General features: G+C 40.5%; 1 protein-coding gene, 1 non-coding gene and 2 pseudogenes across 2 annotated transcripts; 1 reads left to right on the top strand and 3 right to left on the bottom strand.

The window, feature by feature from the left end:
- Positions 1 to 32,645: 32,645 nt before the first annotated feature.
- LOC142460864 (peptidyl-prolyl cis-trans isomerase A-like) lies at positions 32,646 to 33,156 on the bottom strand. Its single transcript, XM_075562621.1, has one exon. The coding sequence runs from the start codon at positions 33,154 to 33,156 to the stop codon at positions 32,662 to 32,664; it is 495 nt and encodes a 164-aa protein (XP_075418736.1). The 3' UTR covers positions 32,646 to 32,661.
- Positions 33,157 to 35,208: 2,052 nt separating this feature from the next.
- LOC142461744 (U1 spliceosomal RNA) lies at positions 35,209 to 35,372 on the bottom strand. The gene has a single exon (XR_012786943.1). It is a non-coding gene; the product is annotated as a U1 spliceosomal RNA (small nuclear RNA).
- Positions 35,373 to 39,942: 4,570 nt separating this feature from the next.
- LOC142461038 (dnaJ homolog subfamily A member 1 pseudogene) lies at positions 39,943 to 45,939 on the top strand (annotated as a pseudogene).
- On the bottom strand, positions 43,556 to 44,932 carry LOC142461564 (microspherule protein 1 pseudogene; annotated as a pseudogene).
- Positions 45,940 to 56,759: the final 10,820 nt, after the last annotated feature.

Below are 56,759 nucleotides of genomic sequence, written 5' to 3'. Positions count from 1 at the left end.
AATGTTGAATAATACTTGACCAAAACTCTGTTGAGATATTTCCATATTGCTTCTTAATTGGCATCCTCACTTGTAATATTCATCACCTTTATCCAAGCATCACTGTAGGAGTAGGACCCCATTCCTTTAGAGGTGGGCCAATTAGATAATAGTCATTGTGTCTGATAGATTGGAAACAGGCATATTATGTCCATCTATTTTAAAAAAACACCTTTCCAGTTCTGCTGAAGTTACAGCAATTGTTCTGACAATATATTTAATTAGTTCTTTGAACACTTTCAGGAATTGCATAATTCATTCATACTATCTCATGGGAATTTGGGGCAAGACACAAAACTGAAATGGATGGCAATGTGTCATCGCCCTCTGGTTGTTTAGCACTTTCTCTCTCTATGTTCCATGTTTGTTTAATGAAATAAATATGAGGGGATACAAATGTAATTTTACATCAAAAGTATACTGAGTATTATGAAATGAATAAATAGATATTACAAACATAGTTCCATCTAAGTTTTCACACCTGTGGGTGGAATGAATATCACTGCAGCTGCTTAGAATATGTGATTGTAGAGCTGCGTGCTAAAAAAAGAAAAGGAGTTGTAACTCTGATTTCCACAGTGGGCATCTGCCCCGCTGCCCACCTTAGAGAAAACCATGATTATAAATGCTATTTTTACAACCGGTTTGCCAAACCAACAAAAATTAGGTATCTATTCTGCCAAACTGGTACAAAGAGGCTGAATCCCTCCATTGATGATGCCCTTCTCCAGGGACAGGTCTCTTCTGAAAACAAATCCAAAGTATATCAGGCTAAGTCTCCCCACCCTTGTCTCTAAGGAGCACTTTGGCCATACTTCTTCCAAGACAGTTTGCTTTGTCCTTTAGCAGTCCATAATACTTTCAATATTCTTCTCCAGCACCACAATTCAAATGCATTGATTTTTCTTGAGTCTCCTTATTCAAGCTCCAACTTTCACGTGCCTATAATGCAATGGAGAATGCCCTGGCTTGCATCATGCACAACTTAGTCCTTAAATATATACTTGCTTTTCAGTACTCTAAAGAAGTCTTGTGTAGCAGATTCCTCCAGTCCTGATGCAATATTCTTATTCATATAATCCAGATTCTCTCATTATTTCTCAGCATCAATATTGAATTAGCATGGTGAGAGGACACAACCTTGTCCCACACCTGTCCTGATTTTTAAAACACTCCTTGTTCTGTTCCCACAACTGCCTCTTGCTTGATCCATGTACAAGTTCTGAGTGAACACAATCAAGTGTTATGGAATTTGCATTCTTCCCAAGGACTATTTTTAGTCTTATGGAATTTGCATTCTTCCCAAGGACTATTATTGAAGTGTCATGGAATTTCCATTCTTCCCAAGAACTATTATTTACATTATCCATACTTTGTTATGATCACACAGTCAAATGCCTTGGCAATAAACACACAAGAAAACATCTTTCTTTTGGAATTCTCTACTTTTAGCCAAGATCCATCTGACATCAGCAATGATATTCCTTGTCTCACATTCTCTTATGATTCTGAACTGAACCTCTGGCAGCTGACTGTTAATGTATGCTGCGATCATTGTTGGATGGTCTTCAGCAAAATTGTACCTGCATATATCGTTGATATTATTCTATAATTTGAGCATTGCATTGTGTCACTTTTCTTTGGAATGGGTGCTAATATGGATCCTTGTCGGTTGGTCAAGTTGCTGCCCTCCAAATTTCCTGGCATAGATGAGAAAGTGCTTCGAGTGCTTCATCACCTTGTTGAAGCATTTCCATGGTGTTCCACCGAATCCTGGAGCTTAGTTTCAGTGCAGCTTGAATTTGTTCCATCAGCACCACTATTTCTTGGTGATATGGTATCTCCTGGAATGTTGACTAGCTCTTTTAGGTACAGGGACGCTGTATTCCCTCCATCTTCCCTTGATGCTTCCTGCATCATTCAATAGTTTGCCCAGATAATCTGTCATTATTGCAACTTCAGGCTTGAAATTCTGGGCATATTCTTCCTTTTTGGTTTTCTAACTCCAGGCCTTTGCACATTTCACTAGAGTATTTTATTTTGTCTTCTCGAGATGCCTTTTGAACATTTCTGTTCAGCTATTTTATTCCATCATTTTTTACATTCTCCTTAGCTTCTCTCTGATTGAGAACAAGTTTTAGATTATCTTCTAACATCCACTTAAAAAAATCATTTTATTGGGGGCTTATACAACTCATCACAATCCATACATCCATCCATTGTGTCAAGCACATTTGTACATTTGTTGCCATCATCATTTTCAAGACATTTTCTTTGTACTTGAGCCCTTGATATCAGCTCCTCATTTCCCCCCTCCCCCACCCTCCCTCACTCATGAACCCTTGATAATTTATAAATTATTATAATATTTTCATATCTTGTACTGAATGATCTAATATCCACTTTTATCTTTTCTTTTCTTTTCTTTCTTTTTTTGTGTTTTGTTTTAAAACATTTTATTAGGGGCTCATACAAATCTTATCACAATCCATACATATGCATACATCAATTGTATAAAGCACATCTGTACATTCTTTGCCCTAATCATTTTCAAAGCATTTTCTCTCCAATTAAGCCCTTTGCATCAGGTCCTCTTTTTTCCTCTCCCTCCCTGCTCCCGCCTCCCTCATGAGCCCTTGATAATTTATAAATTATTATTTTGTCATATCTTGCCCTAACCAGCGTCTCCCTTCACCCCCTTTTCTGTTGTACATCCCCCAGGGAGGAAGTCACATGTAGATCCTTGTAATCGGTTCCCCCTTTCCAACCCACTCAAACTTATACTCTCCCAGCATCGCCCCTCACACCCCTGGTCCTGAAGGTATCATCTGTCCTGGATTCCCTGTGCCTCCAGCTCCTATCTGCACCAGTGTAAAACCTCTGCTCTATCCAGACTTGCGAGGTAGAATTCAGATCATGGTATTTGGTGGGGAGGAAGTATTTAGGAACTGGGGGAAAGCTGTATTCGTCATCGGTGCTACATCGCACCCTGACTGACTCATTTCCTCCCCTAGACCCTTCTGTAAGTGGATCTCCAGTGGCCGACATATGGGCCTTGGGTCTCCACTCTGCACCTACCCCTTCATTCACTATGGTAAGATTTTTTTTTTTGATGATGATGCTTTATACCTGGTCCCTTTAGCACCTCGTGCTCGCACAGGCTGGTGTGCTTCTTCCAAGTGGGCTTTGTTGCTTCTGAGCTAGATGGCTGCTTGTTCACCTTCAAGCCTTTAAGACCCCAGACACTATCTCTTTTGTAGCCAGGCACCATCAGCTTTCTTCGCCACATTTGCTTATGCACCCGTTTGTCCTTGGCAATCGTATCATGGAGGTGTGTAGCCAACTTTTGATTTCTTCATGAATGATGCTTTTGATGTTATTCCACAACGTATCAGGTCTTCTGCAATTAATGTTTAATGCAGCTAATCTCTTCTTGAGATGTCTTCAAATTCCAGATGACACAGACTCAAGGTCATATTCTGGCTCTTGTGGACTTGTTTTAGTTCAGCTTTAACCCGAACTTTTGGATGTGCAATTAATGGTCTGCTCCACAGTAAGCCCTGGCCTGGTTTTAGCTGCTGATATTGAGTTTCTCTGCCTTCTCTTCCCACTACTGTAGACAGTTTTCTCTCTATGTGCGCCATCTAGAGAAGACCATGTGCATAGTCACCTTCTGTGTTGTTGAAGAAAGGTATTTTCTTTGAACAAGTCATTGTTCTTGTCAAATTAGATCATGCGATCTCTAGCTTCATTTCTATCGTCCAAACCATATTTTTCAAATATTGTCCCTTCCTCTTTGTTTCCAACATTTTCATTCCAATCACCAATTATTATTGTTATGGTATCTTGTTTGCATGTCTGATTAATTTCATACTGAGGAAGTGGGTAAAATTCTTCAATTTCTTTATAACTAGTTTTTGTGGCTGATATAGCAATTTGAATAATAGTTGTATTGATAGATTTCCATGAAGATGGATAAATATAATACTATCACAGACATCATTTTACTTGAGAATGGATCTTAAAATGTCTTTTCGACTATGACTGCAACACCCTTCCTCTTGATTATGTCATTCCAGGCATAGAAAACCCGATGATTTTCTGATTAAAAATGGCCGCTACTAGTCAATTTCAATTCACTCATGCCTACGTCTTTTTTTGTGTGTTTTTAAATAATTTTATTGGGGGCTCGTACAACTCTTATCACAATCCATACATTCACCCATTATGTCAAGCACATTTGTACATTTGTTACCATCATCATTCTCAAAACATCTGCTTTCTACTTGAGCCCTTGGCATCTGCTCCTCATTTTTTCTCCTCCCTCGCTGCCCCCCTACCTCATGAACCCTTGATAATTAATTAATTATTATTATTTTGTCATACTATTCCATTCTTGATGACTTCCAATTTTCCTATATTCATACGTTATACTTTACAAATTCTGATTCTTTTGTAGATTTTTACAGATGTTTCTTCTTCCTCTGAGTTGTGCCCCACCAGCAAATGAAGTCCCCAAAGCGCCAGTACCCCAGGCTTCACTCCATTCACATCACCATGGTTGACTCCTCTCTCAGAAGGCCCCTCCTCATCATTCCCATTTTGAGTGCCATCCAAGCCCAGAGCCCATCGTCTGACACTATCTCTGACAATGTTCTGCTTCCACTTCCTAGGCTGCAGTACCTGACGGTGTTTCCCTGCTGTGCAGTCGTTGTCAGGGCAGGGCCACTTCCTCTGAAGTGGGTAGACAATTTTTCCTTGTAGGCTGTTGTTATTCTGGAAGCTCTGCGGAAGCCTGCTCACTTTAGCTGACCCTGCTGCCATTTGAGATACCACAGTGGCACAGCTTCTGGCATCACAGAACACAAACTTTGACAGACAAGCGGCAACCTTCCCCTGAGTAGGGGCCTTCCAACCTAGGAAGCTCACATTCCAACACTATCTTGAGCAATGTGTTGTTGTGATTTTTCAGAATATTCACTGTTTAAATTCTTGAAGCATGTGAACAGTCCTGTCTCCCAAGTCCATGCTGGTCTGAGATTTACACTTAAAACTGTCCAATTTGGGTGACCTTTCTAGACAGTGGCCAGCTATGATAAAGACCAAGGCGAAAGAACATTAGCAGCCCAACATTTAACCTGTTGCTCCTGTAGGGCTCCTTCCATTAAGATCACAGTCTGAAATCTTTTGGGGAAGTTCTCCCTTGCACTGTGGGATTTTAATAAGCCAGAAGAAACTCCACAATGTGTATCCTTTGGGCTTTGGGCTCTACTGTCCACATGCAGTCTAGCATATAGCACAAAGAAAGAAAGAACTTTTTTCCCATTTTTATAACAACTAAATGACTAAATAAACAAGCTACAAAGTACTATATGAAAGTTCAGCAGGAACCTAATTATTTCCATCAGCCTCATTTGTCATATGGTCAAAGTATGGGAGAACTTGAATGCCCTTTTCAGACTGCAGATAGATTATCTCATGTCTGGTCCAATTAAAGACAAGAAAAATGTCAGCATCTGATATGTTATATTTAAAGAGAGGTAGCAGAAGTATTTTGAAACCAAAATTTTTGCAAACAATCTCCATGTGGGTTGCTGCAATCTAACTCCACCCAACTCTACTACACATGATCATGCCAACAATCACTGTAATTATACACTCTAGTACCACATAGGTAGTAGTTAAAATGACAATAATAGTAATGATAATAATTCTGTTTATTTGACAAGTTATACCTGTTAGAGCCCTTTTTAGTAAGTACTCATTACATGTCTATTATGTTCAAGTTACAGTGCTAGATGTTTTTTTTATTGTTGTTTTTCAAGTGAGCAAGACAGTGTCTCTCTCATCAAGACCTTATCCAGTTGGAGGAAGAAGGATAAGAAGTAGCATGATAAGCACAATAAAAATGACACAAACCTAGGTTCATCCCAGCACTAGTCACAATATTATCCAGATAAAAAACAACCGAATGGTCCATTAACAGATCAATGGATAAGTAAAATGTGGTGCATACAGCCATAAAGAAAACGTGTTCCCAAATATCTGGGAACATAAATGAATCTGGAAGTCATCAAGCGGTGTGACATAGGTCAACCACATAAAAAATAAATATATAGGTTCTCACTTTTTCAAGAATGGCATGAACAAGTAAATATACAGAAACACATGTTCAATAGTGGTTACCGGGACTGGGGTGGGGAAGCTTCATGCTCAAGATAATAGACACCTGTTATTTTGGGATGATAGCAAAGGGAAGACCAAACTAGGGTGAATGTATGCAGTTTGACAAGGTAAACAATGTTATTAAAAAGTATATAAAAAACCTATTGGTAATTGTTATAAAATAATTTCAAAACAACATCAAAAACAACCAACAAAAAAAAATACTGTGAATCTTTACAGTAGCAAATGATCACACCTTTTCCACACAAAGCTTTTAGTGAATTCAAATCACCAATCTTCCAGTTAGCAGATGTTTCTATACAGATATATGCATTTAATATGTATCTGTGGTATTGTATACGCACATTTATATATGTAAAACAAAGACATAGGGATCATAGTTATGAATACCTCTTAGACATAACCAAATACTTCAAAACACAAATATTATCATTACTATTGTCATGGATTTCTGAGCTTGAAGGATTAGAACCATATCCATGTGGTACTTTCTGTTAAATTGGACAATATCTGGAGACACAGTGTGGGAATTGCGCCCGATCTGATCCCACCACACCAAAGCAAAACACTAAAGGAGTGCAACAGAACAGCAAAGGGAAACAGAGCAACGAAGTCCCCAGAGAATACCAAAAATAGACTTTGGGGCCAGAGTGTGGCACCCCATCAGACTCGACTGGAAAACACTCCTAAAGGCTAACAAACAGTCCTTGAACTAACTAGAGTCTTCTTTTTTGTTGTTGTTGCTTGTCATTGGCTTTTTGTTATTGTTGTTTTGCTTTGTCTTATTTTTGTGCATGTTGTTATCTCAGCAGGTCTGTCTAAATAAGCTGGATGAACAATCTAGAGGAGACAACAATTGGACCATTGGTTCTGGGGGAACATGGGAGAAGGGAAGGAGGGAGAAAAGGTACTGGTGGTAACAAACCCAGGGACAAGGGAATAACAAGTGATCTAAATTGGTGAGGAGAGTATAGGAGGCCTGGTAGGGTGTGATTAAGGGTAAAGTAACCAAGATTAATTACTGAAACCCATGTGAAGACTGAACATGATAGTGGGACAAAGGAAAGTAAAAGGAAATAGAGGAAAGAACTAGGAGGCAAAAGGCATTTGTAGAGGTCTAAATAAAGGTATGTACATATGTAAATATATTTATATATGAGGATGGGGAAATAGATCTATGTGCATATATTTACAGGTTTAGTATTAAGGTAGCAGATGGGCCTCCACTCAAGTACTTAATGCAAGAACACTTTCTTCTATTAAATTGGCATTCCATGATGCTCAAAGTGGGTGTATAAGCAAATGTGGAGGAGATAGCTGATGGAATCTGGCTATAAAAAGATATAGTGTCTGGGGTCTTAAAGACTTGAATGTAAATAAGTGGCCATGTAGCTCAGAAGCAACAAAGCCAACGTGGAAGAAGCACACCAGCCTGTGTGATCATGAAATGTCAAAGGGATCAGATTTCAGACATCAAAGAACAAAAATTCATACCATTGTGTGCTCACCTCCCCATATGATCTCTGAAGACAAATGGATGTATAAGCAAAAGTGGTGAAGAAAGCTGATGGTGCCTGGCTAACAAAAGATATGGGGTCTGGGGGTCTTAAAGGCTTGAAGGTAAACAAGTGGACATCTAGCTCAGAAGCAACAAAGCCCACATGGAAGAAGCACACCAGCCTGTGTGATCACGAGGTGTCGAAGGGTTCAGGTATCAGGCATCAAAGGGAAAAAAATAATAAAATCATTATGAATGAAGGGGGAGTGCAGATTGGAGAACCAAGACCCATCTGTAGGCAACTGGACATCCCCTTACATAAGGGTCACGGGGAGGAGATGAGCCAGTCAGGGTGCAGTGTAGCAACAATGAAACATACAACTTTCCTCTAGTTCCTAAATGCTTCCTCACTCCCCCCTACTATCATGATCCCAATTCTACCTTATAAATCTGGCTAGACCAGAGGAGGTATACTGGTACAGGTAGGAACTGGAAACAGGGAATCCAGGACAGATGAACTCTTCAGGACCAGTGCTGAGAGTGGTGATATTGGGAGGGTGGAGGAAAGGTGGGGTAGAAAGGGGGAACCAATTACAAGGATCCACATATAAACTCCCTGGGGGATGAACAACAAAAAAGTGGGTGAAGGGAGACATTGGACAGTGTAAGATATGACAAAATAATGACTTGTAAATTTAAAAAGGTTCACAAGGGAGGGGGTATAAGGAGGGAGGGGAAAAATGAAAAGCTGACACCAAGGGCTCAATTAGAAAGCAAATATTTTGAGAATGATGATGGCAACAAATGTACAAATGTGCTTGACACAATGGATGGATGTACAGATTGTGATAAGAGTTGTATGGAGGGGGGAAAATGAGGAGCTGATGCCAGGGGCTTAGGTGGAGAGCAAATGTTTTGAGAATGATGAGGGCAATAAATGTAAAAAATGCTTTATACAATTGATATATGTGTGGATTATGGTAAGAGTTGTATGATCCCCCCAATAAAATGATTAAAATTTTAAAAATTGCCAAATAATGTATTGCTGTTTTACTTACCTGGTGTCAAAGAGAGCAAAAAGAAAGAAAAAATTCAAATAAGAAACTAATTTACAGGACAAATTAACATCATAGCCTCATTTCCCCTAAGACCCAAATAACTAAATGCTGGCTACATTTCACAACTCACTACTCTCATCAGAACCACAGTAAATGGACCCTGATAAACTTGGATAAAAATGTAGAATAGACTCTAAAATTCTTTTTTAAATTTTATGATCTGCTAGATAGACAGCTCCCCTGAGAGTATTGTGCTGAGATACTCATTAGATTATGAATCATAACTAACTCCTAAGGTTATCTAGTAACTAAATACAAATTGACTCCTAAAATGAGTATAACCCACAATTCCTTTAAGACAACGATGAAAACATAAGAGACCAGGGCAGAAATAATGAAAATGTTCATATATTGTGAAGATTATAACAGAGATCACATATAGAGATTGTTCAATGAGAACCTAAATGGCTGTGTACAAACAATAATAAATTATTTTTGAAAGATGCACTGCACAAAATAGTAATAATTTATCAATTATGAAGGGTTTATGAGGGACAGAGGAGCAGGGAGGGAAGGGGAAAATGAGGAGCTGATATTTAGGGCTCAAGTAGAAAGCAAATATTTTGAGAATGATGATGGCAACACATATATAAATGTGCTTGACACAATGGATGGATGGATGGATGGTGATGAGTTGTACGAGCCCCCAATAAAATGATTTTTTAAAAGATGCACCCCAACAGCATAAGGAGTGTGCAATAAGGTTCAATTAATGTTAAATAAAGATTCCAGAAAGGCTTCATTATTTTATTCCATGATTCTCATCAAGCTATGAGACATTTGTTAAAATATTTGGACATCCATTTATCAGAGGTATTATGAATGGTATATAAATTTACACCAGGATGTAGCTCTAATTCCTAGTAATATTCTTTCCTCACTGGCCAATTATTTTCTTTTTATGCATAGCTCAAATATCCACTACTTTCATTATAAAGGAACTTTCTGTAGTTTATTTTAAGACTAGCTATTGGTTCTTCTTAAATGCCAGGAACTACCCAAACCCATCCCATGTATTAACTTATTTAATTATAAAAAAGATTTTATATAAAACATTATATAAAGATTTTCATTAGGGGATGGCGGAGTGAGGTGCGTCTTGCGGAGCCGGCCTCCGCGCGGGCTGCCGGGGCCCCTGGAGTCCCGTCGAGTCCCGCGTCCGACGGAGTGTGGGCTTCCTCATCATCAGAAGTACATTTTCCTGGACCTTTAGGTGCTTTTATATTTTCTTCATCTCAGAAAGAAAACAAAAATTCTGAACTCAGGATTTGGCAAGCATTTCCATGTTATGTCCTGGAGCAGGTAGTCCTGCCTCTTTTATGCAGCCGCTTTCCCTCTTCATCAAGCATGGGGTCTCCTCTCCAGGGACCTCCAGGACTGACATGGAAAGGCTGCTTGCCCTTAGTCTGTCCCACCTCTGAAACTCACCCCACGGCAGCCCTTCCGATGCAGGCGTCATGCCGATTTCTCCCCAGAAAGAAGCAACGGACCTGGGACTTCAGCTGTTGGTGGCTTCATTGTGAAGAAATTACTTTGAAAGCCGAAGTCCAACATAAATTTGAAACGCATGCTTTGATGGTGGTATTGTGAACTCTTTACTTTTTGTTCCATATAAGAAGACCAACGAACTAGCAAACATGGGTGACTTCAGGTTTGATTTTTTGTTGTTTTTTGCCATGTCCTCCAGTTTCAGCCATTATCGGGGAAAGCACAGCTCATCCTGCAGCAATAGGTCTAACATTCAGTAGAATTTGAAGTATAAAAGAGATGGTGAAACATGACATATATATCCAAACCTCATCTCATGACATATGTGAATAAACCATCACAGTCTCTGTACTGCGGTGAGTTTTTGCATATGTAAACCACAATTTTAGGTGAGAAGGGTTTTTTTTTTGTCTCCTAGAGAAGGAAATTGTGTTCACTTTTTTTCTGAAATCTTTGGACATCGATAATTATGTTTTTTCCATTCAGCTAAGGACCGTTGGATTGTATTGTTCGGAAGCTGTGGGAAGCCGCAGCTCTCGCCGCCATTACAAGATGGCGCCGGGCAGTCAGGGCGGTGGCCCAGTTAAGTGGTAAACAACCACTTAGAGCATGCGCACTGCTTAGATGACTAGTCATAACTCCACCCTGGAGTATGCTAATAAGGGTTCTGGCGAACGCACCAATCAATGCACAGCACGTCCCCATAGAGCGCATATAAGCAGCAGTAGTTTGGGGCTTCGGGGTCTTTTTCCGCATCTGCAAATCGAACCCGCATTAAACGCCTGTGGAAGAATCCTGTTGTGGCGCATCCTTCTTGCTGGCGAGACTGAGCGCGCGACAGGAAGCTAAACTCACGAATGTGCACGTGTTTAATGAAAGACTGGTAAAAGAAAACAAAACTGCCCTTAGCCTATTGATGGAACCCGTTTACCTTTCTGGGAAGTGGGCTGCTGGGTTGGAAATGACTTTATTGTTTGAGGACTTTCCATTTGAAACTTGGTGTTTTATTCTGTCATGGCAGGAAAGTTAGCTTGAGGGTTTTTGCCATTCAGAAGATGTTGATGGACCCTAGGTTATGATCTGCTTTCAACCTTCGACCTAAAGGAGGATGGTGTGGGGAAAGTTTCATTCACATAACTCCTGTCTCCTAAGCAGCAAAGATGCCTTACACAGCTACATGACTCTGGTGTTTTACATTGTTTACTTTTGTCGTTTATAAAATTATAAGTAACTTTTTTCCCTTCCAATCAAGATGAGTTCTTGGATGTTTGGTTTATTTTTTCTATGTGATGTTAGACTGAAAAGGTTGGGACTCAGGTAATTGTGTGTAGGTGGAACTTAGCCTTCTCAGGAGAGAATGGGCCTCAGAAACAATGGTCCATCAGTGTGCAGAATTAGAAAAATTTCAGGGTCTGGGGGGAAAAAATCAAGACGAGTTTCAGCAAGATATATGGATCTTCTGTTTCTTCACTTAAAATTACACCACATGAGCAGACTAGAAGAAAGCTATCTTAACTTTCAAATGAACAAGCTCATTGTATGAATTATTAGGTTCTTATGTAAGGAAAAAGTCCATGTGTGATCCTTTGAGATGAGAGAATTTAAAACTTCTTAGGTGGAATTACAAAGAGATAGTTTTATAAGATCTATGTTATAGGGAATGTTTGCACAGAGCCATGTATGTTATGCTAGGAATTTTGTGTGGATTTGCCCAAATATGATCATAGAAATTGCCCATCATGGGAAATAGAGCTCTAGTAATTAGTAAAAAGAAGGCTTTTTAGTAAATTAATTACCTAGTATAGATAAAACACACACCGCTTTACCTGGAGGTAATTACTGTGTAGTAAATTATTACACAAATAACGTTGGTTAAAGGTAACCTAAAATTTCCCCTAAATACCTCCAAGCCATTTCCTTATACCGTGTATCCTCTCGAGTATAAGCTGACCAGAATATCCACTGAGGCACCTAATTTTATCACAAAAACTCCATTAAAAATGTGCTGGAAAAAAAAGATTTTCATTAGGTAAAACTGCTGCACAAGACTTCTTTAGAGCATTGGAAAGCAAGAATGCTAGTTTGAGGAGGTATGCTTCCCTAAGCCATATTATTTTCAATAGCCTCATATGCATGTGAAAGTTGGACACTGAATAAGGAAGACCAAAGAAGAATCCATGCATTTGAATTGTGGTGCTGGAGAAGAATATTGGAAGTAGCTTGGGCTGCTGAAAGGACAAAGAAATCTGTCATGAAAGAAGTATAGCCAGAGTGCTCCTTAGAGTCAAGGATGGCAAGACTTGAGGGAGCAGTCCCTGGAGAAGGGCATCATGCTCAGTAAAGTGGAGTGGCAGTGAAAACGAAGAAGGTCCTAATGAGCTAGATTGACAGTGGCTGCAATAATGACGTCCAGCATAAGAACAATTGTGAGGATGGCCCAGGACTGGGCAGTGTTTGGCTCGGCTGTGCATAGGTCACTAAGGGTCAGAACTGACTCGATGGTAACTCACAACAAAAACAGTCATCAAACTTTGAAGTCGTTTCTATTACATAGAAAGTCACTTGATAAACAAATAAACTGAGTTAAGAAAGGGTAAATAATTTGCCCAAAGTTACTCAGGTAACTCCCAAGCAAAATCCCAAAGCTTGGGAATCTAGTTCCAGAATCTAAGGTTCTAAACTGTCACATCTCTTTTCAGATTTTTAAAAGCAGCGAGCAGGATGCCCTGTTCCAGCCTTAAGGAACAATTCATACAAACTACTTACTGGCAGATGGAAAATTAATAACCAGGGGTACTTTGCAAGAAGTCTGATTTCTTAATTTTGTAGCAAATATTATAGGAAAGTTAAAGGTCACCAAGCACAGATTAGAAAACAGTAAATTCCCAAGACCAACAAAGTTGCCAGTGATTCCACATTGCTACCAGTGCAGTAACTGTCCTTTCGTTGCTTATTACTGAGCAGAAGACAAAAGCAGCATAAATTAAAAACAGCATATGCAGCATCAAAAAAGAATCAACAGTTGCCAATCGGTTTTGCATTCTCTCTTAGGAGTATTCAAAAGTAATGTGTCACAGTTAAGCTTAACCTGAGTAGATCTAGCACTAGTATCAGAAAGTATTTTGAAAATTTATTAAATTTTTAAATTTAAATATATTTAAAACATTTTAAATCTCAAAAAGCTTCATAAAAGGTGAAAATTTTATCCCAAAACAAATTGATATTTTGAAACACAGTATCCTCTTCTAAAAATAAGTGTAAAAATCATTAAAATTTGAAGAATAATGTCATATGGTATAATCCAATATACAGAAAACTCTAAAAATTCCATTTCAAAAATTACTTGAACTAATTGAAAAATGTGTTAGTGAGGCAGACTATAAGCTCAGTATGCATATATCAGATGTTTGTATATTAAAGATGATACTAAAAGGATTTTTAAAGAAAAATACCATTTACAAAAACTACACAAAATATACAGTATGTAGGTATAAATCTTACCAGAGAAACAGAAAAAGTTATACAAGAAAAACTGCAAACCACTCCTACCAGAAACCAAAAGAAATGTACACAAATGGAACAAGCTACCATGTTCCTGGATAGGAAAGCTAAACATTGTGAAAATCTCAATATTTACAAAAATACTTTACAAATGAAATGCAATTCCAATCCAAATCCTACAATCATTCTTCAAAGAAATAGAAAAACAAATCACCACCTTTGTATGGAAAGGAAAGAAACCTAGGGAAAAAAACATTAATAAAAAAATAAAAACAAAGTAGGTAGAAGTCTGTGATAGTTATGCATATCAAAAGACTTCATCAAAAGGGTTAACAGTTTGGGGGAAATGTTTAGTAATAATACATCAGATAAACAGCTAATCTCCAAAATCTGTAGAAAACTACACATCTTAACAAGAAAATAAAATAACCTAATTAAAAATATGGGCACAAAACATGAGCAGACAATTTACCAAAGACAATATTCCAAGGGGCCAACAACCATATGAAGAAATGTTCAAGGACATTAGTAATAAGAGAAATATAATTTAAAACAACAAGATATCACCTCACATAGACACTTTAAGCAAAATTCAATAAAACAGAAAATAATAAATACTGAAGAGATTGCAGAGAGATCAGAACGCTTTTACATTGCTGGTGGGACTGTAGAATTGACAACTACGATGTAAATCAGTATGGCACTTTCTTAAACAAATGTGAATACAAATATGACACAGCAATCTCTTTACTGGGTATGTGCCCTCAACAAGTAAAGACTACAACAGACAGACATATGCACAGGTATGTTTATTGCAGCAATTTTCAAAAATATGGAAACAACCAAAAATGCCATTTAAAGAGGAATAGATAAACAAACTCTAGTACATGCATACAGTGGAATATTATGCATCAAAATAAAACAATAACAACTCTCTTAAACATCACAAGAGGTAGACAAAACTGGAGAACATTATGTTTAGCAAACTCAGTCAATAAATACTTAATAACACCATTATTATAAGGAAAAACAAAGAAAAAGAAATGTTTTTAAATTAAAAGACAAGACTGATGACTACAAAGAGACCGGGGACTGGCACCAAAAGGAAGAGGGAAGGAATAGGAGAAAAATAAATGAAAAGGAATAATGTCATACATTCATTATTATTTTTTCAAAGTATTAACTTTAAAAGAAAAAATGAATCTAGTATGATTTGAATTTTCCTGGGGATGTGGGAGGGGAGGGTAATTTTCACTATCATTAAAAATGAACGTGTCCTAAGTTGAGAAGGAGATGAGTGCTAGCCCAAGGGTATAGGACTTTTGTTTGCTCACAATTACTCCTGTGCCTGAGCCCATTGTTGCAGCTGGGTGTCAAACCATTGCCTCGAGGGACTTCTTTGATATGTATACATATTATGCATATATATTGTATAGGATACATTATGCTATATAATATGACATAACATATAACATATTATCCTATATAACATGATGTCCTTCTCCAGGTACTGGTCTCTTCTGACAAGTCCAAAGTAAGTAAGGGAAAGTCTCCCCATCCTTGCCTCTAAGGAGCACCGTGGCCATATTTCTTCCAAGACAGATTGATTTGCCATTTTAGCAATCCATGGTACTTTCAACATTCTTCTCCAGCATCACAATTCAAATGCATTAATTCTTCGGTCTTCATTATTCAATGCCCAACATTCAAATGCATAGGAGGCAATTGAAAACACCATGGATTGAGTAAAGTGCAACTTAGTCCTCAAAGTAATAGCCTTGCTTTTCAATACCCTGAAGAGATCTTGTGCTGAAGATTTAACTAATTCAACACATTATTTGATCTCTTGACTGCTGCTTCCATAAAGATTGATAATGCAGCCAAGCAAGGCAAAATCTCTGACAAATTCAATCTTTTCTCCATTTAGTATAATGGTACTTATTGGTGCAGTTGTGAGAATTTTGGTTTCTTTATATCGATTTGTAATCCACACTGAAGGCTGAAATCCTTGATCTTCATCAGCACGTGATCCATGTCTTTTTCACTTTCAGCAAGTAACATTGTGTCATCTGCATATCTCAGATCATTAATTAGCTTTCCTCCGATCCTGATGCCACATTCTTCTTCATACACTGCAGCTTCTCTGATTATTTGCTCTGCATAAAGATTTAATAAGTATTATGAGGATACAACCCTTTTGCACACCTTTCCTGATAGTAAACCATGCCGTTCACACAACACCCCCCTCACCTGCCCCCCACTTATGTTTTAGTTCAAGATTTGCCAAGCGTGTTCTTCCCTTTTGGTTTTCTAATTCTAGGTCTTCACACATTTCCTTATAATATTTAGCTTTGAATTGAGAGTTGTCCTTTGAAATTTTCTGTTCAACTCTTTGGTTTCATCCATTGTGCCATTTGCTTTAGCTACTCTGGTTAAAAGCAAGTTTCAGAGTGTCTTCCGGCATCCACTTTTGGTCCTTTCTTTCTTTCCTGTCGTTTTAATGACCTCGTGCCTTCTTCACACATGATATTCTTAATGTCCTCCCACAACTCATCAGGACTTCTGTCACTGGTATTCAATACGTCAAATCTGCTCAAAATTCGAGTGGTATAGACTGAAGGCTGTGTTTTGGCTCTCGTGGACTTGTTTTAATTTCCTTCAGCATTGTCCTGAACTTACATATGAGCAATTGATGGTCTGTTCCATCATTTAGCGCCTGGCCTGATTTTAACTGCTGATATTGATCCTTCCATCATCTCTTCCTATAGATGTAATCAATTTCTGTGTATCCCAGCTGAAGAATTTCATGTGTATAGTCACCTTTTGTGTTGTTGGAAATTGTATTTGCTTTGAACAATCACTGATCTCCTGAAATTCTATCATGCGATCTCCAGATTCATTTCTATCACTAAGTCCATATGTTCCAAACACCGTTCCTCCCTCTGTTTTCAATGTTTACATTCCAATCACCAATACTCAATAATGCATCTTGATTCCATTTTTGATCAATTTCAGATTGAAGTCATTGGTAAAATTCTTCAACTTCTTCATCACTAGCTTTTGTGGTTGCTTCATAAATTTGAATAATACTTGTGTGGTTGCATTTTCTTAAAGGCAGATAAATATAATCCTATCACAGACAACATAATATTTCATGAATGATTTTTGAATATAATTTTTTACAATGCATTCCACATCATTCCTCTTGATTGTTTAATTCCAGGAATAGAGATCATATGGTTTTCTGATTCAAAATGGCCAATACCAGTTCTTTTCAGCTCACGAATACCTAAAATATATATTGTTATTCATTCCTTTTCATTTTTGATGACTTTCAATTTTCCTAGGGTCACACTTTCCTAGATTCGCACATTCCAAGTTCTGATCATCAGATTTTTTGAGCTGGGTCTCCATACTTGGTGTCGTTTCCATCAGTAAGGAGCCCTTCCTCTGGTACTATTCTCAACAGTGTTTTACTGTATAACTTAACTTTTTAAATGCCCTCCTTGATTTTTAGGTCATGTATTAATCTGATAGGCATGAATATGTCCCTGTCAATGAATATTATGGAAAGTTTTTTCCAGTCACCAACCCCTTTGTGTAAATGGTGTCCAGCCACTTAAGAGTTAAATGTGCACAAGTCAATAATTCATATGTTGCAGTGTCTAGCTGGCCATGATTTTCTCAAGTGTGTTTTCAATCTGTAACATTGGCTACATTGATGATGCTATCAATAGCATCCTTATGCCCCAGGGAGATGATTGATAATGTTCTCAAACATAAAAACGATAATGATGTCTCTAAGGTGAACCAGAGACACATATAAACCATAGATATGTGAATGGATTTGAGGGCTTTCACTTAATTCTAGCCTTAAATCTAAGAACAATTAGTTCTTGTGAAATGGCCCTGCTTGGTGGTCACCTTCATCAAGAGATCACTGAAGACAAGGGAGCTATAACAAAGTGTGGCAAAGAAACTAGGTGGTGCCTGGCTATTAGAAAGAATTGTGTCTGGGATATTAAAGTTTTGTTTTCAAATAAGCAGCCATCTAAGTGAGTTATCACTTAAATCCACATAGAAGAAACATACCAGTCTGTGTGAGTCAAGATTATAGATAATAAAGTCGAAGTCTGAAGGGAATGGAATCAGAACTTAAACTTGAACACCTGCTTTGTAAAAGGCTAAGGACTACAGCGGAAGCCCAAATCCACTTGCAGTCTCCATGGATAGATGTACGCCTCTGGTGATTCCTTCTGACCATAGACTACATTCAATATTTACTCATTATAAAATTATTGAAATTGTTTACATTCTTTAAATTTTTTATTGTGGTAAAACACACAAAGAATTTGACAATTTAACCACTGTTAAGTGTCACTAATCCATTCATACTGTTGTCAACTACCACTATTATCTATTTCAAATTTCTTTCTTCACTCCATTAAGCAATCACTCCTGACTTTTCCTCATCTCTAGCCTCTGCTTATGTCTAGCCTACTTTCTGTCTTTGTGAATTTGCCTTATCTGGATGTTTCCACTAAGTGGAATTTTACATATTAATCATTTGGTATTTGGTACCTGGCTTATTTCACTAGGGATGATTGTTTTCAGGATTTGTCTGTCTTACATGTACCAGAATTTCAGGACATGACACTACATGGCTATCGGGCATTTGGTTAAGCTAGTCATCTGTTGATGGACCCTTGGATTGTTTTCACCTTTGGCCATTCTAAATAATGCCGTTATATGAGGATAAGTCAAATAATATTGCCAAAAAATATCAAGAGTGTCTGTCTATCTAGAGCAGCGGTTCTCAACCTGTGGGTGGCAACTCTTTTGGGGCTTGAACAACCCTTTCACAGGGGTCGGCCAATGCAGAACCATAACAAAATTACAGTCATGAAGTAGCAATGAAAATAATTTTATGGTTGGGGGTCACCACAACATGAGGAACTGTATTAAAGATTCACAGCATTAGGACAGTTGAGAACCACTCATCTAGAACTTTCTAAAGTATTTGAATTTAGAACACTGTGCTGTTTTCCTCAATTGTTACTCTGATTGTAAAAGCAAACAAACCAAAGTCACTGCCATCGAGTCAACACCCACTCACATCGACTGTATGGGATAGTGTAGAACTGCCATTGTGACTCTTGATGCGGAAAGACTTGTCTTTCTCCTGGGGAGCGACTGGTAGATTTAACTGCTGACCGTGAGGGTAGATTTTATTTTTTCTCCTTAATTTAAAAGTTAGTTTCTTTCTTTCTTTTTTTAAAATCATTTTATTGGGGGCTCATACAACTCTTATCACAATCCATACAGACATCCATTGTGTCAAGCACATCTGTACATTCACTGCCCTCATCATTCTCAAAACATTTGCTCTCTACTTGATACCTCCCTTGGTATCAGCTCCTCATATTTTCCCCTTCCTCCCCGCTCTCCACTTCCTCATGAACCCTTGATAATTTATAAATTATTATTATTTTTTCATGTCTTACACTGTCTGATGTCCCCTTCTCTTCACCCACTTTTCTGTTGTCTGTCCCCCAGGGAGGAGGTTATATGCAGATCCTTGTAATCGGTTCCCCCTTTCTACCTCACCTTCCCTCCACCCTCCAGGTATCACCCTCTCACCACTGGACCTGAAGGGATCTTCCGTCCTGCATTCCCTGTGTTTCCAGATGCTATCTGTACCAGTGCACATCCTCTGGTCTAACCGCATTTGCAAGTTAGTTTCTTAAAGATAATTTACAGAATGGTAATAAAATTTTCTTGAAACAATTGCAATCACAGCAGAAAGCCAGAAATCACTTGAAAATCGACGAATCCCTGGTGGCACTATCAGGTGGGCATGGAACTATTCCAACTGAAAGGTCGTGGTTCAAACCCAGAAGCTTTTCTTCAAGAGAAAGGTGAGGCTCCCAGCTCCCATAAACACCTGACCTCCATAAAACCCTACAAGCAGCCCCGGTGGCGCAGCGGTTCCACGTTGGCCGGCGATCAGCAAGGTGCAGTTTGAAACTCCCAGGCTCTCCGCGCGAGAGGCAGTCATAGCTTGCCCAAACAGGCCGCCATGAGTCAGAATTGACTTGATGGCACAGAGTTTTGAGTTTTTGGTTTGGTGACATGACAGGGTTTCCAGCCCTTCTTAATTTGAGCGGTCTTGTAGTGTCCTTATGTGCTGCAAGCAGCCCTAGCAGTGTAGTGGGGTTATGCTGGGCTGCTACCTGGAAGGTCAACAGTTCGAACTCATCAGCTGAGGCAGTCTGCTCCCGTAAAGATTTAAAGTCTCAGAAACCCAAAAGGGGCAGAATCAAAATGGTTGGTTATTTGTACCCACCCAACATCCCTGTACTGAAGGGAAGTCTTGGTTTCTGAAAAGTCACAGCTAAGAAAAGTCTGAAAAGTCACAGCTAGGAAAATTCTGTGGACCAGCTCTACCCTGTATCACACAGGGTCCTCGTGATTCAGAATCAACCTGAATGCAATAGGTTCGGTTTGGTGTCGGTGGTGTAGGACCCTGTCCTACTGCGTCTCTACGCACTCACTACTGTGCTAGTGCAGTTGCAGGGACGTGACTACTGGAGTCTAAGTAAATGCTAACAGAAGAGACCAACCGAAAAACACACCCGTTGCCATTGCATTGGTTCTGGCTCACCTTATATAAGGTTTCGAATATACCTTTAGGGAGTCAATTAACCTCCTTCTCTCAGGAGCTGGCCGTGGGTTAAAATCGCTGGGCACTGAAAATAGTGTTGCATTGTCTTTAACAAATCTTCAAATCCTGTGAGTTACAAGTCAGTCTAAAAGAGATTACTGAAAGACAAGCCTCTAGTGAGTGCCTAATTATGGACACATAATTAAATTTCAGAAAATAAGAATAATTATAGTATGAAGGTGTGATCTATATTTCAACTACAACACCCGGTGCTAAGATCCTCCTCAGAGACCGTGATTATAATCCCGTCACAGAAGACTCTTTCCATCCAGATTGCAGATATGTTCTTGTGCTTCCATTTACATGTAAATGAGTATTGCAGGAATACGCATTTGTCTTCAGAAAGGAAGATAAACAGAGAATACATGTTCTTAAAGCTCCAGATGCAGTGACCAAAGAAGAAGACTAAAGCTGAACGATTAACAAATGGTTCTGGAAAGTGAAGACTAGCCAAAGACAGGAGACAGGACAGTAGCTGGATTAGACCTAGTTCCTGACGATTACAGTTCTCCGGCTTCACATCCAGCATTAAGCCACTGTTTTCGGACTTCGATGGTATTTGTAAGCAAGTTTTTGTTTGTTTTGTTTTGGGGGTGGGGGAGGGTATTAGAAAACTGTCTAAAAGCTCCAGGATGTTACAAAAAAGAAAGCCATAATAAACAGCAATACGTTTAGTAGCAAGACTAAAAACATAATTTTAGATGATCTGGCTCATTAGGTGATTAAACCAACATAAGGCAAGTATAGCTTCAAAGGGGAACATCTAAATAATTCAGCAGTCACAGGACAGCCATCTAACGGTGGGGGCCTGTATTTGGAAACGGGAGGGTGGCAGTCTATCCATTGTACACATTTCCACTGCTAAGGGCAGGGACTCAGATATCTGCGCCAGAAAAATTTTAAAAATTGACCAATATTGATGTGGAGAAAGTGATTGATCATTTAAAGAATGGTCCTGAACCAATAAAAAATTCTATAAATGCTGTTACCAGGAGAACTGATGAATGCAATGCATAAATTAAATTCTATTGATGTTAAATTTCTAAACTTTTAAAGTATAATGTGACTTAAAGAGAAATATTCATTGAAATATCTAGCAGCAAAGGGCAACATTAACTGGTTCAAAAATAGGAAAAAACAATGATAAAGGCTGATCATAATACTTCTCCCTTTCTTTTGCCATATTTAACTGTGTTTGTCATTGTTTCATATATGACCCTTTAAGATATTATTTCAGAACTCCTGCTTTATCTGATGACATAAAGTATGTGTTGTGTGGTAGTTACATAATCAGGTGTCAGTTTGAGAGTTAAGAGTATAAGGGTGGAATCTAGCCTGTCAAGCAGGATATAGCCAATGAGGCCTCTGTGTGGGCATGGCCTACTGTGGATTCTGGGAATTCCTCCTTGGAGGCGGGAGACATGCTCTCTTCTACTCACTCCCTGTGAGACATCCCTGTGGAGAAGACACATGGACAGAGGCTGATGCAGCCAGACCTCTGGGGCCAGAGAAGCCACATGGAAACCCCTGCCAGTGCTGAGATGCTTACAAAACCACTGGATCCACAAGACTTCCCGCCCACTAGCCTGTGATCTTCCAGCATTTGGCATCTTTGCATGTGTTTCGTGAGTCTGATGAGGAATTTATAGATTGGTATCAGACATATGGGCTAATATCAGGTTTATGGACTTGGCTGGGATGTTTTCTCAATATTCAATTAGTCTTGTATAAAAACCCCTTTCTTATACACATGAGTGTCTATGAATTTGTTTCTCTAGTCTATCCAGACGAACACAGTATGTTTTTCTATAACATTTCATGTTTAACTTTCAGGCGAATTATAACAACCCCCCACCCCCATTAGCCTATTTATATCCCTGAATTACTTTTGCCTCTGTTAATTCTGGAGTTCTATGGTAAGTACAGATAGTTGATAGTACCTGTCCTCCTTATTTAGTCTCCTTTGCTTTCTAAATGTTTCTGGCCATTTGGCCCCTTTCTCTTCCATTGAATTTTGGAATCAGATTGAAAGGTTCTATGAAAACACTTACAGATAGTTAAGAGTAATTACATTTAATTTATAAATTAAATTGTAGAAAATTTATGCACTTATGACACTGAGTATCTTGACCCATTCAGAGGACAAATCAGACATGGCTAAAAGAAAATCTGGAACTACCTAGTATACAGCATTGCATACCACAATAGTCGCTCATACGAAATTCCTGTTATTAAATAAAATGGAGGCAAAAATCAACCTTTTAGCTTCTTCCCCTTAATTTTGGAATCTCCTCATTTGATGATTGTAAATTCACTGTAATTTCATTTTTGATTAATTCATTATTTAGAAGCATAGTTTTTTTTATTGCTTGCATATTTACTTTTCTCATCATCTTTCACCATTGGTTCCTAATTTGATTACATGGTGGTTAGAGATGAAAGTCTGTATAATCCTGATGCATTGAAATTGATTACTTCCTTTGTGGTCTAGCATAATGTCAATTTTGGGGGGAGATATTTAATGTGTACTTGAATTATTTGTATGTACTCTCTTATGTGCATGGTACATGTATATAGTTTATATGAATATATTTACCCACATTTATAAAGTTTATATGTATAATTTATATATACTCATAGGCTCAATGTACTCATATTCCTGATAAACTGCCCATATGGCCTCATCCCAAGTTTCAGGATCCCATTTTCCCCACAAATGCCTTCACTTTAGAATCAGACACCATTCTTGGTTGGGAGTTCAGTTGGCATTATAATTCAGTCAGTCTTATCATAAGACTGAGTTTGGTTTTGGACAATATCTGTTCTGTTGCTATAAGAAATAAGCTTTCATTCAAAGCATGAGCTCTTTTACGGGGCTTTGAGCTGTGAGTCTGAAGACTTGAGTTCACCTCTTTCCTTTACCACTTTGTTTATTGTAAATAATACCAAGTTCCGTATACTTATCATTCTGACAAAACTGCAGAAAAAAATCAAACACAAGATCACCCAGATACTTACTTCCCACTAATACTTTATCTATTGGTGGTGATCTTTATGTATAACATTGTTATCTAACATCATGGATCAACAGTCCCTCTTTACTAACACAGGCAGAATTATTAGTACTAATAGAGGCAGAGTTATCAGTGCCGTGACAACTAACTAGACATAAGAACCAGTTGAGAAAACTCATCCTTATGGTATTGCTTCTCTAGAACCATTGCTGGTATCTTTATATGAAGAAAATGAAAAAGAAAGAAAGAAAATGGCTCACACAGTTGTAAAAGCAGGCAAGTCCAAGGCCAGGCAGGTTTCAAGTCCATAGTCAGACTTCTCCTGACATTCATGGCTGCAGGGACTGTTGAACTCATATCAAGAGGAAGATGGCAGATTGATGGCTGCGGAGATGAATGAATGAATCCAAGGTTAACAGGTAAGCTGGCAGGCTAGTAATAGCAGGATTGGCAGGGAATATGCAGACTGTTGGATCCAAGTCCAAAGAACCAGAGGTTGGTGACTTAGCTTCAGGATCTAAACCCAGCAAAAAGTAATCTGGGTGTTCCACAGAGTCCATTTCTATTGGAAGCAGGTCACATCGCTGAGGAAATTCCCTTTCAATTGATTGCATCCTGGATTTGATTTGCATATAGCTGTTGAGTTGTACTCTAATCTTCTTATAACTATTAGGTTACTCTGCCACTTGTCTGCCACTTTGATGCACTGTGGTGGCCTGTGTGTTGTTGTGATGCTGGATGCTATGTCACTGTGTTTCAAATGCCAGCAGGGTCACCTAAAGTGAACAGGTATCAGCAGAGCTTCCAGACTAAGAACAAACTATATAAAAGGAATCAGTTGCCCATGTCAAAGAAAGTATTTGCTGTAAAGCCTACAGATAGTTTCAAAACACTTTCCGAAACTGAAGGCCTACTGAATGGAAGCAGAACATGGTCAGAGATAGTGCCAGAGGACGGAGACCTCAGGTCAGAAGGCACTCAAAATATGACAGTGGAGAAGATGTTTTCTCAAAGCAGACTTTGACCATGTGACATGAATGCAGTAAACTGGGGGAGTGGAGTCTTGAAGACCTTTATTTGCTGAGGGGGCAGAACTTAAGGCGAGAAGAAATAGCTGTAAAAATATGCTAATGATTGGAACTTGGACTGTATTAATATGAATCTAGGAAAATTAGAAGTCATAAAAAGTGAAATGGAACTCTTAAAGACCAGTATCATAGGTATTTGTGAACTTAAATCATATACCACTAGCCATTTTGCATCAGAAAATCACACGGTTTATTATGTCAGGAATGGCACAATCAAGAGTAACAAAGTTGTATTCATTTTCAAAAGGGACATTTCAAGATCTAGCTTGAAGTACAATGCTATCTGTAATAGGTTAATGTCTATCCATCCCCTTTCAAGAAAATCCATTCAATACAACTATATTCAAATTTATATACCAACCACTGCAGCTAGTGATGAAGAAATTAAAGAATTCTATGAACATCTTCAACTGGAAATCTATCAAATATGTAATCAAGATAATTATTGGTGATTAGAATGCAAAGAGAAAAGAACAGTATTGGAAAAATATGGCCTTGATGATTATGTAGTTACATCATCAAGTGTCAACTTGAGGATATGATGAGTGAAGGGGTGGAGTCTAGCCTGTCCAGCAGGTCATAGCCAATGATGCCTCTGTGTGCGCATGTCCTTCTCATGAGGATTCTAGAAGCTTCTTCTTTTTCTCCCTGGTAGAGGGCCACACACCCTCTCGCTGCTTCACATTCCTGTTGACAAGTCACATAGAGCCACGCTGAGGGTAGCCAGAACCCTAGAGATGCTTGCACCACCACTGGACCCACAGGACTTCCCACCCACTGGCCTGTGATCTTCCTGCACTCAGCATTATTGCATGTGCTGCATGAGTCTGAAGAGGAATTCTAACTTATGGGCTTGGTCTGGACTGAGCTGGGATGTTTTCTTAATAAATAATTACTCTTGGATATAACACTCTTTCCTATTCATATAAGAGTCTCCCTGGATTTGTTTCACTAGTCTGGATTTGTTTCACTAGTCTACCCAGACTAACACAGTGATAGAAATGAAGCTGGAGGTCACATAACAGAAATCTGAAAGACCAATGACTTGTTTATAGCAAATATCTTTTTTCTCAACAACACAATGGCGAATATATAGATCGACTTCTTCAGATGGCATACACAGAAAGAAAAATGACTACATCTTTGGGAAGAGAGGATTGAGAAGCTCAATATCAGCAGTTAAAACTGGGCCAGGGCCCAGCTGTACAGCCAACAATCAATTGCTTGTATATAAATTCAATTTGAAGCTGGAGAAAATTAAAACATGAGATCTAAATATATGACCTTGGGTCGATTCCATCTGAATTTTGAGAGCATCTCAAGAACAGATTTGCTGTATTAAACACTAACGACAAAGTGTAGAATGACAAGCTGTAGAATGACATCAAGAACATCAGATGACAGTGGAAGCCAATATTCATTTGTGAGAACTACATGGGAAATATGCCTCCGGTGAACTCACCCTAATATTATAGTGAAAAATACAGTGACACTAAGTTGGAAAATCAAAAAGGAAGAGCATGCTTAGTATATCTTAAACGGAAAGAACTACAAAAAATTTTCAAGCCTCTAGTTACAGCATGGACAGATTTTCCGGGTAAAGTATTGAGTGATGCAGGAATCATCAAAAGAAGATGGAAAGATACACAGAGTCCCTGTAACCAAAAGAACGAGTCGACACCAAACCATTTTAGAAAACAGCAAGGAGCTAGTGGCACTGAAGGGAACAATTCAAGCTGCATTGAAAGCATGACCCAAATACAAGGCTCTGGAAATTCGTGGAATATCAACGGAAATGTTTCAACTAACTGATGGGGCACTGAGGCATTTACTATTCTATGCCAGGAAATTTGGGAGACAGCTACTTGGCCAACTGATTGGAAGAGATTCATTTATACCCATTCCAACGAAAAGGGACCCAACAGAATACTCAAATTATAGAACAATATCATATGGAAGTAAAATTTTGCTGAAGATCATGCAGCAATAGTTGCAACAGTCAATTGACAAGGAGCTGTCAGAGTCTGGCCAGATTCAGAAGAGACATGGAACAAGAGATATCACTGCTGATGCCAGAGGGATCTTGGCTTAAAGCAGATGATATTAAAAAAAAAGATGTTTCCTTGGGTTTTATTGACTCTGCCGAGGCACTTGACTGTTTGGATCATAACAAACTATGGGTAGCCTTGAGAAGAATGTTTTGTTAGGCAGGGTTCTCTAGAGAAATAAAACCAGGACACTTTCGATTTTATATATATATATATATATATATATATATATATATATATATATATATATATATATATATATATATATATATATATGATAGGTTTATACAGCAAGAAGGAATATAACTGTTAATTAGTCTGCACAGCAGCACAGAGGGTTCAGTTAAACTCTCTTCCATGGAACAGTTAATATACTGGAAGTCCTTCAACTCAAAGGGCTGCTGTATCCAAATTCAAGGAAGCAGACACAGGAGTCCTCCATTGGGCAAGGCAAGCAGAGTCTGCCCACAGGCAACCAACAGCAGGGTGGGTCACCAATTGTCAGTAGCTTGGAGTTTAGAGAAGCAGGCCTGGGTGGGATATTGAACTCAAGTAATGCAAGGTGACAGGATCCACTAGCCCCAAGTTCAAGCAACGTAAGCACCAGGAGCATGGCGAAGCAAGTCTCAAAGGAGCCTCAAACTCTAGCAACACTGTCCACAGGTTGGCTTGGTCCACAGGTGATGTAGCTCACAGACTGAAGCAGAGAACTAGCTAAAGCAGCACCATGCTCCAGCACACTAGGATCACCAGTGAGCAGGAGAGAAGGGAGTGGGCCTTTTTTTTTTTGATGGTTTTTTAAAAAATCTTTTTATTGGGGCTCATAAAGCTCTTATCACAGTCTGTACATACATCAATTGAGCAAAGCACCCTTATACATTCGTTGCATCCGTCATTCTCATAATTCACCTTCCACTTGGGTTCCTGGAATAAGCTCGGTTTCCCTTTTTTCCCCCGTCCCCCTCCCTCCCCGATCCCACCCCTGGTCCCTTGATAGTTTATAAATAATTATTATATCCTATCTTACACTCCCCGGCATCTCCCCTCATCCGCCTCCCCATTGCCCATCTCCCAGAGAGGAGGTTACACATAGATCTCCAAGATCGGTTCTCCCTTTCTACACCCCCTTCCCTCCTGGTGTCGCCACTCCCACCGCTGGTATTGAGGGGTTCATCTGTCCTAGATTCCCTGTGTTTCCAGATCCCTACTGCACCGCTGTGCATCCTCTGGTATAACCAGGTCCGCAAGGCAAGGTAGAATTGGGGTCATGATGATTGGGCCTTTTAAGGGCCATTTATCTCTTTGCTCTCCAATCAAACTGCGACCTGATTAATCCCACATGTTCCTATTGGCTAGGTTGGAAGAACAAACTTAATTACCACAAATGGGAATTCCAGAGCATTTCATTGTGCTCATGGGGAACTTGTAAATGGATCAAGAGGCAGTAGTAGGAACAGAACAAGGAAGTACAGTATGGTATAACGTCAGGAAAGGTGTGGACAAGATTGTATCCTCTCATCATATTTATTCAACATTTATGCTGAGCAAATAATCAGATAATCTTGATCACATGAAGAAGAATGTGACATCAGGATGTGCGGAAGGCTTATTAACAACCTGAGACACGCACATGACACAATTGGCTTGCTAAAAGTAAGGAGGACTTGTAGCACTTGCTGATGGAGACCTAGGATTATAGCCTTCAGTCTGGATTACAACTCAATGTAAAAAAGAGCAAAATCCTCACAACTGGACCAATAAGTAATACGATAAGTAGAGAAAATATTGAATTTGGCAAGGATTTTGTCGTGCTTGACTGAGAAATCCATGGAGTCTGTCAACTTTCCTTGGTCATCAATGGGACTCCCTTGCTTTTTGGAATGTTAAAGAGATCTTTTGCAACAAATATACCAATTAAGCCCTTTGCATCAAGTCCTCTTTTTTTCCCCCCTCCCTCCCTCCCCGCTCAAAGGGCTTAAGTGGAGAGCAAATCCTTTGAGAGTGATTAGGGAAAAGAATGTACAGATGTGCTTTATACAATTGATGTAGGTCTGGATTGTGATAAGAGTTGTATGAGTCCCTAATAAAATGTTTAAAAACCAAACTGCCCTTCAATTAATTCAACATTTGATTTCTTGATGGCTGCTTCCATGAATTTTGATGGTTGATGCAAGTAGAAAGCAATCACGGATAACTTCAATATTTCCTCTCTCGTGATGTTTTTGTAGCTCCAGTTGTGGTTTAATCATCTTTATATTCATGCATCATCGATATTGAAGTGGGTGGTCTTTCATATTTATCAGAAAGGGCTTCAGTTGTTTTTATTTTCAGTAAGCAGAGTTGAGTTATCTGCATATAAGTTAATGAGTGTGACAGTTAAGGTTTATTGTGCAAACATAGCCGATAAACACATGTGGAATTAATTGAAGGGCAGATTGATTGAAGGGCAGCGAGATAAATGGCTCAAGGAGCCTCACCCTTGTATTTCTCTTGTCTCTTGCTCTCTGTTGGTCGGACCACTGTGTGGCTGCCTTAGCTAGTTCTCTGCCTCAGCGTGCAAGGATTATTTCCTGTGAGACATCCCTAGGGAGAAGCCATGTGGACCTACCTTGATGCAGCCCTGGGTACTGGAGAAGCCGTGTGGAGACCCCTGCCAGCACTGAGATGCTTGCACGCTCACTGATTTGGCTTTCCTCCTGCATTCAGCATCATTGTGTGTCTTTTGTGAGACGGATGAGGACTTTGTAGATCAGTGTCGGACACATGGGCTAATGTCGGACTTATAGGCTTGGACTGGACTTGGTTGGGGTCCTTTCTAAACGTACGCTTACCCTCTAGTCTACCCAGACTCACACAGTCAGTCTCCTTCAAACCCTGATGCTGAGTCCTTAATAGAGTACTCACTGCCATCCAGTTGATGCCAGCTCATAGCTATGTGACAGGACAGGGTAGGGCTGCACCTGGGATTTTCTGAGACTGTCACTGTTTATGGGAGTAGAAAGACCCTTCTTTCTCCTGAAAAGGGGCTGGAGGTGTCGAACTGCTCTCCTTTCAGATTGCAGCCCAATTTGTAACCACTATACCACCAGGAGTCCTGTTATTATGTTTCTCAAATTATTTGAAATAATCAGGTGAAAAGCTATAGCCCTACTGGACACCTTGTCCAATTTTGAAACTTGCAGAATCCTTTTATTCTGTTGGAACGACTGCCTCTTGAACAATGCATATTTCCACATGAGCAAAAGTATATGGACTTACCAATCTTCACATTGTCACGGATAATTCATAATGGGCTACACAGTCAAGTGTTCTTCACAGTCAAAAAAAACATAGGCAATCATAGTTCTGATATCTTGTTTTCAACAAAAATCCACTTGACATTAACAATATTCTTAAACATTTTAAAAAAGTTAACAGTTAATGGAGGAACTTAAAACTTTTCAAAAATTAGTCTATATTCTTATTATGTTTCATTTTATCTCACTCTTACCCAGGTTATTTACCTTCTTTTAAAATGTATCCCTTACCTGTTTGTTTATATTTTTAGTAAGACTAAGTTATAAATTCATTATCTTTGTATTATTTTTAATCATTATATTGGGGGCTAATACAGCTCCCATCACAATCCATACATACATCCACTGTGTCAAGCATATCTGTACCCATGTTGCCAACACCACCCTCAAAACATTCTACTTCTACTGTGGGATATAATTTCATTTCTTCTGGCATTTATTAGTGACAGAAAGTTCTCTCTCAGGTTAATTCTAATTATCTGTTTTTTTTCTCTCTTACCAGAGATACTGAGTTTAAGATCATCTCTTTGTTCAAGAAGAGAATCAATGAATAAATGATCAATATAAAAACCTATGTTTTCAAGCGACCATATAACCTAGAAGCAACAAAGCCCACATGGAAGAAGCACACCTGCCTATGTGATCATGAGGTGTTGAAGGTATCAGGCATCAAAGAAAAAAAATATCATTGTGAATGAGGGGGAGTGCAGATTAGGGACCCAAGCTCTGGACATCCCTTTGCAGAGAGGTCATGGGGAAGAGATGAGCCAGTCAGGGCACAGTGTAGCATGGATGAAACACACAACTTTCTTCTAATTCTTAAATGCTTTCACCCCCTTCTCACCCCTCACTATCATGATCCCAATTCTACTTTACAAATCCAGCTAGACCAGAGGATGTACACTCGTACAGATAGGAACTGGAAACTCAGGGAATCCAGGACAGATGATCCCTTCAGGACCAGTAGTGAGAGTGGCGATACCTGGAGGGTAGAGGGACGGTGGGGTAGAAAGGGCAAACCGACTACAAGGATCTACATATGACCTCCTCTGTGGGGGATGGACAACAGAAAAGTGGGTGAAGGGAGACATTGGGCAGTGTAAGATATGACAAAATAATAATAATTTATAAATAATCAAGGGTTCATAAGGGAGAGGAAATGGGGAGGGAGGGGAAAAATGAGGAGCTGATATCAAGGTCTCAAGTAGAAAGCAAATGTTTTGAGAATGATGATGGAAATAGGTGTGAAAGTGTGCTTGACACATGGATGTATATATGGATTGTGATTAGAGTTGCACCAGCCCCCAATAAAATTATTTTTTTTTAAACCCTACCTATGTTTTACAATTCTCAGTTTTTAACTCCATGTTATTTCTGTGACTTTTCCTCTCTGTTCTTCTGCTGGGAAGATGAGGGTAAGTAAAAAAGCATCGCTATAAAATCATCAGAACTTTACTAAATAAAAGTACCAAAATGTAATCTATTTTATCTCATAATATCTTCCAGGTAGCTGATATACCTTTGAAAATGAGGTTTCCATCTATCTAACATTGAGGACTAAGGTGCACCTGACCCAAGCCATGGTATTTCCAATAGCCTCATATGCATGTGAAAGTTATACATGAAATAATGAAGACAGACAGAGGGAGACTCGATAGATTCTAATTATTGTGCTGGTGAAGAATATTGGAAGTGGCATGGACTGCCAAAGTAAAAAACAAATCTGCCTTGATAGAAGTGCATCCGAAATGTTCCGTAGAGGCAAAGATGGGCCAGACTTTGTCTCGTGTACTTTGGATATGTTATGAAGCCAGCTGCATCCCCAGAGAAGGACATGACGCTTGGTAAAGAAGAGTGGCTGGGAAAATGAGGGAAGGTCGTCACAAAACAGATTGATATTGCAACAGTGGGCTCAAACACAAGAGGAATTTCCAGAATGGCACAGGACTGGGCAGTGTGTTGCTCTGTTGTGCATGGGATCGATTGCTATGAGTAGGGACTGATCCAACACTTCCAATTACATCACACCAAAAGGACCTTGAGGGACCTAGACCATGTTCCTTTCAACCTGAAATAACAACAGAAAATGTCTATAAAGGCAGGATCAAGGTTGGAGGGTGGATGAGGTAAGTTTTCCAGGGATATTCTCATGGGATAGACCTTGCTAATCTAAAAAATTAATAGGTGCATTGTTGTGACAGAAAAGGAAATTACATGGTGCAAATGTCCTGGTCTTTTCTCCCCAACGTAGTTTTCAGTTTTCTGAAAACTTGCTTCTTATAACCGCACTGATTGTGCTGTGACCTTTAAGGAAATCTATGAAGAGGACTACTTTGAGGTCTCAAAGCAATTGCGATAAACTTCGGAGCCGACTTCTTTGCTTGGATTTAACTGGTCTAGCAGATCACCTCAGAAATCATTCACTTGTGGTTTATTTAAACATTTTTAATTGTTTATCTTTTATTTCATAATCATAAACTTGACTCTGCTTTCCAGCTGGACTCGGGGGGAATAAGGAAAGTAGGAAACTCGAAGAGCTGGAGTGAGAGCACAAGATGACACGATACTGCAAGCACATGGGGAATAGAAGGGTGGTTTCTCAAGCTACACAAGGAGCGGTCTGGTGCTTAAGATAACACAGAAAATTCTGATCACATTTAATTAGAGTTGTCCACAGTCAGCAATGGTGATCTTCTTGCTGGTCTTGCCATTCTTGGACCCACAACGCTCCATGGCTTCCACAATGTTCATGCCTTCTTTCACCTTACCGAAGACCACGTGCTTGCCATCCAACCATTCAGTCTTAACGGTGCAGATAAAAAACTGGGAACCGTTCCTATTGGGTCCAGCATGTGCCATAGACAGGATGCTAGGGCCTGTGTGCTTCAGGATGAAGTTCTCATCTTCAAATTTCTCTCCATAGATGGACTTGCCACCAGTGCCATTATGGCATGTGAAGTCACCACCCTGCCACATAAACCCTGGAATGATTCTGTGGAAGCAGGAACCTTTGTAACCGAAACCTTTCTCCCCAGTGCTCAGAGCGCGGAAGTTTTCTGCTGTCTTTGGAACTTTGTCTGCAAACAGCTCGAAAGAAACACGGCCGAGGGGCTCGCGGTCGGCGGCTATGTCGAAAAACACAGTAGGGTTGACCATGGCTGGGCACAGCAGGACCACACAAGACTACAGATTCAGACGGTGGCGTCTGCAAAGCAGGTTATTTAAACATTTTTATTGACAAATAATTCACATATCATACAATTTAATAGTTTTATATTAAGAAATGTACCATCATCACTACAATCAAATTTATAACATTTTATTCTTTCATTTCCTCACTGTTATTAGTTCTCAATTTCCCCCCAAGCTCCAAACCATGTCCCCAAGAAACCATTAATCCAGTTTCTGTCTCTATAGATTTACATATCCTGGATTTCATACACAGAAAATCATACACGCACACACACATATCCACACAAGCAACAATAATAAAGTAAAACAGAGAAAATCTCAATAGAAAAATCCTGAAAATGAACAGATTTAAAATGTATTAAAGGGGAGACCAAATGATTAGGTGTTAAATTTTAACCTAGCAGGCTTTGTAATAATGCACTTTCCAGCGCACTCTGCGTGATAGCGAGGCTGTTCACATCCCTGGTCTATGGTCAGAGGGGATTCTCCAGCGTGCATTTATATGTGCGTTTCCCATTGACTTAAAAAAACCCCAAAAATCAAACAATTTTAAAATGGGTAAAAAGCAAACTCAAATGAAAAGGTATGACATTGTAACCTAAGCACATCTGCCAAAGTCAACCTTACACTGCTCTCTGATAGCAAGGTTGTTCCCATCCCTTGACTGTGGTCAGAGGGGTTTCACTGAGGGCTTAATCCAGGGTGGACCCTACAAATGGATTGGGGGTTTCCTCTGTTTGGCCATAGCCTTCTGCAAAAAAAAAAAAAAAAAAGGTGCTCAGAATTTAAGTTCTGATACAGTTCCCTCCTTTAGATTTGGATTTTATTATTTACAGTCCTTGGATCACACAGGCTGGTGTGCTACTTCCAAAGAGACATAGTTGATGCCTCACTTAGATGGCTGCTTGTTTGAAGACAAACCTTTAAGATCCCAGATGCTATTTTTCCTAATAGCCAAGCACCATCTATCTCTTCACCACACTTTGCTCTACCACTCATCTCTTTAGTGATTTCTTCATGAGGATGAGCAGAAATCACTGTTTGCTTGGCTTTTAAAAATCATTTTATTGGGGCCTCATACAGCTCTTATCATCCACACATACATCCATTGTGTTGAGCACATTTGTATATATTGCCATAAATATTTTCAGAGCATTTTCTTTCTATTTGAGTCCATGGTATCAGCTCATTTCTTCCCCTCCCCCACCTTCCTTCCCTCATGAACCCTTGGTAATTTATTTAAAAACTTTTTTCATGTCTTACACTGACCGATGTCTCTTTTCACCCACTTTTCTGTTGTCCATCCCCCTGGGAGAGGGCTATATGCAGATCATTGTGATAAGTTCCCCCTTTCTCTCCCCACACCTTCCCCTTACCCTCCTGGTATCGCTACTCTCACTATTAGTCCAGAGGGGTTTATCAGTCCTGTTCCCTGTGTTTCCTGCTCTTATCTGTACCAGTGTACATGCTCTGGTCTAGCTGGGAAATCACTGTTTTAGTGAACTTTTTTTTTTTCAATGAAAATAAGGCAAGGGTATTTCAGAGAGAACTTTTCTGCTGTCATCTCCCACTGATTGAAGAAGCATGCGAAACACCTTGGAATAAAGGTGTGCATATGCACACTAGAACCTGAGTAGCAGTACTTTTTTATTCACACACACATATTCTGTTTTGGAAAATATATATTATGGAATAAGCCTACTGTTGTGAAGTCAATTCTGGTTCATAACAGTCCTCTAGACTGGAGTAGAATTGCCCTGTTGGCATTTTAAAGACAGTGACTCTTTTTCTTCCCTCACAAAAATAATTGAAGCATATATTTACGACTATGTGGACATGCCCATTTATGAACATAAAATAGTCTTATTTAAGATGATTCCATCTATTGCATATTCAAAATAGTCTTTTTTGATGTTTTATTTCTGCATAAATTCTCCTATACTTCTTTGGGAATACTGCTATATGTTATGCATGTTTTTGAGAATATATTTTTTAAAAACATAGTTATTGTTTTTTCAGGGGATAGCGTGAACGCAGTCCCCCACTACCACAAATTATGCAGTCGAGTTTCCCACATTTGGGGGAATCGCAGGGGTCAGCACACCCGGAGTGCAATGGGTGAGCCTCGCCCTGGGAAAACCACCTTCGTGATCATGGTATCTCCCCTGCCAGGTAAGTATAACATAGTTATTTTTAAGCATTTTTAAACACCTGGAACTTTTTGTCTTATTTTGTCTAGTATGATTTTATTTTCTAGTAGTTGTTTTATTTGCTCTCTTTCTTGGTATTAGTTTTCTTGTGAGTTTTGAAATCCCTGGGTTGGTGTCACTTGTAGTTTTCGCTCTTGTGTTTCTCTGTGCTGAGAGGTTTTGGGTAGTTAGTTGGAATTCTCATGTGACCTGAGTGTCCTGCCATGTCTCTGGGCACTTCAACTCTTATAAATTTGAAATATTTCACAGTAAATAGTAATAATTTTATCAACTCCTCATATAAAATGAAAATAAAGACGGCAGATTTGTTCACAGAAAGAATAAAAAGTTTTTTTTAAAGTGCCACACTCATTGAAGTAGCGTTATAGGAAATATTGGAACAATTTGAGCTGGGAGTGGCAGAGAAATTGCTATAGTTTGTCTTTCAGAAATATTAGCCCACTGCCTTTAGTGTTCACATACTGAGTATTCAGTAGGGGAAGCTGATACAAATGAGACATTAGCTTACCAAAAAAAAAAGCCTTTTTTAACATAATTTGTAAATGATATCGAAACCTAGGATAAATGATACTTTCAAAATAAACAGCTCAGAATAAATAAATAGCTTGGAATAATACAATGTTTTTTTCTTCCCTCTCTGGCATAGACTGGAGAAGATAAGAGAGGTTTACATTTGGACTTGCTTTAAATTTTTAAAAAGCCCTTCTTTAAATTTACCACCTGTTCGTTCAGTACTTCCAAGTGGCTCTGGTAACTGTTTAGGTATCAAATATAGGACAGAGCTTGCTCCCCTGTTGTGTCTTTCTCATGGAGGGAAAACAAGCCATGTGAGTCCTGTCCATTACAAGAGCATGTCTGGAAATATATCCACCTTCCTCGTAATGCACGGCAGACATAACACTTGGCTATGGACAATCGTGTGGTTCATGGGAATGATTGGTGTTGTTAGGTATCTTTGCGTAGATTCTGACTTACGGTAACTCTATGTCCTGTGCTACCCTCACAATTTTGATGTCTAAATCCCATTTTAATTACAAGACAATAATTTTAAGAATAAAGCTGTACAATCCTCTTGATTTCTGCACCTTCTTCAATATTTCCGCATTTTTTATAATGATCTAAACAAGTTTAACACCAAGGCTGTCTCTGCACCCGTTAGCAACTCTGACCACCAGAGGGCACCGGTGTCCCAGATTCTGGAGAAGTCCTGAAACCCTTGGCCACATCTTTGGTCCATGTGTCCATCATCACTGGGAAACACTCACCTGAACCACTTGAGGCTCTTGTCCCTGGGCCTCCACTACTAACCCTCCGCCTTGCCTTCTCCCAAGATTCAGGGCATAGTCATGCCCTAACCTGCCCTTGGGATATTCAGACAAGCCTTCCAGATGTTTCCTTATAAAGATGGGAAAACTGAAGGCACACAATCTGGTGCTCCTGCCTGTCTTTCCCCTAGGTAAGCAGTCCACCAACCACCCAAGAGAGCCACCTTATGTGGCTAAAATCGAGCTGGCCAATGCCCTGGGAGCAGGGTTGGAACTTTACAAGGGATAGGCCACCCACTCCCAACTGTGCTCTCCCCTCCCCACAAATAAAACCACCAATCCAGAAAGAAACAAAACAAGTAAGCAAACAAGCAAAACCCTGACTTGTTTGTCTGTTTCTCATACTGTGGTGGGGTAGTGTGTTACTGTGATCCTGGAAGCAATCTCACTGGTATCTCAAGTCAGTAGTGGCCCTAAAATGAGGAGGTTTCAGGGTAGCTTCCAGATGGAGACAACTGCACATGTTAGAGGATGTAGCCACAGAGAAATTTCTGCACAGCATGGAATCAATGTCATATACCGAAGGCCTACTGAGTGGAAACAGAACACTGTCGGTTGGAAGGCACTCAAATGTGACCGGTGAGGAGCTGCTTTCTTTTAAAATAGAGGTGGCCATGGGACACAAATGGAGTAAAGGCTGTGGGAGTAGAGACTTCGAGATCTTATGAGGCACAACTCAAGGTAAGGAGCAACAGCTGCAAACATCGAAATAATTGGAAGTTGAAACATACAAAGATTGAAACTAGAAAAATTGGAGGCCATCCAAAAGGAAATAGTATACATAAAGCTCAGTATCCCCAACTGCAAATTGAGGTTATGTGTTGCCGTAAAGATTTACTGTCAGTAGTGGGGAGAAAGATGTGAACAAGTAGCACACACCGGAGGGACTTAGCGGAGACCAGCAGAGAGAGGCCAAGAAGAGGGACCGCCTCCACTTCCAGACTGCAAGCTTCTCAGCACAGAGATAAATAGACAGACATTTACTAAAATACAAAGGCAGCCGCATCTGCTGATAGACTCCCATTTGTCATTGACCCCCAGCCCTTGGCGGTGGAGCACACATCCCTGAATCTCCTGAGATTTTCCCAGGCCCAGGAGCTAGCTAGGGTGAATGAGCTTCAAAGACATAGCTCTGTGGGATGAGCCTGCGATGGGTACAAACACAAAGAGTCAAACAGGCTCCAGCCCAACTTATTCAACATCGTGCTGGAAGTTTTACTAGAGCCATAACAAACAAAAAGGGTTGGGCTACAAATAGTTAGAGAAGAAGTGAATTCTAGCTAGCTATTTGCAAATGGTATGATCCTATATAAAGAAAATCTGAAACTCTCCACAAAAGGCTTACTGGAAATACATACAAGCACTATGGAAAATGATCGGGCAATACTTAAAGGAACTGGGAATTGAAACCCCCTATGATCCAGCAATACCACTATTAGGCATATACCCCAAAGAAATGAGACACAACCCAAGTGGATGCATTCCCTTGTGTGGATGTATTCCCATCTTTATACCAGCACAATTCACAATATTAAGAAAGTGGAAGCAGCCTAAATGCCCAACAGTGGAAGACTAGATAAAGAAACTATAGTACGTCCACACTGTGGAATTACTGTGCATCCCTGAAAAACAGTAATGAAAGCATAAAACACCACACAGAAGGATCTGAACACCTTTATGCTGAGTGGAGTCGGTCAATCATACGAGGACAAATATTTTATTAGTCCACGAGGAGAAAAACCAATTAAACAAATCTTAGAGACCAATTCACAATCAAAGGGGAAGAAAGTCTGCCTACTGGACACAAACCCTATATCACCCACCTTATGTGCACTTTCTAAGAACCGGCTCGAAAGAAGAGACCTCACATTGATTGGGATCACTCGGAAGGCTTCCACTTGATGCTACAAACATTGAGACAAGGCTGAGACAAATCCACAGGCCCTCCATGGTAACGAGAGGGGGAGCACCTCACTGGAAAATCGAGTTAAAACTAGAGGGGGAGCATCTACATTCCAGAGGAGGTGCTGATATTTCTGTTGGCGGGATTGCTGGGTAAATAGGGAGGAGCAACCTCACATTGGGAAGGGGCGCTAAACAATCATTATAAGAAATCTAAGGGAAAATAAACCCAAGTCTATGTTCCTGGGTGGACACTACGAATATGTTTCTACACAGTCCTCAGTGAACCACGTCATGGACTAAACAGTGTGATGACCTTGCTTGCTGGCTTTACAGGCAACATTCCATCCCCAAGGGCCACATCAGAAGGACTCAATATGGAAGCCTGACTGAATGAACTAAGCCCTACCTCAAAATTATTTATACCTTGGACTTAAGATGGAAATTCTCTGATGGGAGAGGAAGCAAAGCATGGCCACGCAAGACTGGAAATGGCGGTCATTGGACCTTGAGTGGCACCCCTGGCTTGTGACTGTCCAATGAAAGGGGACCCAGAGCTGCTATATATTTAGTACCTCAATGCTCCCCTCACAGTACTATAGCAGGGCTTGATCTGATAGGCAAGGATCTGCACATGTAAGAAAGGATCCAGGAAATTTTCCTTTAGTACCAGCCCCCAGACTTAGTGTAAACAGAGGTCAATCAATTAAGAAATCATTCTGCACAAAGCAACAACAATGCATGGATTGGACCACACTCACAGTTGAACTATACTCACATAAACTCATATCAACTGTCTCTTAAATTCTACGTTGTCAGATAAACTATTAAGCAACCGCTTTATACCTCGGGGTATGATTGACAATGTTTTTCTTTATTCCTTCTTTTTGTTGTTTGTTTTTCTGCCTTTTTATTTGCTTGTTTGTTTAGTTGTTTTATGTTTTTGTTTTTGTCAAATGTGACTAAATCAAACTAAACCAGAGTTGTTCATAACCCCTGAACAAGCAGATGGATTCTGGGCTCCCATGTAAATTCTAGCCTCAATCCAAGAACAGTTAGTTCTTAACATGGCCCTGCTTGCTACTCACCTTCATGAAGAGCTGAAAAGAAAATTGAAAGGGCAGTTAAAGAAGACAAAGTTAAGTATTATAATGAAATGTGCAAAATTAGAGTAAGAAAATTAAAAAGGACAAACATGCGCTGCACATCTTAAACTGAAGGAACTCAAGAAAAAAATTTCAGCCTAGAGTTTCAATGTTGAAAGATTCTGTGGGAAAAATATTGAGCAATGATGCAGCAAACATCAAAAGAACATGGAAAGAATACACCAAGTCACTTTACCAAAAAGAACTCGTCAATGTTCAACCATATAAGAAGGTAGGATATGAGCAAGAATCCATGATGCCTAAGGAAGACGTTCAGGCTGAACTGAAAGCACTCAGCAAAAAGAAGACTCCAGGAATTGATGGAATACCAATTGAAATCTCTCAACAGATTGATGAAGCATGGAAATCAAACATTGGTCTATGCCAGGGAATTTGGAAAACAGCTACTTTGGCAACTGACTGGATGAGATCCATATTATATTCATTCCAAAGAAAAATGAGCCAACAGAATGTTTAAATCATAGATCACTCTCACTAATATTACAGGGAAGTAAAATTTTACTGCGGATCATTCAACAATAGCTGCAGCAGTACGTTTACAAGGAGCTGTCAGAAGTTAAGGGTGGATTCAGAAGACAACATCGAACAAGGGATATCATTGCTTATGTCAGATAAATTTGGGCTGAAAGCAGAGAATACTGGAGAAATGTTTAGTTGTGTTTTATTGCCTATGTTTTATTGGCATTTGACTGTGAGGATCATGTGCTCATGTGGAACATGTACACGGATCAAGAGGCAGTGTGTGAACAGAACCAGGGACTGCTGCGTGGTTTAAAATCAGGAAAGGTTTGTGTCAGGGTTGTACCTGTCACCATCCTTATTCAATCTGTGTGCTGAGGAAATCTTCAGAGAGCTGGATGATCTGAAGAAGAATGTGACATCAGCGTTGGAGGAAGGGTATTGACAGCCTGCGATGTGCAGAGGACACAACCTTGCTTGCTGAAGTGAGGAGGACCTGAAGCACTCGCCGATGAAGATCAAGGATTGTAGTCTTCAGTGTGGATTACAACCCAATGAAAAGTAGACCAAAATCTCACAGCAGGCCCAACGGGTAACATCATGTTAAGTGAAGAAAAGTTTGAAGTTGCCAAGAATTTTGTCTTGCTTGGCTCCAAAATCTATGCTCGTGGAGGCAGCAGGCAAGAGATCAGAATAGGCATCACATTGGGTGAAACTGTGACACAAGACATCTTTAGAGTATCGAAAAGCAAGGACATTACTTTGAGGACTCAGGTGCACCTGACCCAAGCCATGATATTTTCAACTGCTTCATAGCATGTGAAATTTGGAACTTGAATAAGGAAGACTGAAGGGGAATTGATGCATTTGAAATGCAGTACATGAAAGAATATTGAAAGTTCCATCTACTGCCCCAAAGACAAATAAATCTGTATTGGAAGAAGTATGACCAGAGAGCTCCTTAGAGGCAGGATGGCAAGACTTCATCTTATGTACTTTGGATATGTTTCCAAGGGAGACAGATCCCTGGGGAAGGACATCATGCTTGCTAAAGTAGAGGGGTAGCAAAACAGAAGAGCTCACAGGAGGGGCACGAATGGCTAGTACAATGGGCTCAAGCATAGGAAACGTTGTGAAGACAGCTCAGAACTGGACAGTGTTTAATTCTGTTGTGCATAGAACTGCTACGGATCAGAGCTGACTCAATGGCTTCAAACAGCAAAGATGTTTAATCCAAGTGATTAATCTCGAAGAAAGAATGTCCATAATGTCAGCTTCCAGATGCCATCCTTCTTAGAGGCACTCTTACTCCAGTTAAATAAATTACTTCAAATGCAGTGTTGTGGGAAAAGATCCATTGCAGTCAGGTCAATTTTGACTCACAACATTTATAATATATAATTGCTCCATGAAGTTTTCTTGACTGGTAGCTTTCCCAAAGCAGATCATCCACACTTTCTCCCACAGTATTCTTAGGTGTCTGAATGAGAATCATTTGTTTCGCCACTCAGGGAAGACAATTTGTACTTCCTAGGGGCCTCATATTGTTGATGAAACCCCCACACCCCCCTAACATCAAATTGATTCTGACTCTTAGCCACCCTTTAAAAGGTTGTGAGGCATCATCAGTGTTTATAAAAACAATCGTCTCCTCTCTCTCCCATGGGGCAGCTTGTTTCCTTTATCTTTAAGCCACCTGTGGTTAGCAATCCAGTGCTTATCTCAAAGCGACCCCAGGACTCTCCTGCTGTGAATGGTAGTGCTGAAAGGCTCACTTTGAGATTGTTGCAGGTGCGCTTTGCGATAAAGCAAATGAGTATGAGGTTTATGTTATTGAGAACTCATAATGGCAGAGGGGAAAAAAAGGTCTACATAAAGATCAATGAGTTTGACCTTGCCATTTGGAGTGCAATTGATTTGGAGTGTCAGTATTGTTGCACCTGCCTTAAGTGTACCTGGGTTCTTGGTCTCGTGAACTGAAGAATGGACTTGTGGGCCACACATCACAAGCTGAAAGCAACGTTTATTTAGAAAAGAAAGAAAGGCACCCAATGCATTAGGTGGGGTCTTGAGTGAGTTGCCACTGAAGAGCTGTCTAGGGTTTGTTTGTTTTGTTTTAAACAAGTTGTAGGCCTTTTTGTATCTCCAGGTTATGAATAAACCAATCCCAGGTCTGGTCACATTCCTCAGGTCCAATCATAGACCTGCTCACCCTCTGTCACCACTGTGTTCTTGCATGGGGATAGAAAAGGAAGTAAGCAGGCAAGGGGTCAGCAAATAGAGTTATGAGTTTTCTGACTTTGGAGTTTAAAATTAGCCTAGGGGTCTGTTGCCTGCTGGTTAAAGATTTAAAATTCTCTTAAGCACTTGAAATTATTCCTACTGGCATCCTGTTCTCCCTGGGTTTCCCAGGGGGTCTCTTTTCCTTCTCTGCCCGTGGCCTCTCTATCTCCTATTTTTCAATCCCTCCTTTACAGTGGAAGCTGTTAGGGAGGTTGGGATGACTGACGAGGACCTACCTGGCTCCTTTCAGCTGTAGAGGGATGTGGGGTAAGGGCACAGCTGTCAGGGCCCCCACAAAGGGTCTGTGTCATGGGGCACAGTAGAGAGTGGTTCAAGTGCAGCGTTTCAAGTCAGCTGTCTCAAACGAGGACAGGGTTGTTGTGGTGGTGGTGGTGGTAGTTTGGGGTTTTTAATTTGTTGGGATTCTTTTGAATTCCTGGGCTACCAAAATTTGTATTTGATTCTGTTGGCATATGGAAGATACAAACTTTGTTAACAAATTTAAAAGACTTGGCCTGAATAAACAAACAACCAATAAAGTCTGTAATCATAAATAATGAAGGAAAGGAGAGTTTGTTATCAGTATAGGGAAGGTGAGAGAACCAGACACAACGACGAGTCATTGAACGTAGATCTAACAATTTAGAGGCAAAAGTATATTTGGCGGTGGTGGTCAAACTCACACAGAAACATAGATCCTGGGGATGGATGCACATATGACCCCTAGAGCCGAGATTGGGTAATTACAGGTGGCACTGAGCCATTCCGTGGGGATCAAAGTTGATATAGGGTCTTCATGGTGATATAGGGAGATAAGAAGAGACTGCCTCACTAAGAAAGAAAATGGTGAAAGAAACCACTTGCTGTATTTGGGGGGTCAAACCCAGTGCCACTGAGGCAGGGCTGAGAAAAGCTTACAGGAAACTGGCCTTGAAGGACCATCCTGATAAGTATTCAAATGAAGATGAGAAACTTTTTGTTTTGTTTATGTTTTTTTGAAACCCAGCGCTTTTTATTTTCAAAGAGAGAGAGACAGTAACAATAAGAGTCTGAAGCGCATCAGCTGGAAACGCAGAGGGTGGACTGGGCAGGCTCCCAGCCTCGCCAGCCTCACGCACCCCAGCACCCCAGGGCACCGATCCACAGCCAGCCCTGGGGTCCGCTGCAGTCTGCTGGGGCAGAGAGGGCCTGGCCGTCCCTCAGGGGGTGTGGTCTTGGCTGCCCCTGCCCGGAGGAGGGCAGTGAAGTCCTGGTGTATGCGGAAGACAAACCTCAGGCTGGCGATCTCCCCCACGGGCTTGGAGTCACAGCGCACAGGCCTCCCCTCTATATACCTGGGCCGCCGGCGCTCGCTGGCCATGAAGACGTCACCGTTGTTCTTCAACTTGATGGCACCTTGCTTCCGGGACCTCTTCCAGGCGGGGCCCTCCAGAGACAAGTCCACGTCAATCTGGGTCGCTCTGCCAAGGGTGCTCCCTCGGGAGCGCCTCAGGTCGCGCACGCTGCACCCCGCCTCATGGCCACGTCTAGAGCTCAGCCGGCCACGCTGCCCACCAGCACCTGCCACTTGGGCGGCTCCTGCTCCAGCTGCCGGATCGCTCCCTTCTGGCGCCCATCAGCCAGCCTCAGCTCAGGTTCCAGGACCTCATCTCGCGTGTCCTCGAGTTTACTGTCATCGATCAGGTCCTGGGCATCTGAGAAACTCCGTCCTGGGCCCCTTCGGGCAGCGGCAGCACTGTCTGGTCCTCCAGCCAGTGATACGGCCTCCTGCTATACCAGAGGGCCTGCGGCGCCCTTGCAGTGCACAGCAAGCGAAAGTCATCAGGGTGTCAGTCCAGCAACTTCCGGAAAGTCTCCAAGGTGGGCTGGCAGGTTGAGCCCCCTCTGCTCAGCAGCTGCTCTCCGGCTTGCTAAACAGGGCCTTGCTCCGCATGGCTGCCATGGCTTCTGGGTGCAGCTGCCTCATGGCCTGGCAAGCCAGCTTGGAGACTACGGGATCGCAGAGCAGGGCGTCCAGCGCTCCTGGACGTAAAGCGGCAGCTGAACTTCACGCCCAGGTGGACAGATGTCAGGTCACTGCTGCACTGCTCGGACGAGCAGGAGGTCGTCCGAAGGCTTCCAGTGGCGGAGGTCCTTGGTCACGTGCATTGGCTGTTGGCTCTTTTTCACCCGTTTGCTGAGTCCAGGAGGGCGGTGGGACTGGGGGGCACGGGCGTGCTGGGAACCTTGGACACCTTCTTCTTCGCACTGGAATAGGGCTCAGTCAGGGAGCACAGGCCGGGCTCCACCCCACTGGTCCCTTTACCCGAATAGAGGCCTTGGCCAGGCTGCTCCCCATCAGCTCGTGGAAGATGAGAAACTTAAACAGATTTCTCAAGCGTATGAAGTGCTCCATGATACAAAGGAAAGAGAATTAAATGACAAAAGAGGGCGGGGGGAGGCTGTCAGAGTGGGTGGAGCCACCCTGATAGACATCTTTGACAGGCTCTTTGGGGCTGTGGATGGATGCAGAGACAAAGGAGAGGAACAAATAGTGTGCATCACCTCTCAGGAGCATTACAAGATTTGTACAACAAGAAAACGAGCTCTGCGAGGGAATGTGATGTGCGACACATGTTGACCAAGTGGTTCTCGAGGTGGTATGGAAAGAGCAGTAGAGCGCTGTCCTGAAGGGAGCAGGACTGGAAGGCAAATACGCATTCTCAGACAGGACCCGGACAGGTTCAGCAAATTCAGTCTGTGGCCATGCGCGAGTGCCAGGCCACGGGAATGGGTCAGCCCTAACAATAGATGTCAAAGTTGCCATGGAAAGAAGATAGTTCATTAGGAGAAGATTCTAGAAGTTCACATTGACAAAGGCATGGAAGATGGCCAGAAGATAACATTCCATTGTGAAGGAGACCAAGAGTCTGGACTGGAGCCAGGAGATATTATTATTATTGTTTTAGACCAAAAGGACCGTGTTGTTTTTACTAGACAAAAGACCTTTTTGCGAGTAGGGCTGCACAGCTGGTTGAAGCGTTGTGTGGCTTCCGAAAGTCAGTATCTACTCTGGACAACCTGTCATGCAGGTCAAATTGTCCATCATGAAGATATTAAATGTGTGCTAAATGAAGGCATGTCAATTTATCGATCACCATGTAAAAAATGTCCAAATTTAAGGTGATCTTCCCTGAGAATGACTTGCTCTCCCCTAATAAACTCTCTCTGCTAGAAAAACTCCTACTGGAGAGAGAGGAGGTAGAAGACACTGATGAAATGGATCAGGTAGAAGTGGTGGACTTTGACACTGACCAAGAAAGATGGTGCTATTATAATGGAAAGCATGCAAGGACAGTGACCACCCCAGAAGTGGGGTCCCTGTCAGACCTCTTAATGGGGCCCAGGAATAGCGCTCCCTGAGGCATTTTATGTGCAGTAGTGGATATGTGAAGGACTGTAATCATACACTCACTGCATGTCATTGTTTTTGTTCTAGTATTCCACTATAGTAATAGTTGAAGTATAGGGTAGTATAGTAATATTTTGAATAGTGTAGTAATGTTTTAAAGTTACATGAAGAATAAACTCAAATATAAAAGCTCAGACTTTCCCCTGTAAGTATGTATGATGACTTCAATGTGCCAGATGAAGTTTAATACTCATGAAACCTTCTTTTGGTTTAAAAGAAGGAAGAAAAAAAGTCACTCCCTGTGTTAGTCTGGGGACTTTAGAGAAACAAATCCACAGGAACTCATGTATAAGAGAGAGTTTTATATAAAGGTTAAATGCGCATCAAGAAAACATCCCAACCCGGTGCTGCCCAAGCCCACAAGTCCAACATTAACCCATGTGTCCAACACCAATCCACAAAGTCCTCCTCCATCTCACAAAACAGACACAATGATGCCAACTGCAAGAGGAAAGCCGAATCAGTGAATGAATAAGCATTTCAGCACTGGCAGGGGTCTCCAAATGGGTGCTCCAGCACCCAGGGCTGCATCGGGGTAGGTCCATGTAGCTTCTCCTTGGGGATGTCTTGCAGGAAGTGAGTCTTGCCAGCGGAAGCAGGGAAGTGGCTACCGCAGCTGCACCCTGGTCCGACCATCACAAAGCAAGAGACTCGCGAGGCTCACCAAGCCACTTATCCCTTCGCCCTTCACTAACCCCACATGTGTTTATCGGCCAGGTTGGCACAATAAATTGACTACCTCACCCCCTAATGTTTGTTAGGCCATACCTGTGGTTGTTCTCACCTGTGCACATGGAGGAACTTAGCCCCAAGCTAGGCATTTATATATTGACTTCAGTGTATAAGCCTTAAGTATTAAGCTATAAAATTTAAACTGTATGTAACTCACAACCAAAAGAAAATCTTAAGATGTAGAGAAGTGTTGACTTATATTTTGTGTTTTTGTGGGATCCATTGTGGTGCCTCTGCATTTATTCTATTGCTTCATTTGTTACATTGAAGATAGCAAATGTATATAAGGGGGTACCTCCAAAAATCTGGATTTAAAAAAAGCTATTTATTTATTTTTACCAAATAACCTTACCACCTTCAAAGTACTCTCCATTACACTTAATACATTTGTCAAATATGTGATTCTATTCTTATAAACGTTTCTCAAACTCATCTGTTTGGATGGCTGACACCACTCCCCCCCCCCTTTTTTTTTTCACCTCTTCTCCATCTTCAAATTGCGGTCCTTTCATGTTCCTCTTCATGTGTGGAAACATAGAAGTCCCACAGAGAGAGGTCAGGTGAGTGAGCTTCATGGACCAGAAGAGGCAGGCTGTTGTGTTTTTTTTTGGCATGCGATTTTTTACCAAAAACTGGGGAACTGAGATGGCTGTGTGAACAGATGCATGGTCATCGTGACAAAACTAGTCCCCTTTCTGCCCAAAATCAGGCCTTTTTTTGTCACACACTGTTAGGCTAGCCTTTCAGAACCTCTAAATAGAAAGCTTAGCAGTCTGAACTGGTGGAACAAACTCCAAATGCACTACAAGCTAGCGTTTTTGTCTGTTCAGAAAGTTGACTGATGTCCAAAACAAGGTTTGTCATCAATTGACTTGTTACATTTTGAAACAAGAAAAACACTCATAAACTTGAGTTTTTCCCATAGTCCTGTCCTTGTATGTTGGTTTCAAAATCACAACAGTTTCTGCGGCTTTTCCTGAGCAGGAAACAAAATTTTACAGCTGTAAACCATTTTCTTAAATGGGACATCACAAAAAATGAGGTTCACGTGAAACTACTTTTATGAAAAAAACCGCTGTGACTAGAGAGAGCCTTCCCAGGTGATGTCACTGGGTGCACTAATTCAGAGTGAGTTGCTTGCCTAGCAAGAAAAACAGTACTATCAAAACTCCACTCTGCCCAGTTAAATTCAGGTTTGGGGAGCGTATCCCCACATATTTTAGACTGTAGTACGTGTGGTGGAAATGTCTTTATAAAAGGGGTTTATCACAATGTAATGCTTCTTGATGAGGTCTTACATTTCTAGAATTGCAGTCCCTTCTGTTGAGCCCTCTTACATATGTGTATATCTTAAAAACAAAACGAAGCAAAAGAACTTCTTTTGGGACCTTGGTAAGCTCCAGAGCAGGGCCTTCGGGAGTCAGATTACTCAGAAGTCAAAGCAAACCCAGAGTTACCTGGGAGGTTTTCATGCATGAGAGAGGTAGGTGTTGCTTGGGTACATTACAGGCTTGCTTCAAACCACTTAACTATGTTCAGAAAGAACTATAATTATGGAAGTTTGGCAAAGTATAATGAATAGCTCTAATTGTATGTTTAAATGTCACCATATGTCACATGCATAAGTCTGGGCATCAAAATTTAAGCAATTCTTGAGATATATTAATTTCTCAATATTCTGATTTCAAAGCATTTTTTTTTATTTGAAGAAGAAGAAGGACTTGACACTGATCAAAATTAGAGATGTTGCTTATTTTGCCCAGATTGCCACCATGTCATACTCATGCAGTCACTGTCTTTCAATGCTCCCCAACTATGGCTGGTTAAAAAGTTAGCCGGTGAGCACAGAGAAAGGCCAATCCCTGGTAGCATTAATGGTTCAGGAAGTTACAGTGGTGTTTACGTGTTGTAGAGGTTGGCTCCGATGGACTGGGAGATCTTCCACACTGGAAGTAAGGGGTGACATATCCAGCAAAAGGTCAAATATCATCCTTGTGGGACTGATCCTACTAAAGTCACAAACTCTTGTTCCAAGGGCACCCAAAGATGGCAACTAGCCAGACAATTCTCCCCATAACTAAGAGCAACAGAAAACAAAATCAAATTCTTTACGTAGCAAAGACTAGTAAACAAATAAAGAGGAATAATCAAACGAACAAACAAAATGAACTGTCTCCCCACCAAAAAGGGGGTGTTTACCTGAACCTTCAGTCAGTTACACAGCTTTCCTTTCCTGTGTCAGAAGGTTCTTTGCGAAACAAAAGTATTAAAATCCTCTCTTGGTGCACGGGGGGCATTGAGACCGAGACTCCAGCTCTTCTGGAGAGTCCTTCTCTGGGTAGCTGTCTGAAATTCGGAAATCTGATCCTTTCCCCAAAAGGAAACAGGGCTTTCTCGCAGGACTAGGATGGGGTGAGAAAGCAGCACATTTCCCCATTGCAGTTCAAAGATGGAGTCAAAAAAGGAGTCAAGAGCTCCCCAGACTCAGGTGCCCTTTTTAGACAGAGGAGCAAGACAAGAAAGACTGACAAAGTGGCGTCATATCAAGAAGTAAACCAGTCTTCCTGTGCTAGACATTCAGACACGCCTTGGCTACATGTTGGGCTGTGATTCGCAAGGTCAGTAGTTCGAAATCACCAGCAACTCCATGGGCTAGATGGGGCTTTCTACTCTACTGCAAAGCATTACACTCTCAGAACCTCACAGGGGCAGTTCTACACTGCCCTATAGGGTTGTTATGAGTTTCACTTCGACCATATGATAGTGATTTTTTTTTGCGGGGGGAGAGGGTAGGGCAGAGGCACGGAGTCCCGGAGAGTCACAAAGTTTGCAGATGCTGAGAAGGACTACCTGAGACTCTTTCCATCCTTTTGGACTAGTTGGAGGGGTGGACTGCACCGAGGCTGCTTGTGCTGTCCAGGACAATACTTCCCCAGGGGTCTCGCAGCACCGGGGACAGGGCTTAGGTGGTCCCTTGCCTCTATGGGACCAGTTCCTTAGGAAATGGCCCTGCTGACCACATAGGTAACAAGTTCCGGAAGTGGTCCTCTGAGGACAGCCCCCCACAGTTTCTGGATTAGCCTATCAGAGCACCCTGACAAAGGCCTTTTTGGTGCCCCACCGGCTGTCCTTCCTCTCCTCCTGGTCTCCTTGTAAAAGACAGCAGAACGATTGTCAGAAGATTATCTAGGTGTGAATTAGGGTCAAGAGCCACCTTTTGTGGCTTCCTCCTTATATCTTGGGGTGCCTGAGTAATAAACGTATCCTCCAACAATACTTGGCTCTCAAAGGAGTCTGCGGATAATGGGGTGTGCTCTTTCCTGGCCCCCCTCAATCACTCCACAAATGCTGTGATGGTTTCCATCTTTCCCTGCCTAATTGGAGGATTTAGACTAATCGAGAGGTTTTCTTTGGGCTATTCTGAGGGCTTCTCATGTACGGGTTTGAAAGTGCTTCCTATTTTAATCGCCATGTTTATCAGGGTCCCATTCTGGATCAACCAGGAGGACTTCCTAGTTTCTTGTAGGGAATAAGGCCTTTCTCTCAGAGGTCATGTCATCCCTGCATTTAAAATGTACCGGTCAGTTCCAAGGCCTGACTTCTTCTAACATTATGGATTACTCTGAATTGTCTGGTCTAGCAGAAGCATTACATCTCTCTGAGCATGGTCAGAAGTCTGGGACAGGCTCTGGAAAGTGTCTATATACTTTTGGGGGTCATCTGAGAATGTTCCCAGGTCTGTCTCAATTTGCCTCAATATAAGAGGGAAAAGGACACATAACCTGGTGAGAAAGTCTCCTGTGGCCACTTTCTGAAGGGGACAATGTGGGTCTCTAGTGAGCTATCATTTGCTTTTAGCTGTGGCTTTGCTTTCAGGATTTTCAGTACCGCCAATAGACAGACACAAGGAGTTCTGGAAATGGGAGTCAGGAAAAGCTCACCACAGGTGCATAGGGAGATTCTGCTTGGCCTGGGAGAGGTACCAAGGGCTCGAGTCTTTGTTTCCTCAGTTGCTGAGGCTCCAAGCAGAGCTGCAGCCAAACGACAAGTTTGGTATAATTTCTGACTACCTCAGTGAGCAGAAAGGACTTGCCCTTAGAGAACCTCAGGCTACCTGCCTTCTTGTTTACAGAACCATTCTAACCGAAGGAGGGAGTTACAACTGCTGTTTCCTTCACTGTCTCCACCACTTTAGATAAGGATCTCACACACTCACCCCCCCCCCCATGGTGTGGGAGTTCCTTCCTATGGTGAAACTAACACTTCCATTCCCTCAGTCGGGGGCAGTTACAATGGCTCTGAATGGAAGATCCACAGCAAGTAATTTCACTTCACTGAAGGTGAAGGTGAGTCAGAATCCACTGAACAGCAAGGGTTTGGGTGTTGGGATTTAAAGCAAGTAGACAAAGAGTTGATAAGCATTGATAATGCTCTTAAAGTACATGGGCAGCAGAAAAGTCTCTCTAATCTTAAAGTAGAGAATTTGGCAATAAACTAGATAACTGTCGCGCGCTCAGTCTCGCCAGCAAGAAGGACGCGCCACAACAGGATTCTTCCACAGGCGTTTAATGCCGGTTCGATTTGCAGATGCGGAAAAGACCCTGAAGCCCCAAACTACTGCTGCTTATATGCGCTCTATGGGGACGTGCTGTGCATTGATTGGTGCGTTCGCCAGAACCCTTATTAGCATACTCCAGGGTGGAGTTATGACTACGTCATCTAAGCAGTGCGCATGCTCTAAGTGGTTGTTTACCACTTAACTGGGCCACCGCCCTGACTGCCCGGCGCCATCTTGTAATGGCGGCGAGAGCTGCGGCTTCCCACAGATAACCATAAAAAAAAACAAAATAAGGAAAATGAGGTATTGAAGATTGAACATTTTGATTCTTTACTTTGAATCTTTTCTCTTTATTGTTATTTCAATGTATTTTGTTTTTCATATCAAGGATTGTTATGTTAAGATTATTATCTATATAAAAATATTCCCTCTTTCTAAACATTATAAAAAATGAGAAGTTTGTTTATTAAATTTATTTTTTCTAGTACTGAATAATCTGCATGATATAAAATTCTTAAAGCGTATGTGGCTGAGAACAGACAGGATCATCATCACAAGGAACACCAATATTCAAAGAACAGTTCTTTAAGGCCTTAGAAGTTTGATGAGATATTATCTAAAGAACATTATGGAAGTATACATATATTTTAAGTTTTATTGGCACTTCATCCACATGTCATACATTTCAATAATATCAAGAAGAGTTGTAGAATCATCTCCACAGTCACTTCTAGAACATTTTCTTCTTCCTTGTCCTCAGTTTTTCATGTCATTATTTTTATAATTGTGGCAAAAATATACACACCAAAACATTCAACAAAGCCTAATGTATAATTCAGGGTCGTTGATTATATTCTTCATGTTGTACTGCCATTATTGATATGTGTTTCCAAATTGTTTTGCTCATTTTGATTCTTATATATTTTATTTTCCCCTGTGGTTTATAGTTCCTGTACCCTATTCAAGTGTCATGGAATTAAGCACTTCAATAATTGTTTCCACTTAACAATTATTGAAAAATTTTCCAAGTTCTGATGTCTCTTAAAAGCGTAAGTGCTAGATTCATAAAAATGTGTATGTAATATTTCTACAACAGTTTTATTCAATGAGTTTTTATTATATCAGGAAACACAATGAATAGGGTCATGTGCTATGATTTTTGTCAGTCCCTTGTGTTTAGGGTTCTTCAGAGAAACAAAACCAGAATGCCAATAATTTTATATATATTTATACAGATAGATATATAACATAAGAAATAAACATTTAATTAAATTATCAAGCAGTACAAATGGCTCAGCGCAACTCACTCCCGTGAGACAGTTGTGAAACACTGGCAGTCCTTCAAGTCTTGAGTGCCACCAGGTAGTCCTCTGTAGAGCATTTCAGGCTATCTGGGCACAGGCAGCAAACAGCAAGGCAGGTCACCAACAGTCAGCCAGATGAGAGGGTCCGACAGTCTTTACCACCTCAAGAGATGTAAATTACAATGGTGTGGCGAAGCAGGTCTTGAAGGAACCTCAAATTACAGTGATACAGTCCACGGGTTAGGTGTCCCACAGGTAGTGTAGCTTTCAAATTGAGGCACAGAGCAAGCAGGGCAGCCACACACTGGTCCGATGATCAGAGAGCAAGAGACAAGAAAGGTGAGGCTCGCAGAGCCATTTATCTCTCCGCCCTTCAGTTAATCCTGTGTGTGTTCATTAGCTAGGCACAATAAACTAACTATCTCACTTTGCCAGTGACAAAAAATCTACATAGATGAAGACAATTGTTAACCTCTTCTAATCTCCTGACCGAAACCCAACCCATTGCCATGGAGGCAATTTTGTCTGACCCATAGCATCCCTGCAAGGCAAAGTAGAACGGTCTCCTCGGGTTTCCAAGGCTGCAAATCTTTACAGGAGACTGCACATCTTTCTCATATGAAATAGCTTTGAACTGCTGGCCTTTCGGTAGGCAGTCAAGCATTTTAACCTCTGTGCCAGGGTTCCTATACCTCCTAATGGGGCCAGATTGTTTGATGTTCAGTTTAAGTCTATGTCAATTCCACTGAACAATGTGATGAGAGGAAAAAGAAAAGGAGAAATGCAATGTTTAAAAGGCTGAAGGTTTAGGGAGAAAAAAACCCTCAATTCCAACTCATAATGACCACATAGAACTGCTCCTTTTGGTTTTTGAGATTGTAAATCTTTATAGTGGTAGACAGCCTGGTCTTCCTCCCACAAAGTAACTGGTGGGTTTGATCTTCTGACCTTGCAGTTAGCGGTCCAGGCCACCACTAGGGCTCCTTTTGGAAGCTTAAGGGGAGATGTTTATTGATGGGGTGAGACTTATTGAGGGATGAGAGAAATTATATAGGAAGGGGATTTTAATATAGTAAAATTGATAAAAGTCAGAATGTACGCAAAATGGAAATCTGAACAGGAAGGAAAACACAAATATTTTCCACAAATAGAAAGGTGATAAGACTACACCCTGTCAGAGGGCAAAAAACTTTTCACTGTAAACATTGATGAGGAGTATCTCTCTTTTAATGCTCTTTGACAGATGTGAAATTATATCTAAGAGTTTTAGCCATGCTTTTTAGATACAGCATTGTCCTGGAGCTCTGAACCTTGAGGGTTTCTTGACTTACAAAGTTAAAGTCATTCGAGTATCTACATTACAGTGTATTGTGACACATACTTCTACACTTAAAAATAAGGTGAAAATATTTATGGGAAAGCCTAAATGTGGAAAAATAGGACCATATTTAGACTGGGAGAAGTCTAGAATTGCAAACCAGGATTGAAAACTCAACTCTTAGAAGACATTAAAATACATATCCAAATTAAATTAGTAAGATATGAAGAATGGCACAGATTTCAAAACATATAACCTAATCTAATGTATTTTTACACTAGCAATAAATATAATTAATTGTAGGTAGATAAGGAATGCAATTCATAGTAACATTAATTAAATTTTATTTGATTTCTAGGGTCAGTATTTTATTTTAAAGAATATCATGTTAAATAGTCTTAAAAAGTACTGCTAATTCAATTAGCTCAACATGCTGTGTACAAGAAGTAGCTTGTGAAAGAAGAAAGCTAAAAATATCAAGTAGGACAGAATTTATTTTGCAAATGCATGGCATAAAATTAATCTATAATCATATAAACCACAAGGTAAGTGGGAGTTAGCAATGTGCCAATGTAAATCTGAAAGTTAACACAATACCAAATCTAAATGAGAAAGTTGCATGTAAGGCTTAGTCTGTAACTGCAATCTATTCTGATCAAATAATTTTAAAATATTTTCTTGATTTTAGGACCCTATAGGTGGTAAAAAGATACTTCAGTGTGCTGTTTTAATCCTCGCTTTGCCTCTGGCAAACTGGTAATCCCATGAAACTGTTCAGGGCCCCCAAATCTCTTTATTTTATAATCAACAATCCAAAGCCATTGCTATGGAATTTATTTCAAGTCGATAACTCTATAGGGATTTCCAAGACTTAATCTTGGAAACCAATTGCACGTCATTTTCTCAGAGAGTGGGATGTTGGGTTCAAATCAGTGATTTTTGAACAATTACCGTCAGAACAAAACAAACACTCCTAACAATTAGATTCAGAGTTTCTGCAATTCTCTAACTGGTATCTAGAACTGCTTTCTTCCACCACCCTTCCATATTTCCTTTGACTTCAGCAATTACCTCGGTTGGTCATGGTTTTTTGCTTGCCACGATAAACAAAACATTGGTTCCCAAAGATTGTGCACCATAAGTAGTCATGCCACTAGTGTGTTGCTTTACTTTACCATTTACTTAAATCACAGGATATAGCTGTATTGAGACCAACTAAAGAGTCCCCTAGATGCTAGACATCTTTTTTGCTTCCCCCCAAGTAATACCAATCCAATTTGATCTTAGTAATTATGATCATTCACACACTTAATACAGTAACTCCCTTCTTTGTTTGTTGATCCGAAGGCATGCAGAACTCCAAATGCCCAGAAGATTCCTAACTTCTAGTTCAATTGAATGTGTTGCCTCCAAGGAGGAATATTCCTCCCTTTGGAACTAAGACTTCCAGACTCAATGAGCATAGGGTTGCAGGGACAGGATCAGAAACATTGCAAGTGGGCCATTAGGAATAATACTATGTGGTGTCGCTCCATTTCTTACCCCCCTTGGTTCCTGAACTCATGAATTCTGGCTGTGAGAGAAATACCACGATATATTGGAAGCTAGTTAAGAGCACAGTCCCCTGGAGAACCTTCCCTCAAACCTGCAAGACATTGTCCCCTAGGTGGTACCATAACTGTGTCTTTAGAAGACCATTCTACCCTGCTCCATACTCACCTTCCTGAAGAGATCACTGAAGACAAGGGTGCTACAGCAAAGTGTGGTGAAGAAAGCACATGGTGACTGGTTACCAATTGGAAGAGTGTCTGGGGTCTCAAAGGCTTATATTCAAACGACCAGCTATCTAAGTGAGGTTTCAACTAAGTCCACAGTGAAGAAGCCTGTGTGATCCCAAGATGACGACAACAAAATCCAAATATCATGAAGAGAAAAAGTATCAGAGCTTAACTGGTGAACACCCAATTTGTAGGAGGCTTTGGAGGTAGGTGGGAGCTCAAACTCAATCTTCAGAGTATCTAATTTAGAGTCCACCTCTGGCAGATCTCCTCTGGTCCCAGGCAAGGGACTAGAACAGCTTTATTATCAGACATATTTTATTATAAACTTGATTATGATGGATTGGCTTAAATATTTCTTGTTTCACAACAGAAATTTCTTCTCTGGTTTCTTAAAAATTGAGGGTGTTCTTTGCTTTCTTCCTCTTTATTTATCTTTCTATTATTCTTTTCTTTGGTTTAATTTTGGTTTTGTTTTTATGGTTTCTGTTAGGTTTCCCAGTTTATGAAGCAAAGAAAGAGAAGATGCATAGAGACAATAACGGATGCAAAGATTTATTGGGGACTGGAGGTGGGGAGGGTAAGGAGAATTGGGGAGTAGACAATGAATGTGGGAATGGAGAGAAAGCACTAGGACTTATTATGATGATGTATATACAACTTTTTTTAAATGACTTATCTATGGAAGTGTATGATATATGAATTTTATATTAAAAACACTACTAAAAAGAAAAAGAACCCACTGGTAGATCAATGGTTACCATGGGTGAAGGAGGAGGAGTTTTTGCTTAGGGGGCATTGAGTTTATGTTAATGGTGGTAGAATAATTTGGAAAAGAATATCAATAATGATTGCACAACTCAAAGTATAATCAATGGCACTGAATTATACATGTAGAGGTTGTTGAATTGGATAATGTTTTGTTGTGTATATTTTTGCCATAATTAAAAATAATCATAATTATATGGATAACAATAAGCATAAAGAAGAAAGTGTTCTAAAATTGATTGTGATAATAATTGTACAACTCTTGTTAATATGATTGAATTATTGAATTGTATGATGTGCGGATGAAGTGACC

This window comes from Tenrec ecaudatus, chromosome 11 (assembly GCF_050624435.1).
Source record: "Tenrec ecaudatus isolate mTenEca1 chromosome 11, mTenEca1.hap1, whole genome shotgun sequence".
Classification (NCBI taxonomy): domain Eukaryota; kingdom Metazoa; phylum Chordata; class Mammalia; order Afrosoricida; family Tenrecidae; genus Tenrec; species Tenrec ecaudatus.
Note: the sequence above shows the minus strand (reverse complement) of the source record. Positions and strands in the feature narration are given on the sequence as shown.

What these genes read in the sequence shown, in the direction of transcription:
- LOC142460864 (XM_075562621.1), bottom strand. Translation starts at nt 33,156, where the DNA reads ATGGTCAACCCTACTGTGTTTTTCGACATAGCCGCCGACCGCGAGCCC.